Source organism: Siphateles boraxobius, unplaced genomic scaffold, assembly GCF_051911475.1.
Source record: "Siphateles boraxobius isolate OS27281-9 unplaced genomic scaffold, OSU_SipBor_1 7, whole genome shotgun sequence".
NCBI classification, from domain to species: Eukaryota; Metazoa; Chordata; class Actinopteri; order Cypriniformes; family Leuciscidae; genus Siphateles; species Siphateles boraxobius.
Window position 1 is genome coordinate 31,027,750 of NW_027509197.1, and position 72,089 is coordinate 31,099,838.

The window sequence follows — 72,089 nt, forward strand, 5'->3', positions numbered from 1 at the left end:
AAAATCTCCTTATCATGCCCTGTAACATGACACTGTTTCTTCACTTGTGTTTGTTCATTTGGGCTGTGTGAGGAGTTTCATAAACCTTTGTATATAATGAATAAATAGTATGTGTCTGATTGGTCCATACCCTACAGCAGGCTTTCTGTCCTCCTCCTTTTATGTCGTCAGACCAGGAAAAACTTAATTTACTCTGCCCTGTCAGGGCTTTAGATGCTTATGTCCACAGAGCTGCCCTGTGGAGGAAATTTGAACAGTTGTTTGTTTGCTTTGGGTCACCCAGGAAGGGGTGTCCTGCATCTAAACAGAGGCTGAGTAAGTGGGTGGTCGAGGCCATCTCACTTGCTTATCAGTCGGCTGGTCAGCCTTCACCTTTGGCTGTACGGCTCACTCTACTAGGAGTATGGCTGCTTCAAAAACTCTTTTGTCAGGAGTTTCTCTTCATAACTTTTGTGATGCGGCAGGCTGGTCCTCACCGCATACATTCGTTAGGTTTTACGACCTAGACCTGAGCTCCACTCCAGGGGCGCGGGTGATTTCGGCTGAATGTGCGCTTTGATTTCACACAGTCGGGCACTTGCTCTTATGGCGACGTGGGTATAAGCGTTCCCACAGCGTTTGACGCAGCTCGAGTTCCCTTGAAAGGGAACGTCTCGGTTACGTATGTAACCTTAGTTCCCTGAATAGGGAACGAGACGCTGCGTCGTTCTGCCATACTCCCGGCATGCCCGTGATTGACTTGCCTCATGCCTATCAGAAGCTGTCGCGGTTGTGTTTTTGGGGTGCTTTATAGTTTCCTGGTGAATGGCGTCACCCGCCTATGACGTTCCGTCTCGCCATTGGACTGATTCCATACGTGCTGCATGACGCACTCACGCAGGGGCGTTCCCACAGCGTTTGACGCAGCGTCTCGTTCCCTATTCAGGGAACTAAGGTTACATACGTAACCGAGACGTTCTTCATTCGCATCTTTGGTTCCAACGAAGAACCTTTAATAACCATGGAACCTTCCATTGTAAGGTTCTTTCCCAGACAGCAACATAGCGTCGGCCCAGATCCGGCCCACATCTGGTACACATGGATTCCACATGGCCGAATCTGGGCCAACACTATTGCTGTCTGGGTTATAGTGCAAAAGGGTTCTTTAGATTATTAAAATGTTCTTCATACTTCTTATTTTAAGAACTTTTATTTTATTGTCTTTTATGTTTATTGTTTTTTATGTTTATTTTTGTTATGTTTTACTATTTAGAGGATCAATACTGACAACCATTTCACTGCAAAGGCTTTACTGCTGCGTGCTTCAACTTCTGCTCTCCCGTTACACACACACACTGCTCCAACCAGCGTTCTCCACACACACGGAGAAACTACCGTAATGCATGATATAGATTTGCATGAACAATACATTACATTTCCTCCCCCATAGATTTGAACTCCCTAACAGGGTAAACAACTTGCAATGATGTAACAACAGATTTTTTTTCCTTACTTTTTTTTTTTCAGAACATACGGGGTATACACATGGTCAGAACTTCTTATGAATAGGAACCACTAATCAGTCCATAACTACAGATCTAATCTGTTAGGTGCTTTTCTCTGTCGAAGTGGATATCTTCTTTCAGGACCGGGAACTGGCCCTGTTTCCACCGGAACACGGGGCTGGGTAACACTGGAATTGCCCTTGTCACTCACATCATGAGCAAAGTCACTGGCCATGGTACTGCCCATAGCATCCATTCTGTCCTGTACATTAGATGACAGCAGATGATCCACATGTACCTTCACACTACGATCTCCAACTTGCACTTGGTATGTGAGAGGTCCATGCTTGAACAAGATGAACCCTGGAAGCCAGGCATGATTTGAGTGTCCACAGTGCCGCACCATGAACTTCTGGCCAACCTCAAAAGATCTGAGCTTCCTGGAACGTGTGTCATGAGCATTTTTCTGCTGTGCTTGATGTTTGAGAACAACAGCCGCATTGGTCAGCTGAGTAGGAAAGATTTCCACCCATTTTGAATGAACATCCACAACCACTTAGAAGTGTTGCTTGTCTATTTCAGCATAGTCTACGTGAATGCGCTCCCATTGGGTGTTGTCTTCCAGGACCAAGGGTGAAGAGGAGCACAGGGTGGTTGGTTTCATCCCAACTCACATGGAGCGCACTTACTTACAAAGTTCTGAATGTCTTGGTTGAGACCCGGCCACCAGAGGTATCCTCTTGCCAATGCTTTCATTCTTATTATGCCTGGGTGACCCTCATGCAGCTCAGACAACAGACTTTCCCTATACTTCAGAGGAATGATCACTCTTGAGCCCCACAGGATACAGCCCTGGTCTGTTTAGAGCTGGTCTTTTTTTACAAAGAACAGTTTCAAGTGTTAATCCGTGACATGATTGGGCCATCCGGACAAAGTTAGGTCCAACACTTTTGATAGCAAAGGATTTCTCCTAGTTTTCGTGGAAATATCTCTTGCACAGATGGGCAATTCATCTAGGCGTGAGACCTGAAACACCATTCCCTCTTCCCCCCCTGAAGAGATTGTCTCACACGGTAATCTGGATAACGCATCCGCATTTGCATGATCAGAAGAGCGTCTGTACTCGATTTCATAATCATAGGCCAACAAGGTCAAAGCCCACCGTTGCATACGGAGGGCAGCTAATGTTGGAATGGCAGACTTGGGGCCTAGGATTGCAAGGAGGGGTTTATGATCTGTTGGCAGATGGAATTTGCGGCCATGCAGATATTTGTGAAAATTTTTCACACCAAAGACTATGCTCAGAGCCTCTTTCTCAATCTGCACGTAGTTTTTTTCACTTGCTGTCAGAGTCCTTGATGCAAACGCAATGGGGTGTTCTTCCCCTGAAGGTAGCACATGTGAGATAACTGCGCCGATGCCATAGGGAGAGGCGTCACAGGCGAGTCTTAATGGCGTTTTGGGATTATAGTGAGCTAACCACTTGCTTGACAACAGGTGCTGTTTACAGGCGTTGGAAGCTTGAGCACACTGCAAAGACCATTGCCAATTTACATTGGCCTGCAACAATCAGTGGATTGGGTGCAACAGTGTGGAAATATTTGCTACAAACTTCCCATAGTAGTTCAGAAGTCCCAGAAAGGAAAGTAATTCTGAGACATTAGTTGGAGCAGGGGCCTTCACGATCGCTTCCACCTTGCTCTCTGTTGGATGCACTCCTTTTTCATCAATCTTGAATCCCAAGTATTCCACAGACTTTCTTCATTCTTATTCCATGTTGCTGTAGTCGTGACAGCACTTTGTCCAGGACTTCCAGATGTTCTTCAGGAGACGGCGCAGAGACCAGAATATCATCCATGTAACACACTACATTTTGAAGTCCCTGTAGGATTTGGTCCATTGTGTGTTGGAAAATTGCAGGTGCCGTGGAAATTCCATAGGCTAAACAATGGTACTTAAACAGACCCTTGTGCGTGTTTATGGTAAGGTACTGCTCGGATTCAGCATCCAACTCCAGCTGCTGATATGCAAAAGACAGATCAATCTTACTGAAAACTTTTCCCCCAGCCAATGTGGCAAAAAGATCCTCCACGTTAGGTAACGGATATTCCTCTGCAAGAATACATTTGTTCACTGTGACTTTATAATCGCCACACAGCCTAACTGACTTGTCTTTCTTTGGGACAACCACAATGGGTGCTGCCCAATCGCTTCTTCCAATCCGAGAGATAATTCCGTTCCTCTCCAGGCGATCAAGTTCCCTTTCTACTGCTTCTTAAGAGCATACGGAACAGGTCTTGGCTTATGAAAGATGGGTTGAGATCCTTCTTGCACTCTCACCTTTGCTTTAAAGTCACTAATTTTTCCTTACCCATCCGGAAAAAGCTGTTTGTGTTTTTCATGTACATCAGAGAGGGAAGAAACACTCACCGGTGTCATGTGTCTCACGCTGAAGATCTCACTCCAGTTTAAGGACATTTTCTGGAGCCAGTTACGTCCCAGAAATGGTGGTTTGTCTCCTTTGACCACAATCAATGGAAGTGAACACTGTTGTCCCTCATATGTGACTGGAACCTTGATCTCAGCCAACACAGGGATTTTGTCTCCAGTATACGAGGGCAGATGAATGGAGGTTGGGCACAATAAACAGTCTTTCTATTTTTAAGTATAGATATGTTCTGGAATCAAAGACAAAGAGGCCCCTGTGTCTAGCTACATGCTAACTGTTATGCCATTAAGCTGAAGATCAATATAAATGCCATCTGCCTTGTCTTGTGCAGAGTAGACAGTGAAGAGCTCAAACAGGTCTTCATCCACTGCACACTGATTGTCAGATATGTCCGCTGACACATATTGAGCATTGTCTAGCCGCTGTGTTTTGTGATTCTTACATACACGCTGTAAGTGTCCGACTTTTCCACAGTTGTGGCATTACGATAGCGACATTCTGTGGCATGGTGGTTGCCTCTCCCACAGCGGTAACAGTTGCTTCTATGCTTGGGAAAAGGTTGCTGCTGGGCCCCCTTTTTTTTAACTGTACTGAGAATTTCCCCATCCTCTGTATTTCTCTCTGCCACCACCGACATTTTGCACCTTATGCACACGTGTGTTCTTTATTGTCTCATGGGCACTCAGCTGTGTGGTGTCCTTTTGTGCTAGTTCTAATGCAAGAGCAACATCACAGGCTTTCTTGAAAGTCAGGTCCTTCTCTGACGGTAACCTTCTGTGATAAACTTCACCAGAAAGTCCACAGACAAATTTGTCTCTGAGAGCATCATCCAGAAATGTTCCGAACTCACATGAACTTGCTAAACGTTGTAATGCCAGAATGTAATCAGAAATTTTTTCCCCAGGACTTTGGTTTCGCTGGTAAAATCTGAAACGTTCTGCAATCAGAATTGGCTTGGGCTTGAAGTGATCGGAAAGGGTGTGAGGAATTTCCTGGTATGATAAATCAATCACTTTACCTTGCTCAACTAAACTTTTCAAAAGGCCATATTCGACTGGTCCCAAAACACTCAGGAAAACATTTGCTTTTTTTTCCACTTGCTGCCAGCCATCGCTCAAATCTCTCCAAATAGGTCTCAAAATCCTCATTGGTACTGTAAAACTCAGCCACTCGTCCTATTGTGGCCATTTTCCTTGGCTTATTATTATGTTCCTTTTCCTTTTATTTCCTCTTATATATATACGTCGGTAATTTCAAGCAGTGAATGTCACTGTTACCTTCGTGGCTGTTGTAATAATTTCGTCCTCTAGATACCGCTCTACTCCCACAAGCTCAGCATGTGACTGTGGGTGCCTTCATGGCTATTTCTTGACTCGCACCAGTTAAATTTCCTTTTCTATACTGTTTGTTTCGTCTGAGTCTTTCTTGCTCATTCTATGCACTGAGGCTTCCGAAACCACCTCTTCGCCACTGTTATGTTTCACTATTAAGAGGATCGATACTGACAACCATTTCACTGCAAAGGCTTTACTGTGCGTGCTTCAACTTCCGCTCTCCTGTTACACACACACACTGCTCCAATCAGCGTTCTCCACACACACGGAGAAACTACCGTAATGCATGATATAGATTTGCATGAACAATACATTACAATTTTATTGTGTATTATGTTTCTTTGTGTGTTGTATCTTTGCTGTTTTTATTGTTTTTGTACAGCACTTTGACATGTACATTTAAAGGCGCTAAAAATAAAGGTTATTATTATTATAACTGATCTTTGGGGAACCAAAAATGGTTCTTCTAAGGCATCACTACCCCTTTTGGAAAGAGAAAGGAAACGTTTGTCACAGATCTTCTCAAATTAAGTTGATACTCAAATTAAACCTACTACATAAAAACTAAATTACTACATAAAACCTCATAAGCCACAAAAGACCAACATCTGAGCAGAAAAAAAACATTACTTTGGGAACTGCAGGATACTTAATAAGCTATTGATAAGGATTCTATCATCAAGCATTCATGTTGGACTCTATTAGTTGAAAATGACTCCCTGTCTCAAATAAAGGCTGCTGTCCCACACAGGTGAGTCTACATAAAGCACATGCCCATCAAGCATTCTTCACAGGGTGCTACCAAGGGATGTTAAATATTCATTGATTGCTATAAAGGCTTTGAACAAAGATATGCCTCACTTTGAAAAGTAATATAGGCAAAAATGAAAACAAATAATAAAACTGAAAATTCATTGTTGGCACTTCTTTTTCAGATTGCATTTTCATTCTCCCCAGCGTTACGGAGATGAAACAGGGGTCCCTGAGCTATTCGTTAGTGCAGTCACACAGAACATGCTCCCTAATAATCAGCAGGCAGCCGCAGCATCAGTGTACTGGCAAAGGTTAATTAAAATGCAAGAGAATGAAATCAGAGCTGGCTGTCTCCCATGAGGCAGAGCAATAGAGGACAAAGATGGATCTTGTTGCACCCAACAGAACTATCTCTAAATAATGTGTGACAAAGTTTTGATGACCAGAACAATGACCATTGGTTTAGGGAAGGGGTTTTCAAACTCCGGTCCAGGGGGAATGCTAGAGGGTTTGTGGAAAAGTTTAGAGAATAGCGGTGTAATTTTTAAAATAATTAATAAATAATAAAAATGTAAACTAATTAATAAACAAATATATCTGAAATAAATACATTTTGATTTCAGTAGCTTAATAAATAAATAAATAAATAAATAAATAAATACATTTGATTAAAATAAATACAAAAATATAAATATATACATAAATAAATAAAAATACCGGTAATATATAACAGTGCAGTACTACAGGCAGCAAAAAGGGGGAAAAAACAATGTAACGTAATCGACACATTTTAATATACATTTTCCACAGTATTAATTAGCTCTTTGAACTTGAACATATATAACTACCTTTTAAACTTTAGGATAAGGCTTCATCGCAAGAGGATAATCGAGGTCCTTGGCATCTATAAGATTGTACTAAAGATTGTACCCCTGGTTTAGAGAGAAATGGAAGCTTTAGCCGGGAGTTCTGCCGGGAAGAATCAATTGCTATGTCACTTAATACTCGTGGTAAAAAAGATCGGTACTTACACGTCTGAGTTCGCAGATGCTGATGCTTTCATTCACCTCCATCCTCCCCATGCACCACCACCAAGACAGTTCCTTCCCCTCCATCCTCCCCACCACCACCAGGATGGTCCCTTCCTATACCTCCCAGGGGGTCGGCTGCGCACCTGCCTTCGTACTCAGACAGGAAATGCAGAGTCCGTACCCTCGGATTGCGAGCTATGGACAGGGCCTACGCCAAATAACTTTATATTGCTTGCTGGGCTGTCAATAAATGTATAATTGTTACAGTATTTATTCTCCTGAGTCTTTCTGGTAGAACTGTGATCCTCACTGCTTAAGGAAGTTAATATTGAATAACTTACATATTATTCCTGATACTTTTTCTGGTTTTCCAGACAATGCCGAAGCAGTCCTCTCCGAGCAACACACAGTAGTGGCATACCTGATGAGTCAGTGTTGTGAACAAATCGGGTTGAATTAATGATTCAAAGACTCACTCATAAAAAAAAATCACCCCCTATACCCTTATTCACGATTCCTTACATTACTCCACTAATATAGTCCATTTGTAGGAGTGAATGCAAAGCTGGAAGGGCTGCCGCTTTTGCATTGTTTGTGCTTGCTATATAATAATCATCTGAAACTGTGTGGAGCAAACAGCTCCAGTAGTAATGAAAAGATGTAACTTGTTAACTGTGTTATGGAAACTAGCATGTATAAATCTTAATTAAACAATTCAATAATACATTAAAAAGGAATTTATACATAGTCTCTATTCTCTCAACGGTATTCTCTAGCCGTTGAGTGCATTTGAGTGTACATCAGTTGTACTCAGCAAACATTGTTTGTTTCGTTCCTAATTAAATCAGAGTTTCCTTCAGGGGTAGGATTGATTGACTGATTGATTGATTGATTGATTGATTGATTGATTCTTCAAACTTTCACAAAAAATACTATATAAATGGTAGCACATAGATAGTATTTACATTTGGGTGCATGATGGATTTGCCATAAAACTGTGTATGGTCTTTGAAAAACAATGAATAGATGCATATCACACCAATGACAGTCTGGAGGAGATAGGAAGTTATAGTTCTCCTGAGACAGAAAGAAAAAAAATACCTATATTAGTTATGCCCTGGCACACAGAATCTAAACCCTCAGAAAGCTCACGGAGGTGAAATTTAATTTAATTTGGGCCAGTCAGTTTTCAGTTAACTAGAATACAGTGCTCTCTTTATTTAACATTTCATCAGTGTTTCTATTTATTCCCCAGAATTCTGCACTTTTTACCTAAAGATTTGCACAGAAAATGTGAGAAAACTCTTCAGATTCTGTCTGGGCTAGTGTTACATCACCTTTACCTTCATCACCAACACTGGAGGTTGGCAACATCTGAAATGAAGACGCTCTAAGACAAAATAGTAGATACTCTCTGGCATAAACAAGACTAATATCAGACATGTTTCCTGCCAGACACACAGCGGTGTCAGTGAAAGGCCCATCAGTTTATATACTGTAAGCAGATATGTGTGATAACCCTTGGGTCTGTGACTGATGACAGGACACAGCAGAGCATAAATATGCAACTAAACGTCAGGGTGGTGAAGCAGCCATAAATCTGTGAGGAGGAAATTCTGGTATATTCTAACAGAAGAGCTGAATAATATTTCCACAGTGTGATAGCTGAGGCTGTCCAATACATTATGCAGTCAACACAAGAGGTCCCTGAACCATTTAATCACTAGGAATAAGCAGAACATTGTTAAGTGCACACAATGACAGGTCTCAGTCTATAAATAGTCCGGAAATACATCTTTGATCATGCTTGGAGTGTCTCGCTGTCATAGTCTATACATGCATTGACACTACATGACCAAATCTATGAGGACGCCCGACCAGAGTATGTAAGCAGTGCAGAGTGGTAGCAGAGTTGCTTAGGGTTCAGTTGGACGTATTTTTGTTAGCAAAAAATAAATAAATAAAAATAAATAAATAAAATAAACCTAAACAGTAAACAGCGGCATGTAAAAGTTTAGACCCTGATTATAAGATGACCCCATTTTGGGGCGCCAACATCGAGGAACGCCAAATGTGTAAAACGAGTGTTTCCCCCAGGACTGATAAATGCATCGGAGACATCAAACAACTCTCATTAAGCAGCCAAGAAATATAGTGTGTCAGAGTGTAATGTTAGAAGATGGCGAGCCCAAAAAGACAGTCTAAACTGCGATCCTGAAGTTGCCGTTTTGAAGAAACTAAAAGGCAAGTGTGTAAGTAGCCGAAAAAAGAAATGAGGGGTTGCCCATAACTAGAGCCGTCATCCAGCTGAAGGCGCTGGAAATCACCAAAGAGCTGAACTTATCCACCAGCGAGACCCATCATTTTTTATTTCGGCTTCGTACTGACGCAGTGGCCTGTCAATATCCTCGAAGAGGCTGCTTTGATGTGGCATAAGAATGATGCGGCTTAATAGATAAGCGCACCGCTTGCCCTTCGACTTCAGGGAGAAACTGCTGTCTTTTCAACGCTTTTCAGCCTAAGGAAAAAAACATTCATATCCCCTGGATCAGATAATGCAGGTAATGCAGATCAAACACCTGTGTTTTTGACATGCCAGCATCTGTCACTGTACATGAAAAAGGTGAGAAATCAGTATAGTGAAATCTACTAAGTAAGTTATTTTTAAATAGATATGGATATAGATATTTTTATGGTAGTTATAAAGTGTTTATTTCTGAATGTGATTGTTGTTGGTACATTTTACCAGTAGTCTGTTGTACCATAACATTTAATATATATATATATATATATATATATATATATATATATATATATATATATATATATATATATATATATATATATATATATATATATATATATATATATATATATAATATTTATATTATTAAATATATAAAATCCAAATATTTAAATATATATGGGGGGTGGTGGTCTAATATTCAGGGTCTTCTTATATTTGGAACAATACTGTGCTTTCAATGTCAAAGACCTCAACTATGACAACTCTAAAAATAAATTTTACATATATTTAATTATGGACCCCACTTTAAAAACTCATGGTTTATACAATAATTACATAAACCCAGTATCACGCTTGCAATCCTGTTGTTGAACTACCTGAATTAAAGCTTTGATGATATTCAGTTAAACACATCAAAATTAAATATTCAGTTCTATAAGTGTAGTGTTCAGGCATCCACATACTTTTGTCAACATTAGGGGTCTCCAAAATGTAAGGTCTACGTGCAGACGTTGCGGTCTAATGCTCCTGTGCCCCCTGTGAAAATAGTGTTTCTTGTCACATAGCTCATATAAATTCAATATCATTTATATGAGCTTGTGTTTATGGTTCCTCAGAGACTTTCTCATTTTAAAGGCCTGCCAGAACAGTTTGATAGCTGTTTATATGGAGCTGGGTGAGAGGAGAGGCGGGAAGAAGAAAGAGAGAGAGAGGTGAATCCGTCCAACTGTGGCAGTGGTCACAGAGTGACACGGTGACAGACAGCAGAGAAAAGAGAGGAAGATTGCAATCCTTTAAAGGGCAGAGGAAATGAGAGCATAACGTTGCTCTGTCAATCACCCAGGCTGGCCTGTAATAAGCAGCGCCCAGGTTTCTCCTCCAAACCAGCAACACGTCGTCTCTTTGCTCTGGCCAGGCAGCTACTATGACCTGAATTTCAATTTACTCCTAGTCTCCTGAGGCACAGCAGCACAGAGTCTACTCACATATGAATTTATAGTGGGCGCTTTTAATAATATAGACATTAATGGAGGGGATCTTTTACAATTTGGGAAGGAAATTATGTAGAAAATGTAAGTCAAATTAGAAATGTTCTGTTGGTACTTCAGAAAAAGCTATGGCTGAAGTTATAATCAGGTTGAATTGGTCTGGTTGGCACCTCCTCAGGGACCATGGAGATCTTACTGAGCTGTCACAATTTAAAACCCCTGCACCATATTTTCCACAAACTTAGCCACTGAATTTATGGATGACAGGATCAAAAGAGCCAATGGTACATATACCAGCCCAAAATGCTAATTAATAGAGTATAAAATAAACTCCAACAGAATGAGCAGGATCCTGATATGGGTTTATCAGTAAAAACTCACCAAAAAAAACAAAAAAAACAAAAAACACAAATATAAGTTGAACTGTGTGTGTGTGTGTGTGTTTAGGTAAACCCTTTTTTGGTACACATTAGGAAAACAGCTTATTAATCATACAACATCATGTTTTTTTGTAAAAAAAAAAAAAAAAAAAACAGAATTGAAACTTTCTGCAATGGAAAAGTCAGAAAGTATTTCAGATAGCCGTGTAATAAAATTATTAAGTGTGATAGTGTAAAAGACAAAAGGATATATATTACATTAAATTACAGATACTGAAGTCCCCTGAGGGCATTTTCACTACAATTGAAAAATGTTGCATTTGTAAACAAGAATGCAAGTCTCTGTTGTTTTACGACGAGAGACATTAAAGTAGTGCCGGTATTAGTTATGCGGTCTGATACACAATACAGTGTTGCTAAGTACAACTACGGATATTAGGAAACATCTGACCATTGGGTGGAGTAATTGATCAATCACAATCAAGTATTTCAGACAGGCGTGTAATAATGTTCAATAAAAGGCGCATGGAGGCTAGAAGTTCACAGTAATGCACGTTCATTATAAACAAACATCAGTAGTCTACATTAATAGACATACACATTTGTGTTTGCAGTGCAAGCAGAGTGCAAATTAGAATCAACTAAGTCTAAGAACATTGCTGAGAAAATCAATAATATCATTCTAATAAATTATAGAATTAGAGCAATCTTATTGATTCTCTGTGTCTGATGCTCATTGCTTCATTATGGTTGATTTGTAGGTGATTTCTGCTTCTCCAAGAGCACCCGAAAGCATTGTAAATCTTTCAGGATGATATATGCGCCATATCTTTAGAATCTGATATGATTCTCGCCAGGGCTGCTTATCTCAACAGATCAGATCAGGTAATTAAGCGTCATCATGCAAATAGCTGATAATGATGGCTGGCATGATAAGAAGGCTTACGACGATATTCAGAAATGAAATAGGGGATCTTGAAATAAACATTAGCATTTTAGTTAAACAGTTTGTTTTGAATGTCTGAACGTTGTGATCTCACCGAAAGATAAAAAAAAATAGAGCTGTCAGCTAGTGCTTGTGCAGGTGGAAACCGGATCTCTGGGGCCTGTTGCCTGTTGAATGAATAAACCTGTCATTTAGGACAGTATATCTCTTTCTGGACAGATACATATGGAGATGCAACATCTTTTAGCAGGGTAATCTCATTAGCATTTGTATATATTTATACATGTGAAGCATACATGTACTAAAATGTGCTGACAGCATGTAAAACATCAAACATTTTACATATGTATACAGCTAGAAGAAAATCTTACATATTTTCTTTTCCTCTGAAGACTAGTTGGAAACAGAAATTCTAAATCAAATTAAATGCAGACAAACTAGGGAAAACAGTCTCCAAATATCTTTAAAACACTATACATTTATTTCAAAAAGCAACACTCGATAAGACTTGTTTTCATAAATTGTATCTATGAATGCGTGTATAACTTACTGATCTTAAAAAATATAATATGGCTCTTTATATGTTTTTTTTGTTTAAACTATTTTACATATTATAACTCGAAAAATTTAAAACAATAAGTTTGTTTTTTTGCTGCGCAAATGATCATCTGTATTCTTAGTTTTCTGTAAATTGTCATTTATTAGATTAGATTACCGGTACTCATTTGCCACCATTACACATCACAAACAGCACAAACAATTAAACATTACAGCACAATCAATCCATACAATAATTACACAGCTTCATTAAAAAAAAAAAAAACTCACTGCAGCAGGAATTAATGAACTTTTAAGTTATCTAAAAATACTATATGGATGACCTTTAAGGCAAAATTGAATCTGGAGTTAAACCAATAATCGAACCAGCCTTCCTAATAATTTTTTTAATCCTATTTTTTTCATCAACAGTAATACTTTCTCGCCAACAAAGCACTTAATAAAACAAGGCACTGGCCACTATTTCTATGGAAGCATATGGGTATCAATATTCAATTTGAAATGTAATATGCAAAATGATAATGCAATATGTAAAATGGCAATGCATTTCTGTATTTAAATTTGCATTTTCCATTACATAATTATGTGCAACGTTTGGTGCAAAATGAAAATGTTAATTCAATTACATTTTTTTTTTAATAATTTTCCATTTCATACACTAGTTTTAATATGTAAATTGAATAAATATTTTAACGCTTTATAAGTTGTAAAATTAAAATTAAAATGTATTAAAGAAATCATTAGTTCCCTTTCAGTCGAGAACGTCAGACGTAGTCGACGGTCGACTGAATTGGGGGATCGCTAGAGAGCCTGTCTTCTTCGAGTACTATTGAACGAGCCAATGTAATTGGCGTGCGTGATTCGCATCACACACTCCGCCCCCGCGGCGCGGGTATAAATACGGAAGTGGATGCACGCACTAGTTGCCTTTCGCTTCGGAGCCGATCGTTTGATGTCTCTGAGAGTGCTGTTGTCTACAACGAGCGAGTGTGTCGGTGTTCTTCAGGAAGACTCTCCCAGTGCTGGTGTTCTACAGCGCGAGTGCAGCGGTGATCGCGAGCTTTGAGCTCTCAACTGCTGTTTTAACAGCAACAAATTTCTAAATGTTTGTGTGTGTTGATGGCTGGTTAGAGGGCGGAAAAGTGAGTGCTTCACTGTTTCAGTTCTCTGTTCAGTGTTGCCGCGGTCATTCCCCTGTGTGCTCCGGCACTGGTGACGGTCCTATTTTCTGAAAGAGCAACACGGGTGCGTTTGCGTCTTTTTCAAGATGTCATTCCGCCCGTGCGTTTCTGGGTGCGGTCGTTCCCTGTCTCTCTCTGATGGTCACAACTGTTGTGTCACGTGTTTGGGCTTACAGCACGCTGAGACAGCTTTTGTGGACAGCTCATGTTTTCACGGTGGGAACATGACTGTCGCAGTGTTGAGGGCGAGACTCGCCTTTGTTCGCGGAGAGCGAGTCCCCATTACCATGCCCCACCCTCGGGTGCTGTGTGGGATGGGTGACCGGAGGATAGTGTTGGATGTCCCGCCCGGTAACCATTCCCTGTGGGCTCCTCACTCCTCCCTTCCACTGCAACCACTGGAGCCTCCTGTGTTGTCTGCTGGTCCATTTGTAATGGGTGGGCCAGCGGTTTCACTCGGGGCTCCCCTGGAGGAAAGGACGCCGATTGCAGCATCGGAGGGTGAGCTGACTTCTAGAGATGATGACTCGGCTGCATTGTCTCCCTCCGGGAGTTCAATGTTGCCCGAGCCGGATCCAGAATTATCAGCTATGCTGAAACGGGCCACCGAGGCTGCCGGGCTCGAGTGGAACCTCCACCGTGTCCCGTTCAGTCTCGGTTGGAATCTGGAGTTTGGTATCTTGGGGCGGGCCGCGCTGGTTCTCAGCTCGCCGCCCCAGTGCCTTTCTTTCCCGAAATGCATGGAGAGCTTATCAGGTGGTGAACAGCATCTTTCTCTGCCAGAAACTGCCTGAATAGCTTTTCCCCCTCATTACCCTTGATGGAGGAACGGTGAAGGGTTGCGAGGTGTCCCTCCATTGGAGCGGTCTGTCGACACAGGTGCACCTGTGTCCGGCGGCCGCTGCCTTTTGGGGGGATCCTCGTCTCCCCCCTAAGGCCTGTGAGTTTCGTCTGTTCCGACGGGCAGAGCTTACAAAGCCTGTGGGCAAGCCCCTTCCTCTTGCGTGCCATGGCGTTGCTGCAGGCTAGGGCACCCATGGCATGCACGAGGGTAATCCAGACCGTGCGCTCATAGGTGAGCACCGCACTGCATCCGACCTCACCCTCCGGGGTACGGGTGTCGTAGCGTGCGTGATCGGTCTGGCGATGTCCACCTTGGTGGTCCAGTAGCGCCTTCGTTGGCTCAGCCTGGTTGGTATGGCGGATGCGGACAAGGTTCGGTTCCTGGTCTCCCCAATTTCCCAGGTTGGGCTGGTCGGCGACGCGGTGGAGAACTGCATCAAACAGTTCTCTGCCGCTCAAGCGCAGACGGAGGTCATCCGGCACATCCTGCCCCGGTGGCCAGCTGCTGCCTCCACCCGCCGCCGGTGGCAGCTCCTCCGCCTGCTCGTCGCCGTGGGTGTTCTCCGGCCGCCGCTCCTGCTGGCCCTCCGCAGCAGCCTCCACCCAGGCCTCAGCATGGAGCCGGCCGCAGTAGAGACGCCCAGCCCGCTCCAGGCGCTGCCAAGCCAGGTGGCAAGCGACAGCGAAAGCATTCCGGAGCGGGCCGCCCAGGAATGGATGAGATGCTCTTGGAGTGGCACGATCACTCCCTCCCCCCGGGTGAGGGCCGGGTGGAGCCTTTGTTTGTGTGTGTGTCTGTTCCGCCGCTGGCTCCCAAAAAAAAAAAAAAAAAAAGCGGAGCAAGCGGTACCCACACTTCAAAGAGAGAGCAATTTCATCTGTTCCTGGGTCCCAAGAGGGCCAGTCTGGCGGGTGTGACCCTGTATAGCCTTACACCCCTCAGCTCCCCCTTGGTCGCCAGCAGGCAGCTTGGTGCGTTCGAGGACCCGGTCATCCGCCTTCTCACGCGCCCCCTGCCGCTTGTGGAGACAGGTAAGTGTTGCACAGCACACTAACACCACTCTCTCTACTTTGCTGCCCCACCTCAGGCTCGACTACCCCGCTCAAGTCAGTGATAGTCATCACAATAGGTGTTGAGCAGACGTGCTCCTGAAAATTCAGTGATATTCATCACACCGAGTGTTGAGCAGTGCTTCTGACTTGTGCGTGCTTATCTTATCCTGCTGGCGAAGGATTTGATATAGCCGCTCCTCCAGCCGGTACGAAGGCCAGTTGTAAACTCGTTCTTCGTGCTACTAGGGGGTGGGTCGTGACCATCTTGGCCCAAGATTGGTCTTCAGCTTTGACCTGAAAGACATGTGCTTCAGATCTCTACCTCCCGCACCGCAGGCCATCCTGTGTGTTGCGTCTAAGGGTGGAGTATCAGTACAGTGTCCTTCCCCTCGAGTGCTCCAGAGCCCGTTGGGTCTTCAGGTCAACTGGAAGAGAGTAATCTCGCCCACGGGCTGAGTATCTCTTTTCTAGTTTTGGAGAGGTACTCGGTCCAACATGTCTCTCCAATGAGAATGTGTTCAGCTGGCGTTGAAGTGAGAAAGGGTCCCACTGAAAAAACTTTCAGAGGCTCCTGGGGTATATGGTAGTCGCAGCCCTTGGCTCCCTCCATATGTGACCGCTTCAGCGCTAGCTTCACGATCGAGTCCCGAGGTGACCGTGGCAGAGCAGCTCACCCTGTGTGACTATAGTTCATCCCGGTCTGCTGCCAAACCCTCTTCAACAGAGGGGCCATGTACAAAGGGCGTGTTTTAACGGGGGCCTGGGCGACCCCCGACTACACGGGCATTCGTGCCTCGAGTTGTTAGACATTGCGACCGTTGCACAAGCTTCCCCTGCATGTCACAAACTCACCCGTCACCTCCTCCTTGGAGTCAGACGCTTCTGAGGGCACCTTGTTCCACTCCTCCCGCTTACTCAATCGTGCCGCCATCGAGCCTCACGACAGTTATAGCCAGAGCAAGTGGAGACTCCATCCCCTGGGTCCGGCTGGGTCATGACCATTCCGGGGCCGCTCAGTTGTCCCCCCGGTTTTATTTTTCCGCCAGTGTTTGGGTAAACCGAGCGGACTACCCTTGGACAAACACTGGGTCTCAGCTGCCCCAGGGGCCCGCAGAAATGCGTTTAACCCCAGTGAGCCTTCTAAAAGTGACTGCGACTCATGGTCGCCTTGCGCCTGCTCAAGTCAGTGAAATCATCACTCTTCATGTTGAGCAGAATTGCTCCTGAAACTCAGTGAAGTTCATCGCACTCAGGTGTTGAGCAGCAATGCTCCTGTAGCTCTGTGAGTTCATCACAGGTAGCTCAGTGAATTCGTCACACGCAGTGCTGAGCAGAAATGCTCCTGGTGCTCAGTGAAGTTCCTCGCACTCAAGTGTTGAGCAGAAATGCTCCTGAAGCTCAGGGAGTTTATCACACTCAGGTGTTGAGCAGTAATGCTCCTGAAGCTCAGTGAACTTGTCACACTCAAGTGCTGAGCAGAAATGCTCCTGTCGTTCAGTGAAATTCTTCGCACTCAGGTGTTGAGCAGAAATGCTCCTGAAGCTCAGTGAGTTTATCACACTCAGGTGTTGAGCAGGAATGCTCCTGAAGTTCAGTGAACTTGTCACACTCAAGTGCTGAGCAGAAATGCTCCTGTCGCTCAGTGAGGTTCTTCGTACTCAAGTGTTGAGCAGAAATGCTCCTGAAGCTCGGTGAGTTTATCACACTCAGGTGTTGAGCAGGAATGCTCCTGAAGCTCAGTGAACTTGTCACACCCAAGTGCTGAGCAGAAAACGCTCCTGAAGAGGGATCTTCACATGTTGTGTTGAGCAATGCTCCTGTCTTTTGCCTTACGCCTTTAGAAGTGGAACCTAGTCGTTGAGTGCGTCTTCTCTCCAGAGGAGATCCTGAAAGCTTTCGATCACTTCAGTGCTCTCTTTCCTGAAAAATGGGTTGCAGTAGGCTGTTTTCCTAGATCACCCTCAAAATGATGTTGCCTCGGTGTTTAAACGACGCTCATCGTGTTGCAGAAGTATGCAGAAGCACGTTCTGATCGTCAGGTTCCTGAGGAGCAAGGTCTTGTAAATCCTTGTGTCCCTCTTTATCCTCTTGGGCCTTGTCCCTGGTGCGACTGCACTGCAGAGACCGCCCCTGAGCCACTGCAGGCAGTGAGTTAAAAATTCTGTTATATCAGTTCTCCTGCTCGCGTGGTCTCTACTAGAGGGTAGGGACTTGCTCACTTTCGGTCAACGTATTGTGCCTGGAGTCTGGGCCGGCTAACTCTCACAAGCTGAGACCCCGGCTCGGATGGTGCCCAAGGTTCCTACCTCTCCCGTAATAGGAGCAGGTGGTGAGCCTGCAAGCGCTGCCCTGGAGGAGGCAGATCCAGCCCTGGCTTCTCTGTCCGTTCGCTTGGACGTGTACAGAATGCAAGTCATAGACCTCAGACCAGCTCTTCAAATATCTGTTGGAATTCAGCAGAGAGGGAAGGCTGTTTCCATGCAAAGTTGCACTTAGTGCTTGCCTTCATTTCGGCAAAGGTCCGAGATGCAACATGTCCACATAGGTGTTGAGCTCCTCTATGATGAGTGTAAAGTGCTCCGCCTGGGCGTTGACGATATACTTTGCTAAACAGATTCTAGAGTTGGGGGCTGGACGACACCTAGTTGAACCGCTGCTTCCCGTGGGCTCCCTTCTCATGAAGCCAGTTTCACCGTGAGCCCGGTTCAAGTGTCGGCTTGCTGCGCCATTCCCCTCCTATGGACTGGATACGTGCGCCTTTCTACTCCAGTTGAGTTCCCTTAAAATTGAACCCTGTTGAGTTCCTCCACACCCCTCCGACGTCGGACGTGCGGAACGTCTGGTGTTAGGCCTACCACTCGTAAGCAGTGTGGAACCTGTGTTAGGCTGGGTCCATAAGTTGCGGTCCCTTCGGTGACCCCATATGTGTATTCTTCCACGATACGGCTCCCTGCGGTGAGCCCGTGTCTTCCCTCGGCAGAGTCTCTCTGCCGTCACTGTCCGGTGTGTCTCCCCCCGTCTTAGGCTGGAGCCACCCCAGTGACATTCCATATGTTAGACTGCCCGGTTTCCGCCCAGTTCATATGTGCGTTCTCCACATTACCTCCCTCGGGTTGGATGTGGCTTCCGCAGCGTCCCTTCCTTCCAACGTACGGGGAACGCTTTCCCAGTGGTCCTGTAGGAACAGCAGTGACTTCCCTGGCCTAAGCCCTGTCCTTCCCCGCCTTAAGTTTGCGGGGGCATCAGGAGGCTTTGGTTTAGGCACTGGAAGGTGGCAGCGTTAGTGGCGTGTTCAATGGGTGATCCCAATTCAGTCGACCGTCGACTACGTCTGACGTTCTCGACTGAAAGGGAACGTCCTGGTTGCGTATGCAACCCACCGTTCCCTGAAGGAGGGAACGGAGGACGTAGTCCCCTTGCCACTACCGCTGGACCACCGCTGACCCCGAGTTACTCTCGGCTCCTCAGCGAAAAGCAACTAGTGCGTGCATCCACTTCCGTATTTATACCCGCGCCGCGGGGGCGGAGTGTGTGATGCGAATCACGCACGCCAATTACATTGGCTCGTTCAATAGTACTCGAAGAAGACAGGCTCTCTAGCGATCCCCCAATTCAGTCGACCGTCGACTACGTCCTCCGTTCCCTCCTTCAGGGAACGGTGGGTTGCATACGCAACCAGGACGATCTGTTTAAAATGTTCAAGCAAAAACTGTAGCAAAATTATCATTTAAATGTTATTTTTCTTGATTGCGTTTACACTCATAGTTAAGACACTTGCGATTGCATTTTCATTAAATGTCCCGCAATGAATGTAGCAAAATTCAGTGTGCAAATTGAAAATGCATTCCGAGCCGATCCCGCCCCGCCCCGCCCAGCCCGGCTCTTGTCAATCACTGCATGAGCGTGGCCCCGCCATCACACAATGCAAAACGTCGGCAAAATAAGCTCAATTGTTTTTACTTTGTTTGTGCTGTTACTTTGCTTTTTTGTTTGTGCTACTTCAGTTTTTTAGTTATTAAAATAATATTTATAGGTCATATTGAGGTCACCCAGCCCCCCACATGCTCCAAATAAATGCCGGTTAAAGTTGTGTTTGTGCTGCTTCGGTTTTTAAGATATTAGACATTTAATTACAGGTGATGACCAGCCCCTAACCCCAAAATAGGCTCAATCGTTTGTGCTTCGTTTGTGCCAGTCAACGTTTATTTTTTGCTGCTTCGGTTTCTTAGATATTAAAATAATATTTATTGGTCATTCTGAGGTCACTCAGCCCCCCACATGTGCTCCAAATCCACGCAAAATAGTCTCGTTTGTTTGTGCTTCTTTGGGCTGTTTTGCTGCTTCAGTTTTTAAAATATTAGACACTGAATTTTAGACGATGATTGGTTAGGAAAGCATTTTCAATTTGCACATTACATTTTGCTACATTCATTGCGGGACATTTAATGAAAATGAAATCGTAAGTGTCTTAACTGTGAGTGTAAATGCAATTAAGGATAATAACATTTAAATGATTATTTTGCTACAGTTTTTGCTTGAACATGTTAAAATATCTAATCATTTCTGTAAAACATTTTAATTTTAATTTTGCAAGTTAACTTAACATAAAGCGTTAAAATATCTATTTAATTTACATATTAAAACTAGTGTATGAAATGGCAAATGTAAATTATATAATTGATTTTTCATTTTCATTTTGCACCAACGTCCCACAAAATTTAATGGAAAATGTAAATTCAAATACAGAAATGCATTGCCATTTTACATATTGCATTGTCATTTTGCATATTGCATTTCAAATTGAATATTGCTACTCATATGCTTCCATACTATTCCCTGATAGAAGACAAAGAAAAAATACTTGTGATATAGTGAATTATAGTCGAAAATACAAGGGAAACACTGTTTATCTGTTTCTGATTTTAAAATCACATGCTTGAGATACCAACAGATAGAACTAATGTCAACACAAGATTTGACATTTACACAATACTTTCTCACACTGACTCTCAGATATGCCACTGATGAGCCAAAACTTCATAACCAGTCACATGGTGAAGCGAATATCGTCAATCAAGGCCACATATCAAGGTCTAGATTAGTAAGTAAGCAAACAATCAATTCTCATAATCAAAATGTTGGATGCAGGAGAAATGGGCAGGAATAAAGATCTGAGTGACTTTGATAAGGGCCAAATTGTTATGGTAAGGCGACTGGGTCAGAGTATCACTGAAATGGCAAGGCTTGTGGGTTGATCCCTGTCAGCAGTGGTGAGGATATACCAACAGTGGTCCGAAAGCACAGCGGCGAAAGGGTGTTCAAGGCTCATCGATGCACAAGGACCACGAAGGCTATCCCGTCTGGTCTGAGCCAACAGAAGGTCTGCTGTGGCACAAGTCACAAAATTTTAATGATGGTTATGGGAGGAATGTGTCAAACAGAAGTTATGGTACCAGGATGCACTGTGGGACGATGACAAGCTGGTGGAGGGAGAGTGATGCACTGGGCAATGTTCTGCTGGGAAACCCTGGGTCCGACCATTAATGTGGATGTAAATTGGACACGTGCCACCACCCTATATATTGATGCAGACCAGGTACACCCCTTCATGACAATTGGGTTCCCTGGTGGAAGTGGCCCCCACCTACACTGCACACATTGTTCAGGAATAGTTTGAGGAACATATTGAAGAGTTCAAGGTGTTTCCCTGGCCTCCAAATTCCCCAGATCTCACTCCAATTGAGCATCTGTGGGATGTGCTGGAACTAGTTTGATTCACGCCAGCTCCACCTCACAATCTACAGGACTTGAAGGATCAGTTTCTAACGTCTTGGTGCCAAATACCACAGGACACCTCCAGGGGTTTTGTATAGTACATACGTCAGTGGGTCGGTGCTGTTTTGGCAGCTTGGGAAGGAAAAAAAGTATGTTAGGTAGGTAGTCAAAATGTTCACTTTCGTTGTTACTCCGAGTTATGTCGGATGACGACGAATGGGGTTTCGCTTAGAAAGCTTCAACTTCGAGTATTACAAACGAGCCAATGAAAAGAAATGCCATGGGTCTGCGGAATTTGCATAGCGTATCTCCACCCCACCTCGTGGGTATAAAAGGAGGACGCCGGCAACATGTAGATATGTTTTCGCCTCGGAGCCAAGTTAATTCTTCACTCCACACGCCATCACTGAACTCTCAGCTTCTTACAGACGAGCGAGATTCTCTGGTGTTGGTGTGACGGCGATCTCCCGGCGAGTACGCACTTCCTGCTTATCTGTGCAGTGGTTTGCCAGTGAGTGTGTTTCTCCCCGGGCGCTTCAACACTTTCAGAGTTTCTTTTCTCTCACAAAAGATCTTGCACGCGGCACGTCTTTTTAAAGACGGCTCGCCCGTGCATTTACTGGTGGCGGTTGACTCATTTCCGATTTTGATGGGCACATTCTCTGCTCTGCGTGCTTGGGCTTGATCACGCTAGAGCAGCGTTTCTGGATGATTCACTTTCTCCCCGCGGGAACGTGACCATCGCGTCATTACGGTCGAGACTCAATGATCTCGTTTGAGAGAGAGTCCCCTCATCCACACCCCGATCTAACACTCTCCACGTGAGGTGCTACTTCGGCTGGTGGCCAGGGTGATCTGGGGTGTTGGTGTGGAACAAGGCGCCGACTATCCGTCCGTGCCCTACGCCCCCCTTCTTCATTGACGCAACCCGTGAACGATCACGTGACGCCCGCGGGCCCGTCTTCGGACCCCCTGCGGGTTTCCTTTGACGTTCCAGAATCGGATCTGTTGTCCATCGCAGCATCACAGGGCAGGCAAGAATCTTCAGGAAGTGAAGATTTGACAGTGCTGCCACTTTCGGATGTGCATATGGCATTTGTTGAGTCAGATCCTGAGATGACGGCCATGCTTTCCCGGGCCACTGCGAGCATCAGACTAGGGTGGAACCCTCCACCCTGTCCTGAGCGCTCGCTGCTGTACGATTGGTTTTAGGGGGGCCGCTGACTCTCGTCACCGTCTAACCCCAATACCTTTCTTCCCGGATGTGCATCAGGAGATCTCGAAATCCTCGAAGACCCCCTTGTCTTCCAGCGATCCCTCGTTGATCTTCTCCGCCCTTCCTTCCCATGGCCGCTGCTCTGGGTACACTGGGGTCCCCCGGTTGAACGCTCTGCTGTGATACTAAAGTAACTGTGTCCTCAGAGTGCTTCTTCTCGGCGCGATCCTAAGCACCCGCCCAAAGCCTGTAGTTTTTCGTCTACACTTGTGGCAAAATCCTATAGCGCCAGGATAGGCAGCCGCCTCACTGCATGCCATGGCCAATCTGCTGGTCTTCCTGGCCCAGGTGTTCATGGACATGCAGGAGGGCAGGACTGACCCAGGGCTCTTCATTGAGCTACACGCCGCCACTGACCTTGCTCCCCGAGCGACGAAAGTGGCCGCACACTACCTGGGTCAGGTGATGTACACCATTCAACCCTGTGGCTTAACCTGTCCGATGTGCAGGATGTCCGGCGGTCCCGTCTGCCCGACACCCTCATATCCCAGGTCAGCCCATCGGTGGTGCGGTTCAGGGCTGTACAACAGTTCTCAACCGCCCATGAGCAGACTGAGCCATATTCTGCTCCGACGGCCCCGCCGTCCGCTCAGATCCCTTTTAGAACCTCAGAACCTTTTATTCTACAGCCCGTACTTCATTGTCCCGAAGAAAACCGGTGGGTTACGGCCAATCCTGGACCTGCGCGTTCTGAACCGCTCCCTTCACAGGCTGCCGTTCAAGATGCTCGCGGCCAAACGCATTTTCGAATGTGTGCGGCCCCACGATTGGTTTGCAGCAATCGCCCTGAAGGACGCCTACTTCTATGTCTCCTTTCTCCCTAGACTCAGACCGTTCCTACGGTTTGCTTTCGAGGGGCAGGCATACCAGTACACGGTTCTCCCTTTCGGGCTAGCCCTGTCTCCTCGCGTCTTCATGAAGGTCGTCAGGGTAGCCCTTGTTCCCCTTTGGGAATACGGGGTTCGCATCCTGAACTATATCGACGATTGGCTGATCCTCGCTCACTCTTGAGACCAGGTTTGCGAACACAGGGACCTAGTGCTCCGACACCTAGCTCGTCTGGGCCTTCGGGTCAACTGGGAAAAGAGCAAACGTTGCCCCGTGCAGAGGATCTCTTTTCTCGGTATGGATATCGACTCGGTCGCCATGTCCGCGCAGCTTATGAGCGAGCGCGAACAGTCACTGCTGACTTACCTGAGACAGTTCGAGGGCAAGAGTGCGGTTCCACTGAAACTTTTTCAGAGGCTCCTGGGGCATATGGCATCTGCAGCCGCGGCAACGCCACTCGGATTGCTTCATATGAGACCGTTTCAGCTTTGGCTTCGCAACCGAGTCCCGAGGTGGGCATGGCAACACGGCACCCTACGAGTAACAGTTACTCCGACCTGCCGTCAGACCTTCACCCCGTGGTCGAACCTCAGTTTTCTACGGGCCGGAGTGCCCATGGAACGAGCTTCGCGGCATGTTGTTGTAACGACAGATGCCTCCTCCACGGGCTGGGGTGCCATGTGCAATGGACGTGCTGCCGTAGGCTCCTGGACAGGACCCCGACACCTCTGGCATGTCAATTGCCTCGAGTTGCTGGCTGTACGTCTTGCTTTGCGCCGCTTCCGGGCCGTGCTCAAGAACCAACACGTACTAGTCCGTTCAGACAATACCGCCACTGTAGCGTACATCAACCATCAAGGTGGTCTACGCTCCCGCCGTATGTCGCAACTCGCCCGCCACCTCCTCATATGGAGTCAGAAGCATCTGAGGTCGCTTCATGCCATTTATATCCCCGGAGCCCTGAACTCTGCAGCCGACGAGCTCTCACGGCTTCAGCCCCTCCCGGGAGATTGGCGACTCCATCCCCAGTCGGTTCAGCTGATTTTGGACCAGTTCGGGGACGCACAGATAGATCTGTTTGCCTCTCACGACTCGACCCATTGCGCCCTGTTTTATTCCCTGACCGAGGGAACGCTCGGCACGGATGCACTGGCGCACAGCTGGCCGTGGGGGCGCAAATATGCGTTTCCCCCAGTGAGCTTTCTTGCGCAGACCCTGCGCAAGGTCAAGGAGGACGAGGAGCAGGTCATTATGGTCGCGCCGTACTGGCCCGCCCGGACCTGGTTCTCCAAACTAGTACTCCTCGCGACAGCACCTCCTTGGCCGATTCCCCTGAGGAAGGACCTCCTTCCCTCTTCTCTTCCCTCCTCTCCTTCCCTCCCTCCCCTATCGCACCCTCGTTCCGATCTTTGGAACCTCCACGTGTGGCTCCTGGACGGGACGAGGCAGGTTTGAGTACCCTACCACCAGCGGTGGCGGCTACCATCACTTCCGCTAGAGCGTCGTCCACTAGACACGTCTATGAGTTGAAGTGGAACCTCTTTGTCAACTGATGCTCTTCTCACCGAGAAGACCCCCGGAGATGTTCGATTAGTGTCGTGCTTTCCTTCCTTCAAGATGGTTGGAGCGAAGGCTGTCTCCCTCCACCCTGAAAGTCTATGCTGCCGCTATTGCCGCACACCATGACCCGGTCGAAGGTAAGTCTGTTGGGAAGCACAACCTGATCGTCAGGTTCCTGAGAGGAGCGAGGAGACTGAATCCTCCTCGCCCTCCTCTCGTTCCCTCTTGGGACCTCTCAGTGGTTCTAACTGCCCTGCAGAGTGCTCCCTTCGAGCCTTTGCAATCAGTGGAGCTTAAGTTCCTGTCTATGAAGACAGCGCTCCTGGTTGCATTGGCCTCCATCAAGAGGGTAGGGGACCTGCAAGCATTCTCCGTTGACGAAGCGTGCCTGGAATTCGGGCCGGCTTACTCTCACGTGATCCTGAGACCGGCTCGGATATGTGCCCAAGGTTCCTACCACTCCCTTCCGGGACCAGGTGGTGAACCTGCAAGCGCTGTCCCTGGAGGAGGCAGACCCAGCCTTGGCACTGCTCTGTGTAGTACGCGCTCTCCGCGCCTATGTAGACAGGACGCAGTGTTTCAGGACCTCAGACCAGCTCTTTGTCTGTGATGGTGGGAAGCTGAAGGGAAAGGCTCTCTCCAAGCAAAGGTTGTCTCACTGGATAGTGGTCACATTGCTTTGGCATACCAGCAGCAAGGTCGACCGTGCCCCCTTGGTGTGACTGCCCACTCCACCCGGAGTGTGGCGTCCTCTTGGGCTCTAGCGCATGGCGCCTCGCTAACAGACATCTGCAGAGCTGCAGGCTGGGCGACTCCTAACACATTCGCCAGATTCTACAATCTCCGAGTGGAGCCAGTGTCCTCTCATGTACTCGCTTCAACCAACTAGTACTGGACCCGCTCTGATGTCTTCACTTGCTCGCCATTACACTCCACGGACTGTATACGTGCGATTTCTCCTCAGGTGAGCTGAGTTCCTCCAGCACTCTTGACGTCGGCGCCAGCGTCTAGTGCCTGCCCGTCGGCTAGGCGCCTCCCGTGTGCATGGTCCCTCCTCTGAGCGACCCCCACATGTGTATTTCCACTTTAAGCCTCTCTGAGCATGTGTCTTTCCCTTGGCAAGCCAGCTTGCCACCCCTGGGGTTGAAATATTCCACCTGCGGCTGGACACACCAGTGTTCTCCATATGCATCCCTCTGGGTTATATGTGTATTCTCTAAGTCCCCCCCCCCCCCCCCCGCCCCCCCGTCTGGGTTGGCAAATAATTGCATATTTCATCTAAGCTATGGGATATGCTCCCCAGTGTACCTTGGTATTCCTGTGCTCAATAGGAGTCCTTCGTCCGTGCCAGTCTCACGACAAGGATTTCAGATTTAAGCAGGACACTAGAAGACAGCCGAGAAGGTGGCGTGATTAGACTGGTAACCCCATTCGTCGTCATCCGACGTAACTCGGAGTGACAACGAAAGGGAACGTCTCGGTTATGTATGTAACCCTCGTTCCCTGAGTAGGGAACGGAGACGTTACGTCTGCCTGCCACTTTCCGCTGTACCGCGGGGATCGCCTGAGCTTTGTCTTGGCTCCTCAAAGAAGAAACATATCTGCATGTTGCCGGCGTCCTCCTTTTATACCCACGAGGTGGGCTGGAGATATGCTATGCAAATTCCGCAGACCCATGGCATTTCTTTGCCATTGGCTCGTTTTGTAATACTCGAAGTTGATAAGCTTTCTAAGCGAAACCCCATTCGTCGTCATCCGACGTAACATTCTCAGGGAACGAGGGTTACATACGTAACCAAGACGTTCTGACTCATCTGTGTATGTGCTTTTTGAAGAAGCACCGGAGGAAATGGTTGTCATTGCAGATTTTTATTTGTGAAAATGGGACCTCATTGACTTTATTTTCTTTGATGGGTCTAGAGAGAATTTAAGAGGTTTTAAATGAGAAAAATACTTAATTATTTATAAAAATCCTCCCTCTGAAGCCCTGTAAGCCTGGAGTTGTTTTAGTTCCTGTGCTCATTTGATATGACCTGCCTGTTTACACAATATGGTCTACCTGCAGTTTTGATGTCATGTCTCTTCAGTCTCTGTTTGCTTACAGGTTTATTCACCCTTTATATTCTCTGACTATTTTTAACGTGTTATATAACCCATCAATGGGATATCATTTCACTTACTTCTGAATGGCAGATGTTCGGCTCAAACACACAAATATAGCTATAATCTATACACAGCACATAGTCCAGTCATTTTAGAAAAAAGGTTGAACAAATTGCAACAGAAGCAAACTCAACTGATTTTGTATCCTCAATATGTCCTGAGTAAGGAAAAAAAAGCCCCGAAGAATCCCATTAGGGGAAAGTTTCGAAAAAGACCCAAATACAGTTTATCCCATTCATACGCCTATTCATTCTTTTTCTCATGTGAAAAGGGTGAAAATTTTAACCTTTAGATATCATCATGAAAATCACTGAGTTGATTACTTACATCAAGACAAACAAAAAATGTATTACAAGTTTTTTGAAATTGTTTGTTAACATGGACAAACGGTGTATAATATAATTACGTATTAGCTAATTTGCATAATTACCCAAACAGTTCTAAACATTGGGTATAGCCGGTTGAAAATGTTTTTTTTGAATCTTGTTAAAATATAACAGTAAACTATTTAATATTACGGTCTGAATGGAACCCATTTATGCTACCCACCTATGAACAATAATACGGGAAGAAGTACTTTAGAAACCAGCCTTTATTAATTATTATTGCAGAGATGGGGTTTGGGGGTGAGGTTTTGGGGGGTTAGTGCGCGGATGAGGAGGAGGGAGGGTCTAGGTAGCCTCCGTTTTGTTTGACAATACTTTAAACGTCAACAAGAATTGACGTCACCCGGCATCGCTTAGAGCACCTTTAAGTAGCGCTTCCCCAGGTGTCAAGCATCGGGATGATGAGGATCCCGCCTCACAGGGCACGCGCAGTCAACTCATCACGGATGACTGACAGGTAAAACAGCCAATCAGCGACGGCCTGTTTAAGTGAAAGTAAGAGAAATAAAAGGAACCGAAAAGAGAAACACAAAACACACCCAAAAACACTCCAAAGATCCTTAAGGATGTAACAACTTGCTAAGGCTAATTATAAAGCTAGCATGTTATGTATTGCAAATACAAATGATTAAATAATATGTTAACAATTTGTATAAAACTGAACCTTCACTGGAATTGACAACACATCCTGTTCAAGTGAGATTTAATTTAATTTAATATTGTTTTCTACACACATTATGTCTCACATTTCTCAAGGTCTTTAGCCTACTGACACTGTTGTCTACTTGGTAAACAAATGGTGCAGAAGTCTTGGTCGTAATGGAAATTACACAACCCAGCTGTAATTTGGGTAACAACTTAAATAAATAATTTTATAATATACATATGGTGAAATGGTTTGCTGGACTTTGTTTAGGATAGCCTATCGTAGTTTTAATTTTTAAAAAAATATTTTTAAGGATGACAATTTTGGTCTGAAAGGAGGGTAAAAATAAAAATATAAGAACATTGAAAACTAGCAAAATAAATTATGAAGATAATGTGACATTCAAATAAAAGGAAAAGAAAAAACACCCCCTGGGACACGATTGTACCTGAAGTTGAACTCCCTTATTATTAAGACACAAATTAAATATTTTGAGCCGCTGGGTGGATTCTCTATTTTTATTTACTCTGAGATTAAATGGTATTGAAGGCTTTCATGTTTTGTTCTTTACATCAAACTTAAAAAGAGACAAGCGAAACCACACAGCACAAAATGAAACTTCCCTTTGTTTTTTGGAAATTTGCGTCTGCTACAATCGTTTAGTTTGTGATGCTATGTGAGTTCTTCACTGGCTGAACGGTACAACTTTGATGGATTGTTTTGAGAAAGTTTCCCAGAATGGCCCGAGGCTCAATTTAATTCTCCTTTCTCAAAAGCATGGCAGTAACTTTTCACATTTCAAGTTTGTGAATTATTGATACGTCCTTTCAGACCTCTCCATCAATCCTCCTGTAAGCTGTAAGTGATTACCTCGAACCAACCAGTAACCAACTTCAAAAGCTGCCTCAGAAAGTTGCACGACTGGGAATTCAGTCGAGAGCTTTAATGTGAGACTAATGTGTCAAATAAGAATTGTAACCCCATAGCTCAGAGGTACTACAGGTATCACTGTTATAAGATTAGTTTCTTGCTGGCCTTGTATTAAAGAACACTGATAACTCATGCACTGAGCATAATACACAATCAGATATCTTATTTAAAAATTAATTAGTGACAAAACACAAAACTGTAATTTAAAATCACTGATGTAAAAAAATATTGAATTGCGGTTCTGATAATTGCACATCAGGGCATATAAAAGTGATATTGTGCTATTGGGGATTCAACTTAGAATCTGGCCACATCCTGATTTAATTTTTCCCTCGCTCTCCACTTTTTCTTATAACTGTCCTGTCTATTAAAGGCAAAAAGTAATAAAAAAGTTAATGCTGTCTTTTAGTGGACAGCATTAGTTTTCCTCTTATCTTATCTTATCTTATCTTATCTTATCTTATCTTATCTTATCTTATCTTATCTTATCTTATCTTATCTCATCTTATCTTATCATTTGATAAGCACTTTGCTTTGCTACATACACTAAGTAATCCATATGACTTAATTTCTTATATCCTCCTGCTATACTCTACTAAAGATATTTGGCAGAAAATAAACCACTAATTAAAGTTTGAAATAAGAGGAGATATCTGTTCAAATACGCATTTAATTTAATTGTTTAAAGCAGAGGTATCTACAGGGGTCCTCTCTTTCATCTCTAATCAATTATGTCTGGTTCTTAGCTTAAGCACTATGAAAAACAGTTTTAATCACATTACCATTAGTAGTAATAGTCAAGTTTATAATCTTGTGAAAAATTAGACCTGTAGACTAATATCAAGATAAAGATTTTTTGAACAACAGTAGCTCTTAACTGGTTTTGATTTAGGACTTTACATTGTACATTGGACATAAAACCCAACACTTACCAAAATGGCATTTTGTACAAAATATTAATAATATTAATCAACCTGCTCATTGGAAATGTGTCCCTCTGTCAACATCTCTGCTACAAAAAACAAAAACAAAAAACTTCCTATACATACAATTTATTACAGTGGTAGTTCCCTTTCAAGGGAACTCGAGCTGCGTCAAACGCTGTGGGAACGACCCTGTGTTGTGCGTCATGAAGCACGTATGGAATCAGCCCAATGGAGAGATGAAACGTCATAGGCGGGTGACGTCAGGAAACTATAAAGCACCCCATAAACACAAGCGCAACAGCTTTTTGTGCCTTCAGTCGCGCTATATGTGAATCTGTCCCTGTGTGAATATTATCTGTCTTTACATACTCTGCACCACACAAACAAGAGAGATATGGCGAACGAACAGCAGTTTAGGAAGTGTGTCCCTCCCTGCTCGTGTTATTTTACGAGTGGGGATACACACGTTCTTTGTGTTGTTTGTTTGGGAGTGCAGCATGCCCAGTCAGCTCTCGAGGGAGCTGATTGTGAGCATTGCGAGCGTCTGCCATTAAGGACGCTCCACTCCCGCCGGGCGCTCTTCGAGGAGAGCGGTTCGGTGCGCGCTCCCCGCGGTTCGGGTCCCGCTCTTGCCGAGGCAGAGCGACGACGCGTATCGTGGGGATCGCATATGGATCTCTCAGCGGGGTTAGAGACGGGCTCTGCCTTATCTCTCCCTTCAACTGTGAGATCCAGTGCCTCAGTCCGGAAGGCTGTTCGGAAGCACGCGCTGCGGTTTCTTCCGCTCGGGCTGAGGCACCAGTTATAAATGAGGGAGATGTGGAGGATGCGCCACCTTACACTCCCGAAAGTGATGAGCTAGTGGAGGTATTAACAAGAGCTGTAGAAAAACTCAGCATTGTATGGCCAGTGACTAGACAGGAGTCTGTTTCTAAATCAAAATTAGATGAGAGATTTTTGCCGTGACGAGTGCAACCTCCACGCCGGTGCTTGCCGTTTTTCCCGATCTCCACACTGAGGTGTCGAAATCGTGGAAAAAACCGGTGTCATAAAGAGTGTTTAGTCCCCAGACTTCAACATATTCTAATATTGTGGGGGCAAAATCATATGGTTATTCGGCTATGCCTCGCGTGGAAGAGACGCTTGCGAGTTTTCTCTCCCTCGAGGCTGCGTCATCTGTTAAGGCACCGGCATTACCCACCAAGCCTCTTAGAAATATTTCGGTTTTTGTGGGTAAAGCGTATTCGGCGGCGGGTCAGGCTGCGTCATGTCTGCATACTATGTCTATTATGCAGGCATACCAGGCTGACCTGCTGAGGGACGTGAGTGAGAGTGGGGAGGTCAGTGCTGACGTGGTTCGCGAACTGCGTCAGGCTGCTGATTTATCCCTGCGCGCAACCAGAGAGTTGGCAGCTCTGGTGGCCGCAGAAAGACATCTGTGGTTAAATCAGACAAATATAAAAGAAAAAGAAAAAGCTTTCCTTTTAGACACTCCTCTCTCCCCCCTGGGTTTATTTGGCGATGCTGTAAATTCTGTCATCGATAAATTCCAGGAGAAGGAAAAGCAAACAACAGCTTTTAAGAAATTTCTCCCTTTAAAAATTCATGTCCCTGGGGCTGCTGGGCGGGAGCAGCCCCGGCCGTCTGCGAGCTCATCATATAGGGCGCTGAAGCAGAGTGTCACGTCTCGTGCTCCCCCTGCTGGACAGTAGGCTCAGCTGCGGCACTCTCAGCCGAAATCTCCCAGTAATAGAACTGATCTGAGGACAGTTATATTAGCTAAGAAGGCTTCGGCTAAGAAGAAGTCCTGGCACCACGGCGCGCAGGACACTGAGGGTGGTCCCCACCGAGGCGGAAAGGTGTGCACCTCTTTCTACGGTGCCCATTCTTCCAAAAATATCTCATTGGGTCCTGCAGACAATAGAAAGGGATTATGCTATCCAATTCAGGTGTCGTCCACCAAGATTCAGAGGGGTTCTGCCTACAGTGGTGGGCCCCGAGCATGCTCTGGTTATGGAACAAGAGGTGAAAGCACTCCTTCAAAAGGAGGCTATAGAACGGGTACATCCTCCCAGTGTGGAGTCAGGCTATTAAGCCGATATTTCATCGTTCCAAAATAGGATGGGGGGTTGCGTCCAATTTTAGACCTGCGCCTATTGAATCGCTCGGTAGGGAAGCCGAAATTCAAGATGCTCACTATCAAGCAGATCGTGTCACAAATCAGATCCGAGGACTGGTCTGTCACGATAGATCTAATGGACGCAACTTCCACATTTCCATCCTTCCACAACACAGGAAGTTCCTGAGGTTCGCCTTCGGGGGCGAGGTGTACCAGCACAGGGTTCTTCCGTTTGGCCTAGCTTTATCTCCCCGCACTTTCACGAAATGCATGGACGCAGCACTAGTGCCCCTGAGGCTTCAGGGTGTTCGTGTCCTCAATTACATCAACGATTGGTTGATTTTAGCTCAGACAGAGCAGATGGCGGTTCAACATTAAGATGTCGTTCTCGTTCATATCAGGAAGTTGGGGTTGAGGTTGAACGCAAAGAAAAGTGTATTATCTCCTCAGAAGACCACTTTTCTGGGTGTCGTTTGGGTTTCGGTTTCGATGCAGGCGCGCCTCGCACCGACCCGCATCGTTTCGATTCTCTCAGCTGTGAAACAAGTAAAGCTAGGCCAGCTACTTACTGTAAAACAGTTTTAGAGACTGTCGGGTCTGATGGCAGCAGCGTCCGACGTTATACCTTGCGGCCTGTTGTACATGAGATCGCTACAGTGGTGGCTCAGGACCAAGGGATTCTCCCCGAGGGGAAATCCGCTCCGCACGGTCAAAGTCACGCGGCGCTGCCTTCGTGCTCTGGTCATGTGGAAAGAAACTTGGTTCCTATTCAAAGGGCCTGTGTTGGGGGCTCTTTGTCGTCGCGTAACGCTAACGACGGATGCTTCCCTCACAGGGTGGGGGGCGGTCACGAGTGGTCGTCCAGCCCAAGGGCTGTCACAGGACCATCATCTATCACGGCTTATAAATTGTCTAGAGATGTTGGCGGTGTTCCAGGCTCTGAAACACTTCCTAGCAGACCTGAGAGGTCATCATGTGTTAGTGCAGTCAGACAACACGTCGGTGGTCCTTATATAAATCATCAGGGGGGCCTGCGGTTTCGCCGGCTTTACAAGCTGGCCCGTCAGATCCTCCTGTGGTCCCAAGGGAGGTTACTATTTCTGAGAGCAATGTATCTTCCTGGGTATTTGAATGTGGTAGCAGACTCCCTGTCGAGACAGGGGTCGAGGCCGGGGGATTGGAGACTCCATCCCGAGGTGGTGGAGCTCCTTTGGTTGAGTTTCGGTCGCGCCGAGGTGGACCTATTCGCTTCCAAGGAGACCACGCATTGTCATCTGTGGTTTTCCATCAGCCATCCAGCCCCTCTAGGGTTGGACGCTATGGTGCAGCCGTGGCCGAGGTCACGTCTGTTCGGCTTTCCCCCGATTGCTCTGCTACCTGGAGTTCTGGAGAGGGTTCGCCAGGACGGGGTTAGCCTACTATTAGTAGCCCCGTTCTGGCCGGCCCGAGTATGGTTTGCGGACCTGATTTCTCTCCTGGACGGCTCTCCCTTGGAGCTCCCGGTCAGGAGGGATCTACTCTCTCAGGCGGGCAGCATGATATTTCACCCCCGCCCAGTATTGTGGGCTTGGCCTCTGAGGGGGCCCAGCTCATGAACTCTGGTCTCTCAACCGAGGTTGTTGAGACCATTCTACACTCCAGAGTTCCATCCACGAGAAAGCTTTATGCCTTGAAGTGGAAACTCTTCACTTCTTGGTGTGGAGAGCACCTGCAGGACCCAGCTAACTGCCCAGTGGAATTCCTGCAGGAGCGCTTCTCCACAGGGCTATCCCCCTCCACACTAAAGGTGTATGTGGCGGCACTGGCTGCTTACCACGTCCCTTTCAGTGGAGTTTCTCTTGGGAGACACCCGCTTATAACTCGTTTCCTTCGTGGCACACTGAGGCTGAGGCCAGCAGTTCGTACGAGGGTGCCGGCCTGGGATCTGGCCATCGTATTAGAAGGTCTTTCCCTAGCTCCTCTTGAGCCTATTGAAGAAGTTCCTGAGAAGTTTCTCACGTTTAAGACTATCTTTCTTCTTGCTATCTCCTCACTAAAGAGAATCAGAGATTTGCAGGCTCTGTCGGTTTCACCCTCGTGCCTGGAATTTTCACCTGGCATGGTTAAGGCTTTTCTGCATCCTAGACCAGGTTACATTCCCAAGTTCCCTACTTATGTTGTTAGACCTACATTTCTGCAGGCCTTTTGTCCTCCTCCATTTCTGTCGTCCTACCAGGAGAAACTTAATTTACTCTGCCCTGTTAGGGCGTTAGACGCCTATGTCCACAGAACTGCCCTGTGGAGGAATTCAGAACAACTATTTGTGTGCTTTGGGCCACCCAAGAAGGGGTGTCCCGCGTCTAAACAGAGAATGAGCAAGTGGGTGGTCGAGGCTATCTCACTTGCCTATGAGACGGCTGGTCAGCCTTCACCTTTGGCTGTACGAGCCCACTCTACCAGGAGTATGGCGGCTTCTAAAGCCTTACTGTCAGGAGTTTCCCTCAGTGACGTTTGTGATGCAGCCGGATCGTCTTCACCGCATACTTTCATTAAGTTCTACGACCTAGACTTAAGTTCTACCCCTGGGGCACAGGTGCTCTCGTCCTCTGTGCACTAGTTCTCACATGGCGGTCACTTGGTCCTATGGCGACGTGGGTATTAGCGTTCCCACAGCGTTTGACGCAGCTCAAGTTCCCTTGAAAGGGAACGTCTCGGTTACGTATGTAACCCTAGTTCCCTGATAGGGAACGAGACGCTGCGTCATTCCACCATACTCCCGGCATTCCCGCTAGCGGGGTGCTTTATAGTTTCCTGGTCGATGACGTCACCCGCCTATGAGGTTCCATCTCTCCATTGGGCTGATTCCATACGTGCTTCATGACGCACAACGCAGGGGCGTTCCCACAGCGTTTGACGCAGCGTCTCATTCCCTATCAGGGAACTAGGGTTACATACGTAACCGAGACGTTCCTGAAACTACCACTAGAAGCAGTAAAACACCAACAACTTTTACGGTTGATTACAGAGGCAGATTATTGTTTAATAATGACTTATTTTCATGCAGTTCCTTGCACATTTGCACATTGTACATTACTGTTATGACCTCAAAACAAATTTATCATAGTGCATGATAGTGCAATACAAAGATAATAATACAGATATTATTAATAATTAATAATAATGCTACCACGATCTACACAGAATGCAACATTATTATCATGACTGAAGAGGAAAGCTGTAAATTGTGTTTAACAACATTTTAAAAGTTTAAAAATATGATTTCAAAATGAATTTCAATTGTTTATATGCAGCCATTAACCCACCACATAAAAAATTATTTATGTGGTGCTTGGCACATTATGCTTGGCACAAACCATGTTTATTCTCATTGCATATTTAATGTAGTCTAGGTCATATTTTATTTTACCTTGCATAGTTCTGTTCATAGTTTTGAGAATGAGTGGATGTCACGCAATCTGCTCATGTTGGCATCTGTGTAATTTGCCTAGCTTCTATGCAAGAAGAATTTCCAAATACTGTAAAGTTTGATGAGATACATGGCCTTGGACGATGCAAAACAAAGGATTTGGAAGGCATTTATCCTCCCTTTTAAAATTAAACCCGGCGATTAAATGGATAAGCCAATTTTATTTTGCTAGCCTAACTATGCACACGTTAGAAACCCTAAAAAAAGAAATGCCTAAATCCTCTAAACTAAAACCACTCATACCATTGGTTTTGAACTAAGCATGTTAAAGTACTTCAGAAGCACTGCTGTAAGGTTAGTGTCAGAAAAATATTATTACACATGGCCATGTTTCTCCTGATAGAAACACAGCCCCTGAGGCACCAGCATTCTGTACACACCTCTCAAAACATGAAAAATTTTAACAAATCAATAGATTAATTATCCATCAATCATCCAGCTGTCACATTCATGTTAGGCGCTGTCAGTATTTTTCACCCTGATCAGCCTGTAGTCTTCACACATGAGAAGACTCACGTGTGTTCAGTGAAAATATGGATGCATAGCTTGATCAAAACACAGCATAAATCTCCAGAAACCTTTCAGCCATTCGTTTCCATCAGGCCTGGCGGAGCGTGTCTACACACCAGTCATGAGCGTGAGCAATGGTTTGCCTTTCCCTGAAGAGAATGCCATTATAACTTCACAGCATGTTTGGCATAGACTTAACTCTATGGAGTGGTGGAATTAGCTACATTAAGTCAAGTCAAGTCAAGTCACCTTTATTTATATAGCGCTTTTTACAATACAGATTGTATCAAAGCATATTCACAGTGATAACATGAAAATAATATAACAGAGTTTGTTTCTAAAAGAAAATTGAGTCAACGTCCACCTTAAGCAAGGCAGATCAATAATATTATTGAATATTAAATGTCCCCAACTAAGCAAGCCAAAAGCCAAGGCAACAGTGGCAAGGAACCAAAACTCCATCCGGTGACAGAATGGTGAAAAAAACCTTGGGAGGAACCAGACTCAGTCGGAGGGCCAGTTCTCCTCTGGCCAACGAAGGAACATGGCATGATTTATGATTCGGGCAGCATTACAAGGCAGATTGGATCGGAACATTTAGAATATTTATCCATTTCCATCTTTTGGAAGTCCAAGTAATCACGCCGGTGTTGAGACGAGTTGTTGAGGATCAGTGCCGTCCACCATAGAGGGTCCATATCGCCGGTGTTGAGTCGTCTCTTCACAGGCTTTGTGATTGGGGTATCTGAAGTCTCCGTGAAAGGCTGGATACAAACTGGAGCTGACGAACGCCGTTTTTCTCGGGACTCGCGTCCCGAGATAACAGCAGAAAAGCAAAAAGGGAAAATAATTAGCGTAGCTGCTGTTCATAATGATTTCCATAACACGGGCGTAAATGATAAAAAACATGAAGACAGTGATTCTTGCGTCCCACAGTCACCCCCCTCCGTCCCCCACTCAACTCAGCCCTGCTTACTGACCTCTACATCCCTCCTGCTGCTGAGACCCAACCACAATCTCACAATCTCTCCGCAGCCCAACCATACGCGCCGACCCGTTAGACTAAGGCTGTCGAGCCCCACTGTCGTCGTTAAAGCAGGTTCAGTGGCAACGGTTCCGTATGGCATACCACCTACCGCAAAACACAATATCTACCCAACCAGCCGTCATTCACGCAATATACTCAGGAACGTGTATATTGATCGTTGATCTGATTCAGCAGTGGTATAAAAGGTAAGCATTATGTAAATGCTTGGCTAAAGAGATGCGTCTTTAATCTAGTTTTAAACTGGGACAGCGAGTCAGAGGCTCGAACAATATCAGGAAGGCTATTCCAGAGTTTTGGAGCTAAATGTGAGAACGCCCTCCCTCCTTTAGTGGACTTGGATATCCTAGGAATGACCAGAAGCCTCGAATTTAGTGATCTTAAAGAACGAGATGGATTGCAGGGTGATAGAAGGTCCATTAAATACACAGGAGCTAAACCATTTAGGGCTTTATAGGTCAGTAATAGTACTTTGTAATTGATACGGAATTTGATAGGTAACCAGTGTAGAGATGATAAAATAGGTGTTATATGATCATATTTTCTTGATCTAGTAAGAACTCTAGCAGCTGCATTTTGCACTAACTGTAGCTTGTTTATTGAGGATGCAGGACAGCCAGCTAATATAGCATTACAATAATCTAGTCTCGAGGTCATGAATGCATGAACTAACTTTTCTGCATCAGAAACAGATAGCATGTTACGTAGCTTTGTAATGTTTCTAAGGTGGAAAAAGGCTGTTCTTGTAACATATGAAATATGATTTTCGAAAGACAAGTTGCGGTCTAGTATAACACCCAGGTATTTTACTGTAGTGGATAAAGTAACAGGACATCCTTCTATATTAAAGTTGTATTGTAAGTGAGTTTGTGGGTAGTTTTTTGGACCAATAAGTAATACCTCCGTTTTATCTGAATTTAGTAGCAGGAAATTACGCGTCATCCAGCATTTTATATCTTTGAGACACTCTGTCAAATTTGATAAGTTAGTGTTTTCATCTGGCCGTGATGAAATATATAATTGAGTGTCATCAGCATAACAGTGGAAATTAATTCCATGTTTTCTTATAATATTACCAAGTGGGAGCATATATATTGAGAATAGCAGAGGGCCTAACACCGATCCTTGCGGCACTCCATAGTCTACTGACGTTATCTTTGATTTTTCACCATTTAAACAGACAAAATGATAACGGTCTGATAAGTATGATCTAAACCAGCTTAATGCCTGTCCCTGAACACCAGTGTAGTTTTGTAGTCGATCCAGGAGTATTTTATGATCGATAGTGTCGAATGCAGCGCTAAGATCGAGTAGAACTAGTATTGAGATACAGCCTTGGTCAGAAGCTAAAAGTAAATCATTTGTAATTTTAACTAGCGCAGTTTCTGTGCTATGATGCGGTCTGAATCCTGACTGGAATTTTTCATATATCTCATTTTCTTGCAAGAAAGAGCACAATTGAGCAGACACAATTTTTTCTAGTATTTTAGACATAAATGGAAGATTTGAAATGGGTCTGTAATTTGCTAAGTTATTTGGGTTCAATTGCGGTTTCTTAATGAGAGGTTGTATTACTGCCAGCTTGAATATTCTTGGAACATGACCTAAAGATAAAGACGAGTTAATAATATTAAGAAGAGGCTCTTCCACTACAGGTAACACTTCTTTCAGTAGTTTAGTGGGTATTGGATCTAATAAACATGTTGTTGGTTTCGATGCAATGATAAGTTTATTTAGCTCTTCCTGTCCTATAGTTGTAAAGCGGTGTAGTTGTTCCAGAGGGGCGATAATTGAGGCTGAATCATAAGACACCATAAAAGAGTGTACATTTACAATTGTGTTACGGATGCTTTCTATTTTCTCATTAAAGTAGTTCATAAAATCATTACTACTATACTGTAACGGAATATTTTCCTCTTGTGATGTCTGTATATTTGTTAGTCTAGCCACGGTGTTAAATAAAAACCTTGGATTATTTTGGTTATTTTCTATTAGTTTGTGGAGATGCTCAGCCCTGGCTGCTTTTAGAGCCTTTTTATAGCGTGACATACTGTCTTTCCACGCGATTCTAAAGACCTCTAAATTAGTTTGTTTCCATTTACGCTCTAAGTTACGAGTTTCTCTCTTGATAACATGCGTAGCACTGTTGTACCAAGGTGCTTTAGTTTTCTCTCTAACCTTTTTTGATCTAATTGGTGCAACAATATCTAATGTACTAGAGAAAATGGTGCTCAAACTGCTAGTCATTTCCTCTAGTTCATCTGTTTGATTGGGTTCACTGAGCAGCTGAGATAGATCAGGTAAGCTATTTGAGAATCTATCTATAGTGGTTGGAAGGATTGTTCTGCCTGGTCTATAACGTGGCGCAACATGACAAATTTCAGCAGTACGTATTATACAAGTTACCATGTGATGATCAGTGAGATCGTCACTTTGCGGTATAATATCTATATCAGTTGGATTGGTTCCATATGATATAATTAAGTCTAGTGTATGATTTAGACGATGAGTGGGAGCACTGACGTTTTGCTTGACCCCAAAAGAGTTTAATAAATCTGTATACGCAGTCCCTAACATCATTTGTGTTATCTACGTGTACGTTAAAATCTCCAACAATTATTGCTTTATCGGTATTGACCAATAGATCTGAGAGAAACTCTGCAAACTCTTTTAGGAAATCAGCATAGGGCCCTGGAGGTCTATATACAGTAGCCAAGGCTAGAGATAATAGGGATTTCTTTCTTACATCTAAGAGCGTAATATTTAGTACAAGTACTTCAAACGAATTAAACCTGTGACCTGTTTCCTGAGTAACATTAAGAATATCTCTATAGATTGTTGCAACACCGCCGCCACGACCGATCAGACATGCTTATAACAGTATCCTGGTGGAGTAGACTCATTTAGACCGAAATACTCATTTGGTTTAAGCCAGGTTTCAGTAAGGCAAAGTACATCGAAACTATTATCTGTGACCATTTCATTTACAATAACCGCCTTGGGTGTGAGCGATCTAATGTTTAGAAGACCTAGTTTTAGAAATTGTTTTTGTTCACTGATATTTAGATTTCAGGTTTAATTACAATAAGATTTTTCCTAGATCCTACAGTAGATTTATTATATGGCCTCACTAAACGAGGAATAGACACAGTTTCTATATAATGTTCTACACTAATTATATCAATTAATTTGGCACAGCAAAGACTGTGATTTGGACTTTGATTTTCTAGTCATATGGTGTGTAACGTCTTGGAGATGTTGTCCAACAGAACAGCCGCTCCGATTCTGCTGGGGTGCAGGCCATCAGCACGGTAGAGCCTAGGTCGCTCCCAGAACAGATTCCAATTATTTACAAAGAGCAGTTTCTGTTCATTACACCATGACATTAACCATTCATTTAGTGCAAATAATCTACTGAACCTTTCCTGTCCTTGTCGGTACGTGGGAAGCGGTCCAGACCCGATGATTGTTGCCTCAGGCGCTGTGCTGCGTACCGTCTCGATCAGGCTCTTGTAGTCCTTCTTCAGAACCTCCGTCTGCCGCAGCCTGTTGTCATTTACTCCCGTGTGCAGCACTACAGCTCCGACGCGCTCGTCACCGTTCAGGATCTCGGGAACCTGTGCGGCGACATCAAGAACACGAGCACCAGGAAAGCAGTGAGTGCGCACCGTACCCTTACCTGAGGTAGCGCGGACATGACGGACCATGGAACTGCCGATGATCACGGCGTCGTCGCGTTCCGACTCGCGAAGGGGGGAGAAGCGGTTCCGGGTGGAGATCTCGAAGACCGGGAGGGGCGGTGAGGTTCTTGCTCTGGTCCTGGCTCGTGTCTTTCGCTGTGGGATCACCCAGGGTCCATGGTGTTGTGTCGGTGCCGGAGTGAATGATGCCAGAGATGATCGCGTCCTCCTGGGCAGAGAAACGCACGGAGTAGACGAAGTCGGAGTCAAAAAGTTACTAACCACTGACTTATGAGCATCGGCGCGTGACGTTTCAAGCGCTGATCGCCGATCCCGCAGCTCGGCTTGTTTCTCCAGCAGATCACGGATCTGTTTCTCCACCGATTCCAGCTCCAATCGTACCGAAATCAGCTCGGATGTGTCCTCACCTGCATTTAGAGGTAACGTTAGACACACATCCGATATGTTCGCCATTATAACAGATGAACAGTAAATTAGTAGTGATACTACCAATATCACTACTAATTTAGGACTGAAATGCTGGATATAACCTGTATCCTTTCAGTGAAACGGGTGTAAAATAAGACGGTCGGTAGGCGCGAGGCCACGCGTGAAATGCTAGCGGACTAAAGGCTAGTAGCCGAGATTCGCAAAGTTGGATCTAAGTAGCGATATCAAAGTAATCCGATTGTTTTTTATAAGGAATAGTAGCGGGGATAAGTTCCCATGATACAAAAATAGAAAGTGCTTGTTTATAAATGAGTTGAAAAGAAGAAAATCAAGGATTAATGAATCAATTCGACGCAGCTCCAAACACAAACACAAAGCGCACGCGCGGCGTTACATTAAGGCCAGTTTCATTCAAATGAAAATTCCAGGAAAATGACTAATAAAGACACCTATTGTCACAGGGTGGCTGTATAAGTAAGCTCATGAAGACGAATTGCTCAATCAAAACAGTTTGAACCCAAAAATCCACAGAACAACTGCCAAAACAGGGAGTATGTATACACAGACTAAATGAGTTAAATAATAGACATACAGTACATGTTACACTGACAAAATAAAAAAGACAAAACTTGTGAAACTTTTCAAATTTGCATTATTTAATAAAGTCATATTCTGAAGTCAGCTTAATAATTTATCTAACAGCTATTTGTTCTCTGCCTTTATATGAAGAAATAAAAGTGTTCCCTATCAGTTGCTCACATTCGACGTAATGTCGACGTGACATTACGTCGACATTACGTCGAGGTGGTGATGGTGCAGTGGATAAGACACATTCCTTTGGTGTGAGAGACGCGGGTTCGAATCCACTGTGAGACACCAATGTGTCCCTGAGCAAGCCACTGAACCCCTAGATGCTCCAGAGGCGTGCGACCTCTGACATATATAGCCATTGTAAGTCGCTTTGAATAAAAGCGTCTGCTAAATGAATAAATGTAAATGTAAATAGGGACGTAATCGACGGTAGCCGTGAGCATTTCAGCTCACAACTGCTGTTTTTACAGCATTGCAAATTGTGTGTGTGTGTCGGTTTCGGTGGGCGTTTCCCTCTTGAGTGTGAAACTTGTTACTGGGCGGCTACCACTGGGTGCCTTAGCGTTGAAAGAGTTTTTTCTGTTATTTTGTTTTCACTAAAAGAACAACACAAGTGTGACCCTGTGTCATTTTCAGGATGTCATTCCGCTTGTGCATTTCTGGATGCGGTCATTCCCTGACACCAGCAGACGGCCACAATAGTTGCCTCTCGTGTTTGGGCATTCAGCACGCTGAGGCCGCTTTTGTGAAAAGTTCATGTTCCCATTGCGGGAATATGACTATAGCAGTGGGGGGGTTCAGTCCTCTGGAGATGAGGATTCGGCTGCGTTGCCCCCTTTCGGGGAGTGTCCGATCCAGGCCGCCAAGGTCGGGCTTGTGTGGAACCCTCCACCATGTCCAGAACCTTCTCGGTTGACCTCGCTCTCCGGGCGACGAAGGAAACCGCATGTTCCGTTGGTCAGGCGATGTCCACCTTGGGACCTTTGGCTCAACTTGGCCGATATGAGGGACACCGATGAATATCGGTTCCTGGATGCCCTCTGTTTTGCCCCTCCCGGATTGCTACATATGAGGCCGCTCCAACACTGGCTCCACGATCAAGTCTCGAGATGGGCGTGGCAGAGCGGCTTGTGCCGGGTCCAAGTAACCCCGCACTGTCGCCAAACTCTCAGCTTGTGGTCGGACCCTTTGTTCCTGCAGGCAGGTGTCCCCTAGAACAAGTGTCCAGGCACTCTGTGGTCTCCACGGATGCCTCTGCAACCGGCTGGAGTGCCACGAACAACGGTCATGCAGCTCCAGGTCTTTGGACGGGGCCTCAACTGCATTGGCACATCAACTGCCTCGATTTGTTAGCAGTACATCTTGCGCTGGGCAGCTTCAAAACTGCTGCTTGGCAAGCATGTACTGGTCCGTACGGTCAGCACTGCGACCGTTGCGTACATCAACTTTCAGGGTTGTCCACGCTGCCGCCGCATGTCACAACTCGCCTGGCATCTCCTCCTTTGGAGTCAGAAGCATCTGAGGTCGCTTCATATTCGGGGCCTGCTCAACCGTGCTGCCGACAAGCTCTCATGGCAGCAGGTGCTACCGGGAGAATGGCGACTCCATCCCCAGGTGGTCCAGCTGATTTTCAGGCGCTTCGGGTCCACACAGGTAGAACTGTTTGCTGCCTGGACAAGTCTCACTGCCAGTTGTTCTATTCCCTGACTGAGGGGACCCTCGGCACGGATGCTTTGGCACACAGCTGGCCCCCGGGCCTTCGCAAGTTTCCCCCAGTGAGCCTTCTTGCACAGACCTTGTGCAAGGTTAGGGAGGACAAGGAGCAGGTCTTGTTAGTTGCGCCGTATTGGCCCAACCGTACCTGTCCTGCTCTCTCATAGACGGGGCACCCTATGGCACCCAAATCCAGATCTCTGGAAACTCCATGTCTGGTCCCTGGATGGGCCGCGGAGGTTCTAGGTGACCTACCCCCAGCGGTAGTTGAGACCATCACTTCCGCTAGAGCCCCCTCTACGAGGCGCCTCTATTCGTTGAAGTGGAACCTATTCGTTGACTGGTGTTCTTCTCATGAGGACAACCCCGAACTTGCTCGATCAGAGCTGTACTTTCCTTCCTGCAAGATGGAATGGAGCAAAGGCTGTATCCCTCCCCCTAAAGAGCCTGGATACGTGTCCAAGTATCCCACCACTCTCTTCAGGGACCAGGTGGTGAACCTGCAAGTGCTGCCTTCAGAGGAGGCAGACCCAGCCCTGACTTTTCTCTGTCCCGTTCGCCTTTACGTGGACAGAACGCAAAGCCTCAGGACCTCAGATCAGCTCTTCGTCTGTTACGGAGGCCAGTAGAAGGGAAAGGCTGTCTCCAAGCAGAGAATGGCCCACTGGATAGTGGATGCCATAGCCTTGGCTTACGAAGCCCCTGCCCGGGTTGAGAGCCCACTCCACTAGGAGTGTCGCTTCTTCTTGAGCGCTGGCACACGGTGCCTCGCTGACAGATATCTGTAGAGCTGCGGCCAGGGCGACTCCTAACACGTTCGCTAGGTTTTAAGCCTACATGTTGAGCCGGTTTCTTCCTGTGTGCTCGGTTTAACCAGCCGGTAACACCAAAGTTCTCGCTCTAGTGTCGGCTAGCTCCACCACTCCCCTCTATATGGAGCGGATACGTGTGCTTTTCTTTGACGTGCTCCAGTCGAGTTCCCCACTCAGGCGAACCCTGTATAGTTCCTCCGCACCCCTTTGGCAGTCGGACGTTGTGGAGCGTCTGACGCCAGGCCTAGTGCTCGTATGCTTGTGTAACTTGTGCTAGGCTGGGTTCCATATGTGGCGATCCCTGTGGCGATCCCATATGTGTATTCTTCCATGACCAGCTTCCTGCGGTGAGCCCGTGTCTTTCCCTTGGCAGAGTCCACTCTGCCGTCACTGTCCGGTGTAGCCTCCCCCTTCTCAGGATGGAGCCACCCCAGTGACATTCCAAATGTTGCACTGCCCCTAACCGGCCAGTCCATATGTGTCTTCTCCACATGTTACCTCCCTTCGGGCAGGATGTGGCTTCCGCAGCATCCCTCTCCCCTGGGAAGGCATGCTTTCCCAGTGTTATCCAAAGAGTTCCACTGTGTGGGGTATAATGGAACAGCAGTTGAACTCCCTCTACGCAGGCCTTCCGCCCCAGCCAGTTGGGGGACTGAGAGTCTTGCGTTGGATGCTGGATGTGGCTGCAACCGTGGTGTTTTCCATAGGGACCCCAATTACGCCGTCCCGTCGACGTAACGTCGAATGTGAGCGACTGATAGGGAACGTCTCGGTTTCTAATGTAACCCTAGTTCACTGAAGGAGGGAACGAGAGACGTAACGTCCCGTCGCCACGGTTGCTGACCATCGCTGTATGGCTGTCACGATCACGGCTCTTCAGCGAAAAACAATGAGTGTGTGCGCCTGCTTCCTGTTTATACCCACGCTGCAGGGCTGGGCGTGTGACGCGATTCACGCACGCCAACGTTCATTGGCTCGTTCTGTAGACAATCGAAGATGATAGGGCTCGCTGAAGTGATCCCAATTACGTTGTCACATCTCCCACTCCCTCCTTCAGGAAACGAGGGTTACATTAGTATCTGAACGTTTTCTGATCTGAACATAAAAGAAGAATTAAAACTGAAATGAAAGTGAAATTATTTCTGTCATTATCTAGACTAAGAATGCTGCTTTTCCCTTAATTTAAATAGCTGTTTTCCGTTCAATTAGATTACCAAAAGGTAATATTTAACTCAACTAATATTTATACTCAAAATTTATGAGACATTTATGACATTGACGAAAGTATGCTATACATTTTAACATTATAAAATACAGTAGATTGCATCATAAACAACTGTTTGTCCACAGTTTGCGGAATAGTTAAAAATGGCTTAATTTTAGTAAGTTATTTTTCCTTTAAGGAACAATACAATTATATTTCCTGTGCTTATAAATATTTATAATTATTTGTCGCGTTAAGCTGCAAGGAAGCTCACGACACAGGAGATTCAGTGAAATAAACTGAATTTAATAATATAACCACATAGAACTCAGGAGAACACAACCGTGAGACAGAACAAAGAACTGAGGAAACTATGGGCTTAAATACACAGGGAGAGAAATCAGGCTAAAACAGAACAAATGTGTTGAAACTAATTAACAGCCAGAGAAACTAACTAGGAACTCAGGTAAGTAAAACAGGAACAGAACAAAACAGACTAATACATGCTACATTATTATAATAAGTCTACTTTTATAATATCTTAGAAACTTTGATTACTTTTTGCAATGCTACTTTAAATTGTTGATGTTCTTTTCTAATTAATCTGCAATAATGCTGTCAATGACAAGAGTGAAACTTATATCCTCTAAAGACATTACCCCTGAAATAAAGGGCAGTTAAGTACACTGCTCAATTCCCTCCGCTTCTTTCAAATTCCTTGCTAGACCATGAGGTTTTGCAGCGTCGCTGTCCACAGTATATCTGTGCATCAGAGTGTACTCCAGGGAGATTCATATCCTTTCTTCTCAGAAGGCAGTGTCAGAACCAATCAGGGAGATGATGTTGCTGCACACTGGGAATGCAGATTGCCAGAGGGTACTCACATAAATCTACTCTTAGAAAACTTTGGGCTGTAGGGAAAGGATACACCCTGAGGATGTTTAAAAGTTATCAACTACTGAGTTGCATAATAATGCTGCAAGTATGGGGAAAACAAGAATTGATAATCTCAACATGACCATCTTTGGCCTTACTGTTGACACGTCTCCTCTGGCACATTGACCTGTGTGTTCTTTGACATTCGACGTACCTGTGTTAACAACAACTGTGAAAATGATTAACTGATTTTTTTTCCCAAACACCTATCATTTAGGCACAATCTAAATGACCGCCTGTCAAGCCGGTCTTGATCTCACTACATTGGCTGCAAGTCAAATATAGAATTGATTTAAAAATTATATTGTTTGTATTTAAATCTCTTCGTAATGAGGCACCACAGTACGTATCAGATCTGCTACATCCCTACACCCAGTCAAGGTCACTTAGATCTGCTAATTCTGGACAATGCAAGTTCCCAGGACGAGACTAAGTAATAGAGGTGATTGTGCCTTTTCTGTTATCGGCCCTATGGAATAGTCTCCTGGTTCATATCAGAACTTTGTGCTTTATAGTTTGGAATTTTTTCTTTTCTTTCTTTTTTGTTTCTTTTTTGTTTCTTTTTCTATATTCTGGTACAGAACGTTGGTCAACTTCGAATGTTTTTAAATTGTGCTTTGTAAATAAACATTGTATTGTATTGTATTGTATTTACATTTGCCCGGTTTACAGTTTAACCCCACTTTTGTTTCAAAATTTTAAATTCACTTCTGATCGCAAAGTATGTTTGCAACATCCAATTTTCCTTCAAAATCCTATTACCATTTAACCTCAAAGGGATTCTATTAGCTGAAATAACTTTTCATTGTTACTGTTTGGTGCCTGATTTTTAAATCTTACAAAATTTGCTTTATGTACTGTATGTAAAAATGTAATTTAATTTAATTTAATTCATATAATTTTAGGTCTATTCAATTTCATATCACTTTCAATATTATGTTACCAATGTATATGCTCAAACGACTATTTCTTACAATGGTCAAACATTTCTCTATATTATCAGTTGGCCTAAAGGCTAGTCAGTTAGCCTACAGTGTTGTGATAAAAGTGATAAAATGTTGCTAGTAAAATGCTTAGGATACTGCTAGATATCTACTTTCATTATGTATCTGCAGTATCAGTTTATGCATAATAAATAAAGATATATTTATATTTTAATTATCATAAAATATAATATAAAAACAATTCACTTAAGTTGAGGAAAATATCAAAAGACAAAGTCAAGTCAAGTCTTGTCAAGTCACCTTCATTTATAAAGCGCTTTTAACAGTGTGGATTGTTTCAAAGCAGCTTTACAGTCATAATGGAAATTACCGTAACAGATTGTTTAGGGTTTAACACAGCTCTTGGACAAAGTTATTGTCCAGCTAAAGATAGTCTTGATTGATTCACTTCCATTGCAAAGATCATTAGTTATTAACTTAGGGGCCGCTAACACGACACCGTTCTAACAGAAAAAAACTTTAATGCGCTCCAGGCGCCCATCCGCACAAAACAGTGCCTGCTGTCTCGAGAACACACTCCCTGAAATAGATACGAAGGTGAAAACGATTATCCATTTTCTCTGCGCAAACTTCAAAAACGCAAACCCACGAAAATGAAGACGGCGTGGACATGCGCATCACGTGTTCAGTCGATAGGTATGCGTGTTTGAATATGTGCGCAGGCGTGTAGTCCTTCTCAGTGGCGCAGATAGGATTTTTTAACTGGGGGGGACCAAGCTGTCAGCAAATGATTTAAACTAAATTCGTTATTTTGCGTAATTTGGGCTTTAACTAGTGCTCAAGTAGTTACTTTGCGTAATTTGGGCTAATGATTTGCACTAAAAAGCCATTGGGGGATTCTTATTTGAAATCATGGATAAACAACAATGAACAAAGGTAAACAAAGGCCTACCTGATCACCACTAGCAATGCATGATCATACTATTATTTGACTAGTATGCCAATCACCCACCAAAACTTCGTCTTCAGCAAAGTATGTTTTGTGGCTGCCCTCCTGCAGATCCTCACTTGCCTGACTAGGGCAGAGGTCTTCAATCCTGCTCCTGGAGGGCCACTGTCCTGCAGAGTTTAGTTCCAACCCTAATCAAACACACCTGAAACACACAGGTCATCAAGCTCTTCAGGATCGCTTGAATATACAAAGGCAGGTGTGCTGAAGCAGGTTGGAACTAAACTGTGGCCCTCCAGGAGCAGGATTGAAGACCTCTGGACTAGGGCCTGCCTTACTGTCATCAGAAATCGCCTGCAGGCCAGGAGGACAACATTTTAAATCTCATAATTTCAGTTAACCCTCTATACCTCTATAGAATTTCACAACAATGTGAAATACAACATATTCCTGAGAATTAATGGCTATAACTACTATTTCAAAAATGTCTAAGAATAACTCAATTTTAAATTTAAGTGTTAATTACAAGTTTGTTGCAATTTATAGATTAGAAATATCTTTCAAATGATGTATGACAAATTAAGAAATGTTTTTCATAGCCCATAATTTAAGAATCTATATCCTCCGTTGCTCCAGTCCATACAATAGAAAAAACATGATTTCCTGCTATAAGAGGATGTCAAAAGTTTATGTAGGCCTTTATTTGTTGTTTGCATAAACCTTGCACCACACAAATTTACTTATTATGATTCTTTTTATAGTGGCTTACACGACAGTGAACATACCTCAGTCAATTTATACAGTACAATGGGTTAAATGATAAGATAAAACATTATTTCCTGACGACGATAAATTGTTTGATTTATCCAACCATTCTTTTTGTGTTCATTCATTATTTGTCTCTGTCCACTCACCTAAATGCATAGTTATGGTCTCCACATTTTGCTGTGTTTACTAAGTGCAAAAGCCTTGTTGCCATTATTGTCAGACTAGATATTCCCCTTAACAAATCTAATCTGCCACATCTGGGAAAGTCAACAGGCATAGGATACTTACATTGTTTGTTTTTGAAAAAATGAGGTGATTGTTTTTTGTCTCTTCATTGCCTTTATGTGGCATTTATACAGTCGATTTTTTTCAGTTCAGAAAATCACCGACTCAGCTCAGTCATAGATTGTATATGATCACTATGGTTACCGGCCCGCCCCTACAGGCACGATTGAGGCAGCTACCAGCTCCTCATAGGACCCCGGCGACGTCACTCAGGAGTCGTAGCACACACCCAGAAGAGAGTGTAAACATCGGTGGCATGATGGCATCGTGTGTTTATTGACAACAGAACAGCGTGTTGTGAGAACGTTGGTACAAACAAAGTAATGGTGACCGGTGTAGATTATTATTGTGTGTCAGTCCGCGTCTGCCCCGACCCGATTCTGAAGCAGCGGCGGGCCGGGACACTACTTTGGCTAATGTACTTGGCGAAAACACTGGTTAATCCTCTGTTTTACCGATTTTTGTCGCCTTTCGTAGGGATAGTGAGGGCGGGGGACGGATCGGGTTACTATGAATCTGGGGGGGTCATGTCCCCCCCCGTCCCTAGTGCCATCTGCGCCCCTGGTCCTTCTTCACAAATCAACCCTCAACAAACTACTTGTCTGGTCTTAAAAATGTATAATACAGAATTTTTTGTTGTGTCTACGTAGCCACGCAAACAGGAATTATCCCAACAACGTTTTATCTGTACAGAGGGAAAAGGAAGGAGGCCTTCACAGGGGAGAGACTAATTGACTTCAGGACTGCGTTGTTGTCGTGTCCAGGCGCTGGTCCTTCCTCAGATCTGAATATGGCCTGGATCCGGCGAACTGCGGTAAACCTCGGGATAAACAGAGAGACTAATATTAGCATAGACGCCATCCTTCTTATGATGTACCAAGTACATCAGGATTTATGGGAAGTGTTCCCGGTCCCGGCTGATCTAAACTATGCACCATAACATTGAATTATAGAAGTCTATAATGTTTTATGTGTATGCTAGACCAAAAAAATGTGTTTTTAATCCAGATTTGAACTGACAGAGTGTGCCTGCTTCCCGGACAATATTAGGAAGATTATTCCAAAGTTTTGGTAAATAGGAAAAGGATCTACCGCCAGCAGTCGATTTTGATATTCTAGGTATTATCAACTGGCTGGAATTTTGAGATTGCAATAGTGCAATTCCACTAATGCCAACATCATTTTCGATTGTATTTAAAAGATGTTTTGGTCGATAATGTCAAATGCAGCACTAAGATCGAGTAACACTAATAGAGAGATACAACCACGATCGGATGATAAGAGCAAATCATTTGTGACTCTAATGAGAGCTGTTTCACTACTATACGGTCTAAATCCTGATTGAAAATCCTCACAGATATAATTTATTCTTTCTAAAAAGGAACATAATTGTGAAGATACTCCCTTTTCTAGTATCTTTGACATAAAAGGTAGATTCGAAATCGGCCTGTAATTGACTAATTCTGTAGGATCAAATTGCGTTTTTTTAACAAACGGTTTAATCATAGCCAGCTTAAAAGTTTCTGGTACGTATCTTAATGACAAAGATGAATTAATGATATTAAGAAGAGGATCTATGACCTCTGGAATCAGCTTCTTTCAGAAGCTTGGTCGGTATAGGGTCTAACATACATGTTGTCGATTTAGATTATTTAACGAGTTTAGAACATTTTCCTCTCTTATAGCAATGAATGAATCGAATTTTTCGTCAGGGTGACTACAATGCACTGCCTGATGCAATACTGTAGTAGACGGTTGCATATTATAATTTTCTCCCTGATATTATCAATTTTGTAAGTAAATAAGTTCATAAAGTCATTACTGTTGTGCTGCTTGGAAACGTCTGGGGTTAAAGCTTTATTTTTCGTTAGTTTACCCACTGTTTCAAATAAATACCCAGGGTTTTGTTTATTTCCTTCTAATAGGGTTGGTAAATAAGCAGATCTAGCAACAAAACATAAAGATAATTTAGTTTGATTTTTCCTTTTTGGAGCTTGACGAACACTATGAACTAGTATTAATTAAAAAAATATATAGTTTTGTGTCACAGTGAAAAACAACAACAGCAACAACAACATATGGGTTTGTTAAATCATGAGGACGAGTAAATAATGACATAATTGTCCTTTTGGGTGAACTGTCCCTCAAATAGATCAAAAAGTGAAGTTAAATTTACAGTTAATACATATGCTCATCCAGCATACCTGCTATTTCTTTCTTATCACTCAAGTGCACATTATTAAAGATGAACTGAACTGAAAAAAAATCAACGTTGATAACATGTTGTTTATGAGAATTAAAAGTAATTTACATAAAAAAAATTAACTAAAAATATCAATATAGCTTTTTTTAAGCAGCACAAAAATTGCGTTTGTTACGCTGACAATTTCGATGACGTCACTGGCATGGTAGGACCTGCGAAGGTATATAGGCAACAGCTACAGGTCCTATATACACACACAAAAATCAGTACTTTTAATTGCATGAGTTACGCATTTGAGCATGTGAGGGACAGGCCAGTAGTATCTGACTACCACCACACGGAGGACGACCAGTTTCAGGCTCCACATACAGTACAGGATCGTTTGGGGGAAGTGACTGGTGCGGGCGCGGGCGCTGCCGGAGCATGGACGCTTCATGTACTCATTGACGTTTTAAACACATCTGTCTCTCGTACCTAGGATTAAACACTAGAAATCACGACTAGAATAATTTTGTTGACAAGGCCAGGGGGTAGAGAGAAGCTAGCTCTGCTAGTCTTGGTTGGTAACGGAATAGCCTACCATGCAAGTGAAGTAGTCGAATGTTGAAATCCAACATGGCGGTGCCGTGTAACAACAACAACATTTTCAACGTACCATTTTATCCCTTTTAACAAATTCTGTCATTTTAATAATTGTACCAATGAGAATAAATAAAATGCATCTGTTATATCACATTTTTTCAAATTTCAGTTCAGTTCATCTTTAAGTGCACATTATTACTCTGACTGGACTCTAGCAAACATGTCCACACACAAGTGAGATAGTGTAGTTGAATTATTCAGAGATAACACATATGTTCCTCTGTCCCCTACATAACACCATGTGAGAGGAAAGAGAAAGAAAGATTGAATGTTTAGATAAGAGCCAGTTCTAGTAGCTTTTCCTCCGCTCAATGTATCAGTGAACACTAGAATGGTGTCCAGAAAATGGAGACATACACTACTGTGCAAAAGTTTTAGGCAAGTTATTACGCACCCACACACACAAACACACAAACACACACACACACACACACACACACACACACACACACACACACACACACACACACACACACACACACACACACACACACACACACACACACACACACACACTCACACACACACACACACACACTTGCTTGCTTGTAGTTGTCCATCGAATCCGATGATGACGTTCACTTCCGTCTTTTAATGGCTGTTTTCTGATGGCTGAATAATCCTATTCTGGATCCACATATTCTATTACAGGTCGGGCATATATACATGGTATTGGTGTTACTGGTATTTATGGGAGTGTTTCTCCTGAGCCTTCTTTGTTGTCTCCTGACTGTCCTTTCCTCCTCCAGTGCATGGGGTCCCATCTAGACATAACTGCCGCCAGCTGTTGCGGTCAGCAGCCATGTTCTCCAGGTCCCCAGGTTTTATTTTGCACTTCTTTAGCACTGTCTTCAATTGGTCTTTGAAGCGTTTCTTCTGTCCTACAGCAGAGCGCTGGCCTTGTTGTATTTGGCCATATAGCACTCTGCGGGGCAGACGGTTGTAGGGCATCCTTATGACATGCCTCAACCAGCGCAATTGGTGCTGGGTGATTGTTGCCTCAATACTCTTGCAACCTGCTCTTCTGAGAATCTCAGTGTGGGGCACTCTGTCATGCCAAGTGATTCCCAGGATGCGCTGGAGACAGCAGATGTGGAAGTGTTCCAGGGACTTGATGTGGCGGTTGTAAGTAACCCAGGCTTCCCAGCTGTAGAGGAGGGTGGTGATGCAGACCGCTTGGTAGACTCAGATTATTGTGTTGAGATGAAGGTTCTTATTCTGAAAAACCTGCCGCCGGAGTCTTCCAAAGGCAGCTGATGCTTGTTTGAGTCTATTCTGTACCTCATTGTCAATGCTATTGTCTTCAGAGATAATGCTCCCCAGGTATTTTGAATGATGGAACAACCAACAATTTATCATCTGCAACAGAAAAGATGGGTGGTGCAGATGGGATGTTAGCACTCCGCTGGCAGATTATCACTGTTTTGGCAGTGTTGATGGTCAACCCCATCCTGCTGTATGCCCTCACTGCTGCATCTAGGACAGACTGGAGGTCTTGTGAAGAGTGAGATACAAGAGCGCAGTCATCGGCATACTGCAGCTGAAGTATCCTCACTCTGTTCAGTTTGGTGGTTGCCTGCATTCTCCTGATTTTAAAGAGGTTGCTGTCCAGCCTGTACGCTACTGTCACCCCACTGTTGTCTTCAATCTCCTTGTGGAGAAGCTGGGTGACGCATATGAGGTAGATGTTAAAAAGCACTGGTGCCAGTACACACCCCTGCCTTACCCCTGTTCGCACAGGGAAAGGGCTTGACTGTTGACCTCCTTTTATCACCCTAGCAGTCATTCCATCGTGAAACTGACGGAGGATGTTGACAAACTTAGTGGGGCATCCGAACCGGAGGAGGACTTCCCACAAGAGATCTCTCTGCACAGTATCGAAGGCTTTGGAGAGGTCGACAAAAGCCATAGACAGATCTTTATGTTGCTCCCTGCATTTTTCCTGGAGTTGCTGGGTTGTGAAGACCATGTCGACTGTACTCCTGTTCCTTCTAAACCTGTTCTTGTGCAGAGATACCCTCCCTGTTTTAGCAGTTCTGCAGGAATATTGTCAGAGCCAGAAGACTTGTTGTACTTCAGGGAGCGGACAGCTGCAAGAAACCTCCAAGAAAGTTGGAGGATGGCTAAGGTTGTCAATAGGGGGAAATTCAGGAAGTTCATCCAGGATGGTATGGTCTGCATAGGAGTCTTGATTCAGTAGGGTGTTAAAATGTTCAGCCCACCTCTCCAGGATGCTTTTGGGTCTTTCAGGACTTTGATCCCATCTGCGGTTTTCAGGGGGTGATGCAGTGACTTATTGGGCCATAAATGGATTTGACTGTATTGTAAAAGTTGTCCATATCATTTCTGTCAGCGAATGACTGAATTTCATGAGCCTTCTCCATCCACCACTTATTCTGTAAGTTCCGAAGAGTTCTCTGCACTTCCCGACGATATTTTTGCCATTGCTGTCTGGCGGTGTTGGATAAGTTTTTTTTTAGGCTTTCCTGATGTGCTTTATGCATGTTGCTTAATAGATTATGGATGGACTCTGAGTTGTTATCAAACCAGTCTTGGTGGTTGTTGCTCTTATAGCCTATTGTTTGGGCTGCTGCTTCATGGAGGGCCGTAGTAATAGAGGTCCACTGCTGTTCTATGGCGTTTTCACCCCTAAGGAGGAGATCTAACTCCCCTAGTTTCTCAGCCAGGGAGCGGCGAAACTCATTCCTTACAGTTGTGACTTCCAGGCGGGCACAATCTAAACACCTCCTCCTGGGTCCTTGTGGTCCACACACACACACACACACACACACACACACACACACACACACACACACACACACACACACACACACACACACACACACACACACACACACACACACACACACACACACACACACACACACATACACAAAAATGTTTTTTAGCCAGTTATTTATCTTTTCTTGTGGTGTATCATCATTTATTAATCTTTTGCTGTAGTGTGTCAGTAGGAAATATCAGTTTACATTTCTAAACATTCCTTTCGCCATTAATTGTAATAATCTTGTGAGATTTTTTTTATGCATAAGGAGTCTGAACAACAGCCGGTGCTCCACACGGATATCTGATCTCACCATCATCATTTCTGACTGTGATTAAGAAAACCGAGACGGACTAAATCCAGATGAACTGTGGCAATGTCTCCAAGACGCTTGAAGAGACCTACCTGCAAAGCTTCAGTACATGTGGAAAGTTTTAGGCACAAAGTGAGGATGCTTTCAAAAATAATGTCATAAATAGATTTTATCTATTAATTAATTTATATTACTGTAATGAAATCAAAACAAACAATGTTAGTTGTCATTTACCTCTCTTTATGATCAAAATTGCAAGTATGATCTACTGGACTAGATTTTAAGTAGGCAACATTACACAATGGGAAAATGCGGCAGGATTGTGTATTTAATTACCCTACTAGAGGCCCAAGTCTTTATTAAACCTTTATGATTTCAGCTGCCTGGAACCAATGTTTCTCAAAGACATTTGCAGTGCTAAGTCATCTTTTACAGTAGAGAGTAAATAATTCTAGAGAGAACTATTCCTTAAAGCTTATGTTGAGCCAAATATCAATTTTGGTGCAAAAATATCAAAAAGTGTGCACTGTGCAGCAAATTTGCCCCGTTCCTCAAAACCCTCATTTAACTTTTACAATTTAATACATTTCACTGAATTTAAATGCTAAACAAATATTGAAAATATGTGATACCTCCAGTTTAAGTTTTGATTTATTTATTAATGAATCAAAATGATCAATAACTATTCCAGACATGGAGTATACCCATTTTAGTTTGACATTATACTACAAAAATAAGTTTGAAGCTTTTTCCAGACTAGTGGTTTAAAGAGTTACACCAACTCTGCTTCCCTTGACACGGCAGTGATTCAAACACATCCTGCACAGCAGGTAACTACATGCTGAGTAATTTACTTGTGAAAGGTGACATGTTTATTTGCTGAAACAAGTCTTGGACGCTTCTTTAAAACTGGCAAGTGTATGTTTGTGATATAGCAAAGCTTGTTGGAATGTTTTCTGACAAACACAACTCAGAAACTCAGAGACTCCAACTGACACAGGAGATTTAATGCACAACTCACGACTGTTTGGGCGGCAGTACAATTTCAGGAACCTCTCATTGTACAATGAAAACTCAATAAAACGATATGAGGATTGCAGTATCTCCTGATTGAAATACCCACTAAGATTTTAAGTTCAATAATTTAACAACACATTTGTATGTTCACAGTAACATATATGCAGTTCCCTTTCGAAGGGAACGAGACAATACGTCAACGACGTTATGGGGAACGCCTCAGGCGTGACAGGTGTCTGAAATCACTATCAAATCACGTCAATCACATTGACCGGCGACAGCCCGTGAATCATTAGAGTAATGATTAACGTGCGACCTGGAAGTATATGAGGGCGCCTTGCAACATGACAAATCATCTCATCGTCTTCAGGGACTGTTTGTTTGAAACGCTATTCAAGTATACGGGAAGGTAAGAGAAACATGAAACGCACAGCTAAGGCAGATTGTTTTCGTAAGTGTGCCGACCCGTGTCCGAGGTTTCTGAAACCGGCCGACACACACGAGCTGTGCGTTTTTTGCTTGGGTGAAGAGCACGCACGGGAGGTTCTCGAGGGAGCCCTCTGTGCGAACTGCGAGCGTTTTTCTCTTAAAACGCTCCGCTCTCGTCTGGCCCTCTTCTCGAGTGAAGGGGGTTCAGCGTCTGGACCTCATGGTGCGGGTCCCGCTCGTGCCGAGGCCGAGCGGCGACTTACATCATGGGGCTCCCAGATGGAGCTCGTCGATCGCCTCGAGAGGGTTGTTAACCTCTCAGATGATTCGACGGCTGACGAGGGCGAACTGCAGGTCGATGGGGAAGATTACTCACCGACTGTACCTGCAGTTGATGCTCTTCAGGACGCGCAGGCGATGGCTGAGGAGGTTTATGATCAGGTAGATCCTGAACCTCCTCAGCCATCCTGCCCCGTGTATGCAGAGCTGGTGGATGTGATGGCAGCTGCCTTGGCAGCGCGCTAGAGGAGAGATCGCTCGCTGTAGGCTCGACGATCGGTTTCTCCCCGGCCATACACCACCAGCTCAGATGAGCCTTCCATTCCTTCCTGATCTTCACACGGAGATCGAGAGGGCATGGAAGAGCCCATACTCTGCCCGTATTCACCGACATCAGCGGGCCAGTTTCGCTTATGTCGAGGGGATCGGAGAGCATGGGTACGTGTCAATGTCGCCTATTGACGAGACGTTCGCGAACTATCTCGTGTCTGGGCGTGCAGCGACACTGAAAGCTCCAACCCTGCCATCCAAACCGCTGAGAACAACGGCTCGTTTGAATGGCAGAGCATACACGGCAGCAGGTCAGGCCGGTGCTGCACTGCACACCATGGCAGTATTACAGGCGTACCAGGCCGACCTGCTGGGGGATCTCGACCAGGGGGCAGGGATGTCCCCTGAGGCGGTGGCTGAGCTGCGCCGCACCACAGATCTGGCTCTCCGGGCTACCAAGCAAACCGCTGCCGCGATCGGACGGTCGATGGCGGCGATGGTGGCCACGGAGAGGCATCTGTGGTTAAATCTAGCCAACATCGGGGAGAAAGTAAAAGCCTTTCTCCTCGATTCGCCGGTTTCGCCTTCCGAACTCTTCGGCACCTCCGTAGAGGCGGTGGTGGGGAAGTTCAGGGAGGCGAAGGCGCGCTCAGCAGCATTTAAAACTTGTATACCGCTGAGATCCGCGTCTGTACCCCGGCAAGCGGGAGGGCCTGGCCCTTCACGTCTGAGGACCGTAGGCAGGGCCAGCGAGCCAGTGTCGCCTCTCGTGCGCCCCCTCCCTTGAGGAGCAGGTCGCAGAGAAGGCGTGACTCCCGCAACAGAAGAGATTTGAGGGAGGTTATCCAGCGCAGACGCACACAGCGTCGGTAATGGATAACCTCCCCGGAGGGTCACGAAATCTGCCCTCTCTCTTCTGACCCCCAGGCGTTCATAACATCAGGCCTGGGGATGGGCCTATGATGAGAACTATGTTCTGATGGCCCACCTAGGCTTGGTTAGTGGAAACGCCCCTTTCAGGCATGTAAAGTGGCGGATCCCAGGTTTGTAAAGAACTATCTGGTGAGTCTTCACTTTGCACGCCGCAGGTGAGCTGCTGGTCTTTTCAAAGAGTATTTTTTGTGATTAAAAAAACAAAACATATTTCTCTTTACAGACCTCGTTCCCTTTATAGAGTCATGGGGTCATGCCAAGGTAATAAGGTAAGAGAACTTTATTGGATTATCAGGGCCCTGAAGTTCCCCGTTAGGTGGCCAGAACGATAACTGTGTTAGCCTTTGGGCTGCTAGCCACCTCAGGGTAGAGTGGTTGGTCTCTCTCTTAAAATTGTTTTACTTAGAGTGTTGACTGACGCTAGAGCTTCAGATAGATCTTATGTCCGGCCCACGGGTCCGTTTGACTTCTTCCTGAGTATGTCGCCCCTTGAGGCTGAGCGATTCTGCAGCCCTTTGTATGGAATAATACAAACTATATTCTTTAGTAAGGCTGTGGCTTCTCCGAGCCCTCAGATTGATCCAAGCTTGCAGGCTGGCCCTCACCAGGGCCGCCTGTGTAGCTGGCCTAGGCTGTGCCAGGGATAATAGAGGCGCTCTGCTAAAAATTTTTGCATTTCTTCCTCTGACCCTTCACTTTGTGAATGTAGGTTTCTAGCATCCCTGTATAAACAGCCTCCTCCCATGGGAGTCGTTTGGCCAAGGCCCGCCCCCTTATCTGCATTCTGGGGTGACTAGAGTAATGCAGCGTGGTGCAGAGGATGGTTTATAAGGACATGGTAGGCCTCAAATAGGCCTCCGTGGTATATATGTCTTTACTGAGCAGGGTTAGGCCATCTTTCGCTTCACGGAGAAGACTGGTTTTCCTGCCCGACCCTGCCGTGCAGAACTGGCCTACGGATTTAGGCCGCCAGTTTAGGCTTCACTCACCTCGCTGAGCTACTGCTCGAGCGCTAGGTTGTAGGTGGTTGGCTTTCATTCAAGCCCCACTCCCCTAGGTTGGGCACAGATACATTTCTGTCACCCCTAGAGCCGCTGGCAGGCCCGCACCCTGGTAACCTCAGGGTGAGGTGTGAGTATTCCCCTGTGATACAGGTAGGTCTGAGCACTTCACTCCCAGTTCTGTTTTATCCTACCTCGCACCACTAGGGCTCGGGTCGAGTATGAAGTAAGCTTCACTTCTTCTTTGGTCGAAGTACGCTCCCCTGAAGCCAGAGCATTGCCCTGAGCTGACGCCCATGCATAGATGGTAGGCCCCTGACTAACTGGGGCCTCCGTTGAGGCAGAGTGGCGTATGTTGTACTCCCCTTGTTTTAAGGGTGCTAGCTTTCTTGCGGAGTACACTGCCATGGGCAATGTGATTAGGCACCAGGATGCTGTAGGCGCTGTGTAAACAGATTTTCTGCCAACGAAGGCCATTAGGTAGTAGGCCTCAGCAGGCCTCCTTGATTGGACAGCCCCCTAGAGGGCACTGTAGGCCAGCTCACTTTACGTGGTTGGCCTTGGTGGTTCGGGCAGTTGACTCACTGATGGGTAGTAGGCCTTAAACAGGCCTCCTCGGAGGTGAGTCCCAACATTGTGGGACATACCTTATAGCGCTACTGGAAGCCCATTAGTAAATTATGCTTGTGTAGTATGGTTCCCAACAGTGTACTTTATGGCAGAATATGACTTGCTATTAGCTAGTAGGCCCGACCAGGCCTCCCTGATAGGCGAGTCCCCAGCTGGCTGGCCTTAGCAGGCCACCTTATACTATCACCCGGACTCAGGGCTCAAAGCTACCAGTGGTTATCAGGTAGTAGGCCACTCAGGCCTCCCTGAAGGTGAATTCCCACTTAAGATGGTTATCAGGTAGTAGGCCTCACCCGGCCGCCCTGAAAGCGAATTCCCACTTACGTTGGCTATCAGGTAGTAGGCCTCTCTGGGCCTCCCTGAATGTGACCTTCCAAATATTGTGGCTGTCAGGTAGTAGGCCGCTCTGGGCCTCCCTAGGATGTGGGCTCCCAAATATTTTGGCTGTCAAAGGTAGTAGGCCTCACCAGGCCTCCCTGAAGGTGAGTTCCCACATACTGTGATTATCAGGTAGTAGGCTCCTCCAGGCCTCCTTGAATGAGAGCGGTCAGGTAGTAGGCCTCACCAGGCCTCCCTGAAGGTGAGTTCCCACAGTTTGTGGTTACCAGGTAGTAGGCCTCTCCAGGCCTCCCTGAAGGTGAGCTCCCCACATACTGTGGTTGTAGGGTAGCAGGCCTCACCGGGCCTCCCTGAAGGTGAGTTCCCTGGTACTGTGGTTATCAGGTAGTAGGCCTCTCTTGAGCTCTCTGAAGGTGAGCACCCCACATACTGTGGTTATCAGGTAGTAGGCCCTCTCTGGGACTCCCCGAAGGTGAGCACCCCACATACTGTGGTTATCAGGTAGTAGGCCTCACGTGCCTCCCTGAAGGGGAATTCCCACTTACGTTGGCTATCAGGTACCAGGCCTCTCCGGGCCTCCCTGTAACGTTCCCTAGTGGTGCTGGGTTTATGAAGCTAGTGGTCTCTTGCTATCAGTTTCAGCTAGCCTTAATAGGCAGCTGCTGAAGGCGAGCTTGCGCCCTGGCTCGCTAAAGTGTTCATTCTCTGCTATTGGTTCCCTCCCGGAACCTTTTCTGCCTACAGCCTGGTTTGCCTACCAGGCAGACCTTGTGCTCCCCTCACCGAGGGTCTCTATGAGCATGCGGCTTCCTGAGTCTGGTCAGACGGTCGTAGGCCTCTTGTGAGGCCTCCCAGTTAGATCAGCCCTTAGGCCTTCACAGGCCTCCTCAGTGTTTTGAAACACAGACACTGGGTTGATCCGTGGATCGAGTAGAGAAACTCCCCTCGCTAGCAAGGGTTGAAAAGCACTATGCTGAGTCATACTCTCCGGGATATCCTGTCTCTGAGATCCGGGCCGAGTGGTTCTCTGCCAGCTTCACAGTCCCTCGGTTTGGATGCCTTACTTAAGGCATTTGTCCAGAGGCTCTGTCTTCAGACAGACAGGATTTGGCCAGACTAAGTGTCTATGTACTGACGCCAGGTCAGGCCGTCCTGGTCGCATTTCGGGGTGAGTAGGTTCCCCTGAATAGTGACTGGCTGGGGTTCCTTCGGGTTCCCTAGCCACATTCCCTAGAAGGGACCCCTTCTAATTGGAAGCTATGGTTCCAGGCCCGGAGCCGGCCCAGGTAGGCCTTTCATTTAACCATGTTTAAGAAGGGTTTTCCTGTAAGGCTGTAGCTTGTGCTATGACCGTAGGGAATGCTGTCACTGACAGCCAAGTGTGACCTGAGGGTGAGTGGTTCTAGCGTTTCATTTGAAGTTGCTGGTTCTGACCGTTGTCACTGCCACTTGGCATGCACTCCCCTTAGCATGGCGGCGTTGGTATATCGTTCCCCATAACGTCGTTGACGTATTGTTGAGTTCCCTTCGAAAGGGAACGTCTCAGGTTACGACTGTAACCTATGTTCCTGAGAACAGGGAACGAGACAATACGTCTCCCTGCCATGCCTCGGGGCTTGCCTACCGTACAGTCCCTTCAGACGATAAGGTGATTTGTCATGTTGCAAGGCGCCCTTATATACTTCCAGGTCGCACGTTAATCATTACTCTAATGATTCACGGGCTGTCGCCGGTCAATGTGATTGACGTGATTTGATAGTGATTTCAGACACCTGTCACGCCTGAGGCGTTCCCCATAACGTCGTTGACGTATTGTCTCGTTCCCTGTTCTCAGGGAACATAGGTTACAGTCGTAACCTGAGACGTTCTCTCACAAGCCCAGTTTTGTAAACCTGGCCAAGGGAAAGCCACACTTAACCACTTGCACCATGAACAAAAATAAAAATCACTTTACATTAATTTGTGGTTGATTTCTATCCAACATCTTCACCTACAACTGCAGACCTGCCAATCAGAGAATAATGAGAAAGAAAATAAAACTGTGTTTTTGTCTTGAGTAATACCATTTCTATTTGAACCAAGATCCCAGGGAGATCGATCTGATGAAGAGGCCCACACTAATCAATGGGATGAGTTGTGGTCATCATCAGCTGGAAAACACTGCCTTTGCATATATGAAGCAATTAAGACACTGGCCTAATCCAATGTTTGCATAGCAACTTGTCTACTAAGATTTTCGATTATTTTCTTAACTTAATTATGTTTGACCAATTCTCCACTCTTAAGAATATTTTTCACTTGGCATTGATGGTTCCATGAAGAACCCCTAAAGGGGTCATGACATTGACGATTATTTTAAACACTCATTCTGAGAGTCTGTCTGAAATGATCCGTTTTTTAAGGGGCGGCCCCTTTAAGGCTTAAACGGCCACTGTTATGATTGGCTAACATCATTGCATAGGAAACGGTATAAACGAACACTCACTATAGCACGTAAGTGCAATAAAAACATTATCCATATAAAATTGTCATTTACAGACAAAGCATTATAGATTTGTTAATTACGGATTTTGAAACAATACAGTGTCTTTGCAAACTCTCCATTACACTGTGTTTCGTTTACAAAACAATCTGCAGTTAAATTCTCAGAACAAACATATAATCCTCTGACACGTTCCATGACATCATTAAAATAAACAGCCACTTGTTCATGACGCTGCATCCTTCTGAAGTCTCTGAGCAAATGAGCTGTTTAAACAAGATGCGTCAGAGCGAACTTTCCTTTGTGCTTACATTTACTTTTCCATTTGTCCTCTTGTCGACAGACTCAAGCATGTGAACTCGAGTACGTCAGAAAGTGAACGGGCACCTGTATACTGTATCCAAAACACCAATTTTCAATCTTTTAACACATCACATGTACATGATAATCTGTGTATCACGTTCACATTTGACCATTTTACGTAAGACCATCAGGTTGAGACAATTAGAAAAGTACGGGAGCTCAGGAGATTTGAGTGAGGGCACAAAAATAGACGATGCAAACAGAAATTGATTACAGGGATGAGCTGATGAACAGATTTCCAAAATAACAGGATTTATGCTCTGCTGTCTAACTACGAAAAGCTTAAGGCATCTGATTTACTATTCTGATCAGTTCAACAGTTAGGTCTAGCCAAGATTGTGTTTTAGGAGACAAGCCAGAGAGGATCAATTTATGGTCATATCGTGGGGTGGATTTTAAGGGCCGCAGTCCAGGGCCCTTTAGTAATGGGATCTCAATCTCTGCCTCTCTTACAGCCCACTCTTACTCTATTACTGGGATAACGAGCAACTCTTTTCCATCCGAGTGCAGCTGAATGGTGGTTGAATGTCGACCCATGTAAAATTCCCCAGGATGATATTGATTTTGGAAGAGTGCGAGGCAACAAGCCTTGTTTGTCTCTTGAACTGGACAACAGTGATTGCTGTTCGAGGTGACTCTACTGAAATGGTAATTTCACTACTGGACATTTCATGCCGGGTTCAATTCAGTTAAATTTATTTGTATATTCATTTCATACATAATGGATTTACAAACTTTTGATGCCAGTAATCCACTTGGGGACCATCTTCCTTAAATATAAAAATATTATATATATATATATATAAATAATATTTTTATATATAAGGAAGATGGTCCCCAAGTGGATTACTGGCATCAAAAGTTTGTAAATCCATTATGTATGAACTGAATATAAAAATAAATTGAACTATTTATACAAATTAATTTATATATATATAATCCATTACTGTATATTGTAAAGAGAAATTACTGAAAATATCTTAAATCACATTATTGTCTTTGTATTAAATAATTGTCACTGTACTACAATAAATTATACATTTCAAAATGGCTATACCTGTATATAATTAAAACATATATATGCTTACCAAATTCAAATGTAATATTATTTAAATTTGGCAGATTTTAACATTGATTATTATTAATATCATTAATCAAATTGATATTGTATCTATTTTTTATTTATTTGGTAACAGTAACAAATAACACTATAGTATATGCAAAAAGCAAATGCTATATACAGTATAATAGTAGTTAATTAATATAATAATATAATGTACTATATACATGTTAGCATATATACATGATGATGTGCATGTTAACATTTACCAAATTATTTAAACTTATAAGAATTTTGTATTATTTAACCACAAAATGTTAAATCAAATCTACCTAATGTTTGAGAAAAATCACTAGTCTTTGTATTCCAGCATTGCACTCTAAAACTTCACTAAAACCAACTTCATGAGATCTTTATAAAAATAATAATATCATGCATTGAATGCCTCACAGATTTAAAAGATTACACACACACACACACACACACACACACACACACACACACACACACACACACACACACACACACACACACACACACACACACACACACACACACACACACACACACACACACACACACACACACACACACACACACAAAATCACTTTATCTGATTCTTAATGTTCAACTGAGCAAAAAGGCCAATGGCCTGGTACTAATTTTTAACTACATTCTAATGCAAAGTAGTAAAATTCTATCCAAACAAAAAGTTTAAGATAAGCTTATCTCAGGCTTTCCATGAAGCCAGGCCAAATTCATGCTGCTCGTAGGGCAATTGATTGTCACAAGAGTGAAATATCCCCACAGTGGAGAAATGCATAACAACTCAAGAACAGATCCCATGCAGTAAGGATATTTATATGGAGCTGTACAAGCATGAAATGTCATTATAGCTCTGAAAGAATGATGACTATAATTACTCAACCCACAAACAAACATAACCCACAAGGAATTAAAATTAAAAAAAAGGCCAGTGAACAATGAAGATGGGAGATTTAAAATAAAATTAAGCCATAGACCACAGAAGTGTTTTTAAAGGGATGTGCAAGAAGACCATGAAAGACGACCTCTCCAATTTAACATAAAATTACCCCATTATGTGTATCGTAAAATTAGGTTTTTTTTTATAATGAGTGTAAGATCACATTTTAATTACAGGCACATTTTGCTGCATTGAGAGCATTCATTAAACAAAACGACACATATTACGTTGCTTAATTAATTATAACATGTCATTCTTCATACTAATGCTTCGATTTAGAATAATGCATTTGGTGTGGAGGATGAACATCTGGCCATTAGTAAGTTTGGCTGAAAATCAAATACTGTTTGCAACAGCAAGGCATGCTCTTCCCATGATGCCCTCTGTTTAGAAGATTCCCAAAGGGTCTGTTCACATACAGGAGAACACAGATCCATAAAACGTTCATCATACTGTCTCAGGGAGAAATCTGAATCAGATACTGCTTTTCAAAGCTGCAAGGGTGGAATCAATGACAATTAATTTGCCTATAAAAGATCAGCAATTATGTCAGACTAAGATACATATTTACACCAAATAGACAGGTTAAACAAAGTATTTTGTAAATACTATATGACAACTATAGCCCTGATCTCTGATATTTAACCACAGAGCTTGAAACATAACAAGCCCAGAATGAATAAATAAATAAATAAATAAATAAATACATACATTAATTAATTAATTAATTGATTAACTAATTGATTGATTGATTAATTAACTTACTTATTTTGGAAAAATATATATTTGTCCTGAAGAAATTATTAGTACATATTTATATAATATAATCAGTCCTGTCAGTTTTTAACAAAAACTAATAAAGTTATATGGAAAGAATATCCTTAATGCTAATTTTCATTCAGAAACGTACCCCCTTTTGGTTTAAGGAGATTGCCATCAGATTCTTCCGGCATTTAGCATGTTAAATTTAATTATATTTGAGACAAATATTAATCCCTAATGCTAATTTTGTCTTTTCCCAACTCTTGTGTTTGTCCATTTAAATTCTATCCTGGTTTATTAACAGGTTCAATGATGACTGCTTATGAATTGTTTAACATCCAGAAATGAAAAAAGATGCCTAAATACCAGAGTCAGAGACCGATCCAGACTGTACATTACCATCACATAAATCAGAAAAAAAAGGATAATTAATTTGTTGATTGATAGCACAAGATAGCAATTAATCTGTAGGTTACAATTTTGAAATGTGACATGATTGTCCACATGACAAAAACGAGGGTCTGAAGCATTACAGATGTTCACAGAAAAGTGCATTTAAATGCAAATATCTCCTTCAGCTCTAATGCTGAAACAAACGGTGTCAGTTCCAAACATATGTTGCAGAAATGTATCAGACACTAAATTGAAAGCTTCTGGCTTCTGGCTTTGTACAGGAGTCTTTGTTTGTGGCTATCCATTCATGTGCATTTCCAGTACAAAGCCCTACAATTGCAAGCATAAATCTCCAGATGGGATGAGCGAGGATGTCAAGGGCTCAGTGGAGTGTCCTGGTTAGTGTAACAACATAATAATCGGTATAATCAGAATTCTGGACTATGGGGTTGCTTGATAATGGTAAAAATCATAATCACAATTATTTTGGATCAATTTTGAAATCACAATTACTTAACATGATTATTGGAGGGTGATGTGATCAAAGTCTTATTTCCAGGGGCGGAGTTGGACCAAAAAATCTACCGGGAAATTTCGTAGACCACCGGCCTAGGGGTTTATTTTTTGGTAAAAAAAATAAATAATATTTTTGCAAGAACCCTTGCTAAATTAATTTAAATAGATTAAGAAAGCCACCACTACTGGTCACATCTATGGTTAGATTGATTTGTTTAGATCCAGTGAAGTCGTTTCACACCACATTTTCTCAGGATCGATATTGTCCCGGATGTACTAATACACATAGTAAATAAAACATCTCCAATTAACTAGCAGAGCATTCATTCATCTAGCGCTAAAATGTGTGCGTTTTTTTTTAAATCAAGCTGAGCGCTCATTGCCGCGGCGATCGGTTGTCATGGATACAGTGCTCTCTTGTGGCGCGTGGTGCGCAGTCTTCACTCGGACGCGCGCTTCAATCTATCGTTGTTGCGAAGACACTCTATTCATTTAGTTTAAATGACAAAATAAAATGCAGTTAATGCACACAAACGTGTCCCTGCTTGATATAGACTCTAACCACTGATGAACATATTCAGTTTTGATGAGAGAAAAAAAAACTATACGGGTGCGGACTAGAACCCGTAACCTCTGATACGCTTGGCAAGAGATTTACCACTAGACCATTTAAGAACTGAAAACGAATTTGCAGATCGATTCATTTATTTATGGGTTGAGCAGAGAGGCTGTACAGTTTGACCAGCGGGCAGCGGCCGCACACAAGGCCGCCGGATGGTGTTGCTAAGACCATTGCAATGTATAACTATTATCAGACCGGCCCCCGCGGCCTCGAAACACTACCGGCCGACCGGGAAAAATCCCGACTCTCTCGATTGCCACTCCTCCCCTGCTTATTTCACAATATGAGTATTTTTAAATATCAGTGAAATTTCACGATTATAGATTGTGAATTATAGATACTTCGGTAATGCTTCATTTTACAGTCCTGTTTCCCATGTACATACTATGTACTTATTATAGTAATTACAATAACTGGGTAATAACTGGGTAATAACTAGGTACTAACCCTGAACCTACCCCTAAAACCTACCCTTCACCCATGTACTTACCTTATATTACCCAGTACTTTCTAGGTAAGTACACTGTAAGAACTGTACTGTAAAATGAAGCGTGTCCGATACTTCAGCAAAAACTAATACTATAGGGTAACTAACCTAGGGGGAAAAATACAACAGAACAAACATACAAATTAAATAAACTTTTGAAGTTTTTCAGGAAGATACTAACAGTCGTAATCAGATAAGTAATAGCCCTTACAAAAAGAAAAATTAAATAATCAAATGTAAAATAACACTGCGTAATACTCCATAGGCTTATATATTATATATAGAATAATCCTTATTAAAGCTATACTTAAGTTATTCAGTTAAGATCAGTTAGTGATTTTCCTTTGTCATTTGTTGTTTGATTATCATTAATGACAGACTGTGACAGGTATATTAGGCTTCTGTCACTTTAGAGCTAATGCATGGATCCAATACACTTTTACACACGCATTGTCTTTCTCAACTGTGTGCATTAACTTCAGACATAACCCACTGTGTTTACGTGGAACTCTCCAAAAAGGCATTTTGACAATTTGGTGTGTACGCATTTAGGTGCATATCAGAACCCCATTTGCTTATCCAAGTTCAGCTCTGACTCGAGGCACATGCACAGAAAGTAGCCTGGGAACAGTGGCTTAATGCGCTTTTAATAACATTGTTTAATATCAAACTCGTCTCGCAGGTTTGCAACAAAAGACTGCATTTTACAACACTCACTTATTTGGGAGATTTGGGACTTTTGGGTGTTAAGTTTGGGGTTTTAGAGAGGAATGAAAACAATGCTGTGAAAAAAATTAAGGTGTGTGGATGAAATGTTGCTGCGGACAATAATTATTATACCTAGATTATCTTGTTTTTTATAATTGTTGGTAGCCAATATCGAAACCTACTAGACAAGACTTAATATTGTAGCATAAAACTAAATACTATTTTTTAAATCTTATTTTGTGTCCAATAGAGACAGAAAATCAGGCAGGTTAGGAACATCATGAGGGTGAGTAAATGATGACAGTCAATTTATTGGGTGAACTATCCCTTTAAGGTCCTGTCTCACACCAAATTCTCACAATCCAGACCTTTTTTAATGTTCTTTTCATAATTTTAAGCAAAGGTTGGCTAAACATTTGTGTAGAAATAAATTGCAAAAACAAAGGATTAATGTTCCTTAAAAGTGTTTGTCAACTGCTGTGGCTGATGCCAGTGTAAAAGTGCGCCTTTGGCAAACATTCTGCAGTACATAATCTGTCACTACCTACTCATATTCACAATTTATGTGCATTTGGTCACCTATCAGGACCCATAAACATACACCATCATAGCCAATTTACTTTCAACTATATTATAACTTTATATAATCAAAGAGCAGTTCATGGAAACCCTGAATAACATTGATTTGTAGCACAACGACTTTATAGTCAATAAAACAGAAAAGCAAACGTGCATGTTACAGTAGGTGACTAACTTCACACTAGAGATTCAACAGATAATATGAATTAAAAATGTATCATAATTAACACATTATTTATGTTATTTTTTTCGTTAAGCATTGCTCAATACATGTATTGCCTGTTGTTGGAAATGTTATGTTATTATATTTATGCATTCATTATGTGATATGTACGTGCGTTTCTAAGGTAGTTTGTGTGTCATTTGTAAATTCGATTGCATTACACTAAGTAAAATATGAACAGTGCATTTCTTACTGTGGTGCTGCTTGTGCCTTTTTCATTTGTGCGAGAATGAAAAGCCACATTAAGCTTTTTGCCTTCCGAGCTTGACCACTATGTCAACAATCAATCATTTCATCCTCCAGAGAAAAGAGTTGCCCAGTGTTGCCATGCTGTTGAGATAGACTATATGGTTTCAGTGAAACCGTTTGTTGTTGGATCTATAATTACTTGTCTTGTTCAGGGATAAAACTCCCTCGCTCTCTGCCAGGGCAAAATTGTTAAAGTGTTTCCTGTTTTGTACAGAAATCATGTTTGAGGTTAGTGAATATTTTACTCCTAGCCTAATGGGACCAGTAAAAAATAAAAAAAAAATAAAAAAAAATAATAATACAAAAACCTGATGTGAATGGATATTTTAAGAAGCCTATATATGAGGCAGAATGAAAGTGAAAATCTTACAATCCCATTGAACACATACTGTATACTCATATGCATCTGCCTGACAGTGAAATAGGCCTTACTTTAGCTTTTCCAATCAGTTGGCGTGATTAGTTAGAATATTAACCATATTATGTTTTTTAAAGTTGTCAATTAAAGAAGGGGTTTCCAAACATTTTGATGCCAAGCCCTAAATATGACAATCCCAAACTGTTGAATATTAGTGTATGTTGTAAAACATATTGTAGATAAAACATCATAGAGTTAAAACGTATAGATTACTTAAAGACAATCAGCATTGCATTCATTTTGACAGATATGATTTTAAAGTCATACAGTATGCAACTACTTTGAATTCCAATGCTATTGACTTTTCTCAGAGGTGGTGGAAAAAGTTCACCTTTTAATGTTTAGCTTTTTTTCAGACTTTAACCTATGTTTAAAAGTGTCGTCCCCTCTGAGGAAGCCGTGTAACTCCAACACAGATATACACACAAAGGAGTCTAATGTGAGCTACATTCCACAAGATATAGGCCTGTGCCTGAATGGTTTTTCTGGGTAATTCCATACGGTCCACCCACAGGATTGGCCTAGTCGGGTCAGGGGGTGAAGGTGTCTCAAAGTGGGACATTAAACTTCTCTTCAAAATGTTTTGATAGATAGTGTGGAATTAACAAGTGGAGGGAAACGCGATTCATAATCAATTTAATCCGACAACGCCACCCTGGGGGAGCGCCAGTTAAATACTCCTAATAAGGACATACATGGTAAGTTTTACCAATTCAAGGCAAAGAAATACGATGTGGTGAGAGACGTGAGTATCAATACAAAAATATACTTTATTATAATAAGCATCATAATCAATAAAATTCTCTCTCTCTCATGAAACACACCAAAAAATTATAGAAATAATTCTATAGGGCCAGGCTTAGCAGGAACAAGGCAGGGTGGCTTCAACGCAGAAGGCTTTAAAAAAGGCCTTTAAAAAATTAAATAAGGGAAATCCAGAAATGATTCAAGGTTCCCTTGAAAAAAAACCTTCCTTAAAAATGCAATAATAAATTAACTTAATAAATTCAGTAAGTCAGACTAACCTGCACTTTTTTATTTATTGTTTTTACCAACAATTAAAAAAAAACAACAACAATTTAAAACACCACTTAAAACATCTTCAGTGTATTGATGGTTTAGAATTGTTCTCATACATTTAAATAATAATTTGAGGGCCTGCTAGAGAAACATGACAGTGAAGCAGCTCTCTCCATCACCTGTCAACAAAATCATTATCTCACCTGTATGCATCCCTACCTCGGAAAGCATCATTGAGAGACACTGACATCTCATCAAAATCTCATTCCAGTCTTATGTTACCTCCTTATAAATTTTAATGATTCAGGAGTAGATTATTCCACGTACAATGCAGTTAAACAAACTTTATTTTTTTCTTCTCCTATTGCAGTACTCAAGAACAGCAAGCCTCTTTCTTTACACTGATGATAGCTTGCAGAGTGTCTCGATGGATCTTTCTATCAGCAAGGTGCTTGTGTTTGGTATGCTGGTGGGTGAATCTTTTTCGAAACAAAGCTTCTATTCAGGTCCATTACTGCACCATTGATTTTCGCTCTAGGAGGTGGGCAGGGACTCCTTACTGAATATTTATGAATACACTGTGTTTAAGGACACATGGAAGACGTACAGGGACAAAGGAAATTATTTTGAAAGGAATTTCAACAATTTCGTCAGCTAAGTTCGCTAAAGATA